Raw genomic sequence first — 72089 nt, forward strand, 5'->3', positions numbered from 1 at the left:
ATAACTAAATACATTTTTTTCAACTTAATCCTATATAAACTGTACGCGGTTTCCCATATTAAATGTTTCAAATTCTTATGAAGTATGAGAATTATGTCTTAAAGCCCTAAGCTCTAACATTTCCTGACCATTGTGCAACATTTTTAAATCGATGTTTTAGATTTCTATATAAAGCTATCTGGACAGTGGTATTGCTTGCATCATTTCTAGAGAGAAGTAAACTGTGGTAAAAAGATAATTATCAAACTCGTCAGCTATTAATCTGACACATATTTAAATATGTTTACTATTATAATGCTAAAAATGTGTAAATGCTTCGAGTGATTGTATGTCTAGTAAAATAAATATCGTAATGCACAGATCTTTGGAAATAGTTTGAGAAAAATCAATTGAAGTAATTTATTCATTTTCAATGGTTTAGAATCTTGATTTTACAACTTCAACGCTCTCTCAAACAATTCGATTTATTTAAATTTCGCATTAATTTAATGAAACTAATTAATAATAAGAACATATTAGAGAACTAAACAAAGTTAAATTGTTAAAATGACGAATGCCTTTATCACAAAGGCGTTGAGCTGTGATTTTCAAATTCAGCAATGATTCCGTTAACAGTTGAGGCAGTTAGAAGCAAAGGGATGTAAGTGGCAAAATTGAAAATTTGGAGATAACCAATACACACGGTAGACGAACCTCTCCTCTGTCTTGAGGCAAGAGAGGGTACTAGTTGCCCTGGTAGTTGCTGCCATACAGCATGATTTAGAAAAAAAAAATTAATGAAAGTCTACCAAGGATGTTATCTTGAAATGCGTTTTACTCAAAACTTGAAAATGTCCACTTACATCCCTTTGCTTCTCACTGCCTCAATTGCAAATGCAGAATCCCTTTACCATTACGTGAACCTTATAAAGTGTGAAAGACTTAAAAGTCAATAATTGTTGCTATTTCTAGCACTTGCTGACTGATTTATCAAACTGTCTTGGAGTTTCGAGAGAAACTTAACGAGCTCAAGGATCGCTCGAGTACGCTTTATTGTTCCAGAGATTGATGCCAGTTCATTAGGAAAGGACAGTTTTCTTTACAAACGGCCCTCGCGCGAATGTAAATTTGAATGAGGGACTTTCTTCGAAGTCAATGTCTTTCGCTGCTTTGTTATTCCCTGACATGGTGTGAAGTTCTGTTTCAAACAAATATTTTGACTAATAATGCCCATAAACTATGCACTTGTCTTAAGTGTTATGCATACGGTTCAGGAATAATGAATGTTAGTTCATTTTAAGGGAATGATTTAATTACCTAATAAGCTGTAATAAAAGTATACTCAATGAATTATACTGATGGGCTTCGAGAACGATATTTGCTTTCTTAATGAATTTAATAAATACAAAAGATAAAGCTTTGTAAATAATTGTAACATAACTCAGAAATGGGCAATATCAGAAGGTATTGCCCACACATTTGCCCACACATTGTACACACATTGAAGGTATTGAAGGTATTGCCCACACATTCTGCACATTTAGTAACTTATTTGAATTTTACTATTTTTTTATTTATGTATTTTCATCTGCAACAATATCGTTGTGTTTTCCTTTCAAAAGTCCGATTTCAAATGAAAAAAAAAGTTAGTAAAATTTTTTGTAAATAATATTTTTCGGCACATTTTCGCTAGGTCGGAGCCACATATTGCTGGACTTTCAAAACTAAGAATAATAATAAAAATAGCCCAGGGATTCCACGAAGTGCACCTTTGTAATGCAGTTTAATTGTAATTATTTAAATGAAAATACCTAAAAATTAGTACGCTTAGTTAAAAGAAAAAAAAGTAATGATTTAATTTCAAACTGTCTGCAGAATTATTAATATTTTGAAATAAATATTTTGAATGTATTATTAATTTTTTCTCTTTTTTAACAATTCACTCTAAAACCTTTTAAAGCATTATCTAACATATTTCATTATAATAAAAAAATAAATTCGTTTTTCAAGTAAAAGTTCAACTGCTAAAATACTAATACGTTTAAATGCATAATGGTAATTTATTTCATTACTTACGCAAATCATCGATCAGTGAGTAATTTTAGCTCATCAAAAAGTAAGGATTTCATTATGTATTGTTTAATATGCTTTCTGCGAAAGCAATGCATTAGAGAATTAAAATCACGGCAGCAGATTTCAGTGATTTAATAACGTACTCAATTCGAAACAACTTTGAAAATTTTAATTGCATTACAATAATAGGTTCTGTAAATGAAAAGGTTTATGTGCAGTTTGCGTATTATTCAGTTTTGCCGAGATAATGCTGATAAAATTGACTTCGAGCAGAATTGAATTCCATATTTTCAATTATAGGTTTATACTCATTGCTGTATAATTATTCAGGTATAAATGAAACAAAATTTAAGGTCTGAACTGTTATTTTTTGTCATTTTTAGGAGTGGAAATTATGTTTAGTTTAAGGTTTAAAATTTTGCAAGTTATTTAGGTCAACGTTTCTCATGGTTAAATCACATTATAGAAATCGCAATTGAGTTTAAATAAACTGAGTTAATTCCACTATTTTCTGTGTGTGTGTTTTACTTTTCGGTGGGGCAGCCTACAAAATCAAAAAAAAAAAAAAAAATCCCAGTTAATAGTTTACTGTTACCATTAATACATTTATATTCATTCGGCAATACTATCGGAAAAGTATGGGGAAAGTACCTACACTACGGCTCCTATGGCGAGGAAATAGGTTGTTCAGTACAGTACAAAAACTAAGATGATCATTTTCAGATAATTAACTGCTCGTTACAGTACAAAAGCAAAGGTGATCATTGTTATTCAATTAATAAGTAACTAAGTTGGTAACTGTTCTTTAGTTTACGAATTATTTATTAAAAAAGTGTCTACTCAGGCGCGGCTTTTGGGGTAGGCGATCTAGGTGGCCGCCAAGTTTGGCATATTTTAGGGGTGGCAAATTTCGATGCTTAAACATTTTTTTCAAGTAAGAGTATGTGTTTCAGTGCCTTAAGATTCTGCCATTAAAATCTTCTTCAATGCTAAAAAAATAAAATAAAATAATTTAGTGTGTTTACCAGAGCTTAGATACGTGAAACATAGTTCGGAATTTAATTATAAATTCAACATAATTTTAGAGACGGCAAATTGCGTGATTAAAAAAAATACTTTTGAAAATTTCATTATTTGTTTCAGTGCCATAAGATGCACTACTTTACTGTTGAAAAAAATAATTTAAAGAATGCACCAGTGCTCAGATATGCAAATCCAGTTTGGAATACTACTATAGATACTCGCCTTAATTTTACGCACTTTACTATTATTTTTATTTTATTAGTATATTATTATTTTTATTCAATGAGACAAGAAGGGGGGAGGGTCAATATTGCCTAGGGCGGCGAATCTACTAGAACTGGCATTGTGTCTACTGTAAAACTTGAATGTTACGTAAAAGTTTTGCGGTGTTGCAAAGAACTTTTTCCATTTAGAAGCGAATGGAATTAAGCAAGAAAAATATTATTAGTATTTTTTGTTCAGAGCTTGCTCTTGAAATCTGAGTAACTTGTCCCTAGCTTCCCTCTCTAGATGAATAACATATTTTACATTCTTCGCTAGAACACAGTATTTACTCGTCGATTTACAAAACATATCAATAAAATATTCCATTAGAAGATAAATAACGTTTATTCCGTACTGTTCGAAGTAGATCGTAATCATGTAATTTACTCGCAAAATAGTTTCAATGAATCTAAAAATTTCTTAATACGTATTATAACTCCTGCCACTCTATTAACAAATATTAAAACACAATTTTTGAAGAGGTTCAAAAGAACACAATATAAAATTCTTAACATTATAATTACCAAGGTCTTTGTATGCGTAGAATTTGGGCGGGGGTTATTTTGACCCCCTGATCAGAAATCTTCATAGTTTCTTTCATAATGTTATATAATAGTAAAACTTATAATTTAAATAAACATAGTCATACTGCCGTAGGCAGGTAAAGGGCAGTAACGACGCATTTTTCTTTTTTTTTTACTTGCATTTTTGTCATCTATTATACGTTCGCTTTATTGTACAAGCTTGTTTATTTGGTTTACGCTGAAAAAATTTCCCCGTTTTTAGTATTGAATCCAACACACATTTTTTCAAAGACCTTGAAAAGTCATTTTTGCAGATACTACCGTTAACCTACCGACGGTAATATAATAAATACCGTTTATTCAAAGGATGCAGAGGTTTTAAGGAATACTTGTATAATGTAAAAACTTTAAAAATATTTATAGTACCCTTGAAATACAGACGGCTGTTTCAGTAGCATCTCAAAAACTAGTGGTTAATGCTCCCTTTTATGTACAGAAACAATAGGAATGCTTCCATTTCTTGCAAATGCATGTTGAAAGAGGCATTTTTGAGTTTCTGCTCTGTTTCAGCAATTATAAATGTATTTGCGATTCTTTTTTTTAAGGATGTCAACATGACACCTGCCTAAATTTCTATATATTGCCCTGTAGTTTGGGTTTTGTATAGAAAAACTTATTGAAAACTATATTATTACACAGCACGATGGTTAAGGAAAAGTCAAGCAAGGGCAAAGCTTGCTATGAAAATACAGACGAGCAGTAAGCAGAAAAGTTTTGCTATGGGTCTAATGACCGTTGCCGTAATTCTAGGGTTAAAGGAGGCATTATTGTTTTGCTAAAAATATAGCAAAACAATTTTAGCAGATTTTGCATGAAAATCGCAAAATATCTCACACATTTCAGTTATTTAAAAAATATATTTGTGATAAAGTTTAATGTTTTCTTTTTTTATACAAGCTAATACTGTAAAAAGAAAACAGTAAGAAGCCGTTTTTTTTCTTTTTTTAATTGCTGTTTTATTAATTGGGGAGATCAGGGAATAGTGAGACGGAAGTATGTAAAGTTAAAGAAAATTGGAATTTTTTTCCGATATGATTTTTTTAAAAAGTAGATATGTAATGCAGCTTCAGCATACAATCTTTTAAGCCACAAAAAATGTTATTATTATTTTAAGTGTTAAAATAATTAAAACGAATGTTTTTAAAAAAAATGTATCACTATACCCCAAAAAGGGGGAACAAAGAGACATCTTACGGGGCACATAGAAACAGCGTATAGGGTTGAGTGAAACATAATTTGTTCAATGTTTAAAACTAAAATTAAATTATTATGAAAACTATTCAAGTTTCATCGCAGTAAAAATTTAATTTTAAAACCACAAGAAAATTGATTTCGCGTTGTACTATTCCTTTTCGTACAAGCTGTTAACAACAATTTAATATTTTTATTCGAAAAGAATGCAACATCTATTACCGATGGTAAAATAAAATCTTTCAAAATGAGTTTAGTTTTGCACAAAAAAATTAAGGTAAAATTATTCATCGTTATCAGCCGCTATAACAACATTTTCAACACAAAATCATTAGCGTTTAGTGCCAAATATTATGATAACATTGTTTCCTTCAAGTATTTCACGTTCTATCTATTTAAACCCCGAAGGTACATTTTACTTTTTGATTGGCTGCTCCTAGAATGACATTATCTTTTTTTTCGTTCACAGCGCGTTTTTTTACTTAAATCTTAATAATAATAACTTAATAACGCTAAAAATCTGTTTCTTTTTTTTTTAAATTACCTTAGTGTATTTTTAAATAAAATATTCATTATCCTGACTAAGCGTGTATACACTTATAAAGCATTGTAGGAATGTAGAAATATTAACTCAATCCTAACAAGAACTGGAATTATTTGAAAAAAATTCTAAAAATAGCTGGCACCAAAGCAATATATATTAATTTATTTATTATAACTTAACACAGTAATAAAAGAAGATATCCTTAAACGCAGCGATGCCTTCAAATGATATGTTATGCTTTCAATACCACATAAAACGGATAACAAGGAGTATAACGAAACGTACGAATGAGTTAACTTTGTCTTCGTCAGAATTTAGTTTTGAAATCGCAGAAGCCAGCATAGATTTAGAGAATTCTAAATCCAACAACGCTACTTATGTTTTGGAAAGTCGCTTTTGATTTCTTCTAACAATGCTAATTATATTTTCTCGATTTAGGAATTAAGTCACGTATTTTCATAAAAATGAAGCATATTCATTAATAAGAAGAGCTACTGTTTTTTTTTAATGCTTTAAAACAAGATATTCTTTTCAAAATCAAATTTTTTCTGCCTTCTTTCAACTGATAGGGTACTAGAGTATACCGTAATTGTCAAAATGTGACGTATTAAAGTTTCTTGCCTTCTTGTAGGAATTAAGGGCTTTTGCCTATCTTGTACATGTTAAATAATATATAAAAACAAAATTTGCCTATCAGGAAACTCAAAGAATGCCTGAAACTACACCCTCACTTTCCCCTTTTTTGACGGAACCCGATTTCAAAGTCGGTATCTGAGATTTGCTGGCTTAATATAAATCGCAGAACCATTTAGCAAGCTATATAAACGAGGAATCGTTGATTGAAAAAGCGATGTTTTCATAACAATATCTAAACTTTTGGGAAATCTTTAAGGGGTGATAGTATATATCTGGATGAAAAATATAATTGCAAAAACAAGGGTCAAAAACGTCTTCCGAAGGAATTAGGCGCCATTAATGTTTAGAGTCCAAAATTTCAAATGATCATAAAAAACGGAAAAATAGGTCGGTTTCTTTGCGGTTTTTGCTAAAATTATTTTTTTTAATCAGTATTTTCCCTGAAAATAAATTTTGAAGATGTATTTTAAAAAAAAATGGTAAAAGATGGTGCTTTAAACTTTGGAGTAACGAACAACTATTTTTACCAATATTTTTAAATTTCATTAGATTTTTTCTAATTATTGGACTTAAACTTAAAGCTCAAAATCAGAATTATTGGGCGTGATTAAGTCGCGCAAACTGAACTGTGTTCAGAAGATGAAATACACTCTGTCACAAAATAAATAAATAAATAAATAAATATTAACCATGAAGGAAACGAGCGATCTTCATAAAACTTAAAATGCATGTGGCCCATGACAAGATAAGGAAATAATTACAAATTCAGAACAAAAGATTATTTTACTAAGACGTTATTGCACAATAAAGTTACAGAACCGTAAATTGTATAGCCTCCTCTAGCAACTATAAAAGACAAAACACGACTTGGTGTGGAGTGAAATAGGTTACCTGTGACCACTGGGAGTAAATCGGGATGTATCGTTGAAGATAAAACGCCTCCTGTCTGTCATATCCCAGCAAATCAAGTGCAGCGAAAATCCAATCCATCTTAATAGAACAGCGGTTCGAGATACCAGCATCTTTCAGTCTACTCAGGATTGTTTTTCTTCATGCCATCAGTTTCTTGGAAAGTGTTAAGCGGGATAGAACTAATGTTAGCGACCTTGTTGATACGGTAGTGGCCGCTCTTATGATGTGCGATCGAGGTATCGGCAGATTCTCGCGTACAACCAACCTGCTTGTATGAGATCTACTGTACGTCCCTTTAAAAAGTCCAACAATTTATCGTACACCTCTAAAAAGTCTTCCTAGTCACAATAGTGTCCTTACAACTCGACAATTTCGTTTGAAGTGCCCTTTGACACACACTTTCACACTTTCAATCGTACCTATCTGCGCATCTTCTATGCGTAAAGCGCGCTTATCCTTTCGGCAGTGGTGACGAAATTTAAATCATCTCTCTCCAAACTACATTCCTGCCGAGTTTGTTGGTTGCAGCTCAATTTTTTCTTGATTTATACATTTTTGTGACAAAGTGTATTTCAACTATTGATGACAGTTCAGTTTTCGCTACTTTAGTAACTCCCAACAGTTCAGATTTTGAACTCAAAATTTAAACTCAAGTTTAAGCATTAGAAAACGTTCAAGAAGAGTCAAAAATATCGGTAAAAAATAATTTTTCGTTACTCCAAAGTCTAAGGCACCCTGTACCGTGGCAAACCGTGCAAATCATCATTTTCTTAGTGTCTTCTCTTAGGAATTAAAAAGTGTATTTTACACAGCATCTGAAATTTAGCAAGTTTCCAACAGATTCACGGTATTATTACCGATTGGTGAGAGATACGGTAAACAGCAGAGTTGGCGGCACATTTTACATGTAACGGAGCTTTAAATAATGTTTAACGTCTTAAATAAAAAATTCTATTTCATGTCATTTTTCTGGTGGAGTTACGGTGACATGGTCGTGGTGACTGTTCAAAAATTTTTGCGTATAGCCGTTACAATAAAATGTGGGAATTCAGCTTCTGGATTTAATGATATCAAAAAAACATATATATTGAAAGTTACATTCTTTTTTTAATAATCCACCAGATAATTATTTGAATAACTAACAAATAACGTATAGGTTCTATTACAAACAAAAACAAAAGAAGAAGAAATATCCGCCAAATCCATTATCTATCTGCAATCTTGTCCAGAGATTAATGTTACCATTACCTCGCCATTTGGCGAATCGTTTTAAATTTTAATGGAATGTTTAATGCCTTTTTGTGGTTTTGAGGATTAAAATTGCCAATTACGGTTTTTTGAGACTTATGTTCTTATTTAATATTATTTATAAGAAATATTGTCCTTTTAAAGGGTGTGTTTATTTACGTTAATGAGTTTTTCCCGATGAAAATTTTCGGAACGATTCCAGAGATTTTCAGAAAATGGAAGACGTTTTTGAAAACCATTACTTTTATTGTATCGGAGATTTTTAGACTCTGCTGTCGTTGTTCTAATGGGGACTTTAGAAAATGTTTTTCTTTCTCTAATGTAAAGTTATGTTTACTGTTTTTCTCATTCAAATGGAAAGTGTCAAAATCTCTTGTCCTTCTAATTGATAATTTTAACGGATTCATTGACGTTATTTAAGAACTATTGATTTCTCTTGGGGTTTTAGAATCAGGTATTCTGACAGATCAAAAAAGGTTGTTGACTAAAGGAGCTGTTTAGGAACAGTTCTTAAACTATGATATCAAGTGTCTGTTTACACTATTATGGAACTTTTGTCTTTACGCAAAAAAGAAATTTTAGCATTTTAGCTATATTTTACTTTATTTATTTAGGTCAGTTGAGATATTCATCACATGATGTCCTCTCTGAAATTTTTGGAACTTATTCATTAATACATGCTGGTGTCAACGTGGACACATCGTGCCTGATGCTGGATAAAATTAAAGATTTATTGGCATGCAAGTATTTAGTTTCAATAACTACAATGCCTTAATTATGATATGGTGTCATCAAAAGATAACTTATATTCATCCGTTTCATTTGTATAAATGAACTGTGAACTTTGAACTACATTCAGGTTGCACAGAACCGATTTTACTGGTTTATTGCTTTAAAATTACAATTTAGATCCTTGCTGGATGAGCTGCATTTAAAAACGGAGCGAAGCTGGGTACAACAGCTAGTATATCAATAAAAGTGCTGACAAGGCATAGATCAAGTGCATTTATGGCACTAGTAAGTACTTGTCACACAAAAACTACGGTATCGGTATTTACAAATAGCTTAAAATGATACAGTAAACTAAACATTTTCTATAGATCATCATATTTGTCTTACAGCAAGGGGTAAGCAAATAAAGTGCATATGATATTTTAATTAACCTTTTTAGTTTGTAAACGTCATTTTTTCTTAAAATATCTGACAAAACTGCATTGGAATAACCCAAGTTCCCTTCTGCGTCATTAAGATTCCCATCTTACATCCGAAATTAATTAGCTTAATCCGGTACTGAAAAGAAAATTAATAGGATACATCATTAATGAAAACAAATAAATAAATAAATAACATGTTGGTAGCAGATAATTAAATTTTGTGTTTATCAGTACATTAAAAATGCATTTCTGTGACATGAATAGAAAATTTGCATTTATATTTACTTTGTTTCAGGATGACAAATATTTTTCGAAATAAACTATTACATAAATAATCAATACTAACATGGTGTCTTCATATAAGGAATTTCAAATGCGTCATTTACTTTAATTTTTAATTACCTGAACTTACACAGTTCTGAAATTATTAATTCAAAATGTAAATGCATTTGCTGGAATAAGAATTCTGTTATACATGATTAAACTGCGCGTTCCCTGTTCCATAGTAAAAGTGTTAAATAAATTTAGATTTCCAATAAAATATAAAAATGTGCAACCTTATTTATTAATAATTCGGATATTTTTGACTTAACTCTATAACTTAAAAATAGGTTTTATGTATTACATAAACTAATAAACACTTGAAATATTAAACAATTCACATGTTTTTGTTATCTTGTGCAATTACAATTTCCTCTTTCAGCTGTTCTCAAGTCTTTCTGAACTAGAAACTGGTAATTCCCTTCAGCCCAACCAAAGGTAAGTTTCGTGAAATTCAAGAAAAAAAAAACATTTGGTTTATTCTTATGTGAAAGCATGAATAATATCTATACTTAGAGTAAATTAAAGTCTCCTGAAAGCGTCTGCATGTTGGTACGTAAAAACCACAGATTTACTTATTGAACATCGCTATTCATTTCAGAGCTTGTGTCATTCAGCGTAGACCATTTTTATTGACCACTTTTTCAAGAATTTAATAAGTATTTATTTTTGTTATTCCAATTTCAGACACACATTTGGTATAATTGTCCAAGTTAATCGAACGGGTGTTACTTATAACAATATTTTGCTGAAATGCAAAATTTCTAAGTAAAATTAAGGGGAGTCAGTACCCCCTATACCGTCACTGTTAATTTGCACAGGTTCATGTACCTTTTTCTGAAAATCTATTTAAGATACATTTAGGAAATTATTTTTGTACCTTAAGTAGACTGTTTTCTCTATACTGAAGTAACATTTTACAGAAAGGAAGCTTAGGTTTTTTTTTTTTAATTCTAATGCGTAAGTCACTGTATTTTTTCAAAAAATGCCATTTTGTAACACGAAATCAGCTCTATAAAAAATATTTTTGGAATATGAGAAAGATTTTACTTCAGTATATGCAATTAGATGTATGGAATAGGTGGTAAAAATTTCAAAGCCTATCACTATTTAGTTTCTGAGAGAAAGGAACATTTAGTTTCAAAAATACCATTTCGAGATATTGCAATTTAAAGGGAAAAATCATACCTTATCAACATGCGTTTAAATTTTTTTAAAGCTTATTTTAACTTACTTCTAATATGAGCACGATCAAGAAATTTGTATCATTAAAAAGGTATTGAAATAGAGTTTCAAAACATATAAAAATCAAGAAATCAAATTTTTGAAAGTATTTAGGGTACTGACTCCCCTTAAGTAAAAAAGAAGATAAAACAATCACGAAGACGGAAACAAAAAGCAAAAATAAAACAAAGAATAAAGAAAAGAAAATAAAAAATAAAAGTAAAAAAAAATTTTTGAAAAAAAAAATAGAACCGACTTCAAAATTGCTCTAAAAAGTGAAAAATAATTTTATTCTTTAAACACCATCGATAATACTTTTAAACATAATTTTTGAAGTTGGCGCAAAAACGATCGATAAAATCATTCACAGCCATAACTCAACTACAAGTATAAATTTTACCAGGTCCAGTTTCTTCACTACCACATGCATTACGCATTGATGACAGCATATTTAAGTAACGATATAACTGTTTCGTTCCTAACTTTGGATGATTTTTTGATAAAAATATGAACGAAGCATGGTTACAATGGATTTCACTTTTTGTTTTTGCGCCAACTTCAAAACGTATGTTTAAAAGTATTATCGATGGTGTTTAAAGAATAAAATTATTTTTCACTTTTTAGAGCAATTTTGAAGTCGGTTCTATTTTTTTTTCAAAAATTTTTTATTTCATTCTTTTTAGTGTAAATGTAGATATTTAAGTAAAAGTAAGAAGTTACCTAGTAAGAAGTTCGGCTCTATATCACTTTATTGCTTTAGAAAAGCCTTTATTCAAAATTATCATTACAATTACTATTAATGTTACTGTTATATGGCACCAAACTTTTATAACAATGAGTTTCATATTGTCGCGTAGATGAAGATAGCGAAGGCAATGTGAAAGCCAAATGAAGCGAATACTCGTTATTCTCAACTCGAGATCTTTATTCAGAACCACGAATGAACGTTACATCTCCTTATATACAACTTGAGAAAGTGCTGGAACTTTCCAGACTTGGAAAGATACAGAAATTAATAGAACATTCGAGAAAATACGGGAAACAGTAGAAACAAAATTTTAGTAAAATTCACTTTATCCTAGTCGGGATTTGAACCCGGGTCGCTCGTGTGGGAGGCGAGAATTCTACCACTGAGCCACCGTTATCCACGAATGAAAAGTGCGAACTTCGCTACAATATCATTTTAATTGCATAAAATTTACTGTTTTTTGCCCATAACTTTTTTCTAAAGAACAAATATGGTCAAACAAAGTAATGGGACCTAAGTTGAGCCATCCCCTATCCATTAAAAAAAGAATCATCAAAATCGGTTCACTAGGTGAGACGCTATGAGTGGACAAACAAAAAAAAAAAAAACATACATACGGTATGAACTGATAACCGCCTCCTTTTTGAAGTCGGTTAAAAATATAAATCAGTTTGAATTTTGTGACCTGAAATTCAAATTATGCTTTTCGCAATCAATAATTGTGATAGAACCCTACTCGTCTGGCTTCTTGTTTCCACTGATGGCTTTTATCGCCATCATAATTTGAATTAGAGACGTCAAAATTCAAATGAATGGCTGGATGTTGAATGTTATATGCTAGATGCCAGATGTTGTGTGCTCGATAATGTTTTCATTAAAAAAACTTATATAGTCGAGAAGGTCAGTTATAAATAATTCGATTCCGAGGCATTATAGGCATAGAAAAATATAATTAACGGGTGGAAGTCACTAATCGGTCAAGTACAAACAAGAAGCAATTCGTGATTGCTCAAAAAGCCATTTTGCAATACATATTTTGATCTTTTAACATTGAATTTTGAAGCATCCTTAGACGACTTAGAAACGTAGCTTGAAGACTTTTCTTCAGAACCTTGCTAACTCAATCACTTAAAAACAGTACTATTTGCAAGGAAGCGCTCCAGTTTAGTCAGCACGTTTTAACTTACCCAAGTAAGATTAAAACTTTTCTGATTATTCATTCTTTTAGTTCCAGATCCTAAATTCTCGCGAATGAATGCAAGGAAAAATTGATCCCGCTCGGATGATATTTACTCATCAGATTAGAAAGTATTTGCGACAAGGCGTTTCACCGTATCGTATCAGCAAAGACGGATTAAAGCCTCTCGTTTAATTGATTACTCTGATCAAACATGTGGCGTAGCTTGCTAAATGTAATCAATATACTGTGCGGCTTGCGCAGGAGATTCTCGAACCGCATTTACCCTGCTTACGTTAAGTAAATACTACATTTGGTTTGTAATATTAGTTCTAAATTTAGGCATTAATGTTGACGAACTGTTAGTGAATAAATGAAAGACGTGAAAGAGTATTAATATTTCTTTTTTTTGTGTGTGTGTGCGTTTTTTTTGACGTTGTTATTTCCTATTTTACTTTTTGGCAGAAAGATCTTATTGTGAGTATGGATTAAATACGAAATGTTTATGGAAATATAATTTGATTTTTCGTGACAAAAATATTATGTCTTGCTCCGAACTCAAATCTTATTAAAACTCTTCAATTACCGTTTTCATATCTGTCAACAGTTTTTTGGTTTCGAAGTTTTTATCCAAGTTCTTTATACTATTACACATTGGGAAAAATGCTTCAAAGAAAAACAACCCTACTAAATACTTATTTTGTAATATTCAAGGCAAAATATATGTTGTGCAAACGATCATTGGCCCTGAATTATTGTACTTTTAAAGCTGAATTTAATGGTATGATTGAATTTCCGAAATACATTTTGGATGGATTTATACACATTATAAAAACAATATTTTCCCATAGAATATTGTAATTTTTTGAATTAATACAATGGTATGTGTTAATTATCAAAATACAATCAATTTGTACAATTTAAAAAAAAAAAATGTTAAAATCATGGTAACTAACTGACATATTTCTTTTGAAAATGTCAGTGGTCAGTTATTAGTAAATATTTAAAAACCATTCAAAATGAATTTCGGAAATTCAGCTACACCGTTAAATTTAGTTTAAAAAGTACAATATTTTAGGGCAAATGATCGTTTGCAGAACATATATTTTGTGTTGAATGTTACAAAATATGTATTGTTTTGCTTTCAAAATGTCAGTTACCCATGAAATTGTGGTATTTAGTAACATTAGAGTTTTTAGATGAAAAAATGTCTGAACTTTTACCTACGGTAGTAATATAAAATATTTAAGAAATATATTAATGGAAAAAAGAAAAAAAAAAAAAACAATTTACGCAGCAATCATGCAAACAAAAAATTAGAACCTACATTTTACTTCAAGATCTTTTTGCAGTGTAGCTTATTCGCCGCACATCCGTACTTTAAATCAGGATCTATGTATGTTTCTAAATTCATCGCAAAATGTTTGGATTTAGAGCTTTCCAAATTTTAACAAAACTGTTCTACAAAAAATGAAACAAGGAAACGGGACTTTCTTGACAGTATTTAGTTTGTATAACTTAATTCACCGAATAGTTTGTTTGGTGGGGGGCAGAGCGACAAAGAAATATACAGTCATACATTTCGTCCAGCTCAAATCAATCATTTCAATTTTTTAATGTAGAGCTTAGTTTCCATTTTTGACCAAGTTGTTAAAGTCATAAAATATCCTTTTCACTGCTTTCTTTTGTATTTTTGAGACTTTTCTAAAAACTGTTTCGCTTGAAAGTATGCCATGAACAAAACTTCAATTTACCTTGAATCCGCTCTTAACTCGAGAGAAATCACGCGGGGCACAAAGTCACCCCATTCTTATCCAAACAGCTGTCGCAAGAAAAATATTTATCTGTCGTCAATCATATTTCCAGTATACTCCTATCTAATAATCCCCTTGGTAGGTGAAGTGTTATTTTTACTTTTATGCTCTTTTTTTTAAGCGCTTGAAGCAATCATTTCTTTAAATTCATGTGTTAATTGGGTAACTCACTCTAACTACGCGAGTGTTACCGCGTCGAAATTTCTTATTCTAAGCAGCGTAGTTTTGCGTTCTCTAGCTCTCTTTTTGCATTTATATTGCTTTACGCTTTGAATATTGGCGTGCAAACGTAAACTTGCAGATTATGAAAAGATGGAAAATGATGATTTATAGAAAATTTTAGATAAAACTGATCGGGGTATCTTAGTCACCCCGCGCAATCTCTTTTGACACCGTAAGGTGCGCGACACTCTCGGGTCAGATTTTCCCCACAAACTGGAGATGGTTAACATTAAAGGGAACATATGGACACTATGGAAATATTTTGGGTATGTTTTCTTTTTAAAAATATTAAAATTTTTATTAGAAATAACGTTTTTTTTAATTGCTACTCCAGGAATGGTTTCAGAGGTTTTATCACGAAAGTACTCATATTTGTTTGTTTTATATAATAGTTAAGGAGCAACATAAATAAATTATACGAACATGCGTGTGTTTACGTGTAAGCACAAAAGTATAGTACACACTTTAGTAGTAAGTTCAAATCCTATAATTTAGCAATAGTGGCAGAAATATGTGAACTAGTGTACTAAGTAAACTATTTCCAATATCATCATTTCTATTGCAGCTGAACTATAGTTTCAACGATATTTTAGAGCAGCGATAGCGTAATTTACCAGCAGAATTGCATGCATAAGAGAACGCAGTAATTTTCTCTCCTCACTATCGTTACTGGTATTCATATCAAACACTAATCAAGGACCATCACAGTAGTAATTTGCATTTCCAAGGTATATTCAGCATACATTAAATACGCAGAGCGCTCACACTGCTAGAGGTAATAGAAACACTGATTACTAAAATTTCTGGGTATTCATTTCGAATGCGCTTGGATTTTATCATCTGTTTAGCGAATATTAGATAGCAGCCTAATAGGCAGTTAAATGTTTTCAAAATCAGTTATTGGTCTTAATTTGGTGTTATCAATGTCGGTCCAATTGGAGTAATAACAATTATAATAAATTCACTTTAAATTGTTGATGAATCCTTTATATTATCAGCGTTCGCACAATCTAAGGTTTGTTGTTTAAAAATTTACTAAAAGTACATACGTAAAATGTAACCCGATCCGTACATTTTCATGGATTACTATTTGAGGGTTGTTAATGTGGAAAAACAAAGGTTAGGTACTTTAAAGAAATGAAAATAATCGCACACGTATAAACTTACGTTACTTATAAAAACCATTAATCTTTGGATTAAACCTTCTCTTATTTTTTTCCAATGAAAAAAAAACAAAAACAAATATGAACCATTTTTGAAAATTTATTGTTATATGTATATTGAAAATTCATGATCCCCTTATGTGAGTGAATATTCCTTCTAAGAGGAAATGGTTACATCGTTTTTAAACAGCTGTGATCAAGATCTTTTTGTTGTTCTGTTTTTTATAATAGTTAATGACTGAGTTATGTTAAAATATTTCCAGCTATATAGCCAACTAAATTTGAAAAAAGAAATGAGAAACGAAAGTACTTAATTCAGATTTTGGATACAAGCAGTTCCATGCTGTACGGAATGATTATTTAATAAAAGATCAAAACTCAAGACATTGCGTACCGTTAAACTAACATTTTTATTCAATACATTCATGCGCTAAATTTCAATGTGAAAAAATGCTAAAAATAATATTTTAAAGGTATTACACTCATACATATTAACTATATTTCAAATATTTTTAGATTAGCGATTAAATGTGATATGCATTTTCTTAAATTGATGACTTATTAGAATGATATTGAATAGAAAAATGTAGAGAAAGTGATCCAGATGGTGTGGTAGAAAGTCTTAAGCATACTAATACCAGACTAAAGAGGAAAAAAAAACTTGCGCCATTTGACTGACTAAATTACGTACTCAGCTTGGAAGTGAAGAAATTGGCACTAACAGACGGCGGATGCGACTCCTATTGATTAACTTTTTTTAATTCATGAGAAAATCACCAAAAGTGGCCCTTTGGAAACCTTTTTGTTTACTTTCGGTAAACATTTTTATAGTCAGAGTGTAATGGGTTGATATAGCAGAAAAATAACATTTTTTTTTCTAAACGAAACATAAATTAAAATACATGACATACACCGCCAGTGGTGTATTTCATGTATTTCTGCCTTAGCCATGGCTTTAAGGCGCTAACTTACTGAAAATACATCAAATTATTGAAATTTTCAAGTTTCATGAGTTTTGGTGGCAAAACCAGTTTGTCACGAAAACTCATTCCCTCAGTAAATAGAAAAGAAGGAAATGATAATATTTTGCAATATTAACTATGATGAGAACTTTTTCCAAGTAATTGTTTGCTTCATACAAACGAATTGGAGGTTTTGACTTTTTTTTTCTCTCTATGTGAAAAAGGCCTATTTACGTAAAAAATGTTCCCCTACTGATAATCATAGTGCATAAGCGTTTAAGTTAATGTTTTTTTAAATTGTTATTACTATTTATTTTTCGCTCTATATTTTTCCGTTCAACCGAGATGTTTTCTAAAAGCATAATGAAGAGACATTTAAACGTATCATTTTTAACTTTTTAAAACATTTCATTACTACATTCGGTAGCATTATTAAGGTTTTGTTGTACTTATATAGATAAAGTTTGCGCTGACAGAGAATTTCCCGTAGTTATCTGGACTTGTTAATGCTGCATACATTAGCGAAATAGTTGAAGCATCATTAGAGAACTTCCTTTCAAAGTTAAATTAAGTATACTGAGATTTCCATTATCGCCTCGATTCGGTATCAATCGGCATTAAACCAAAGGACACCTAAGTCGCCCTGAGGTTATTTAAATTCATGACTGCTCCTTAAGTGTATTCAAGTGATCATGCGAAGGAATAAATGTGCACACATTAAAGTGCGATAATAAATGAAACACTATGTTGCCGTTTTGTTTATTTATTTATTTATTTTTCTTGTTGTCTCACATTCTGCCCTTTATTTCCATTGTTTGTCTTTTAGACTTTTTGTCTGACACATAAAGAAACACTAATCACCCTGGTACAGATCAACGTTTTTGTCCAGTAATTTCACTTCAAATAATCAAAATAAAGTTTCACTTAAGTACAATACATAGTTATTGAAAAAAAAAACTTTAAAAAATGTTTTATTATAATTGTATGGGGACCTAAAAGTTTAATTGTGTAAAAAGAAAAAGTCGCCTGTTTTTTTGCCACGGAACATTCTTTACTCCTCTTTGAGTTTTTTTTTTTTCAATTATACGCAATTTTGAAATTTAATAAAATATTAAGCTCTAATTTCAGAGTGGTACAGTTCGTAAATTATGAGAGACAGCTAGCATGTTTTACAAATGTCTTTGTAATGTTTTGTCTTTATAAATATATTACATGATGTGCATAACTGAAAAATTACATTTAAAAAAAATAGAAACAAAAAAACCTCTTCGCAGTCAGAACTTTTAAAAAATATCCCTTTGGGATCAAAATTTTTAGATAAATATGGTGGCACGGTTTCAATCTGACTAGACAGAGTGCAGCAATTTTCAAGATTTATGTCAGGGAGCGCAGGTGACGTCTTATCAAATCGAGATATTTTTCAATAATATATAATGCAGTAATAATCCAATAGCGTCCACGATTTTTCCTTTGTGAAGCCCATTTTTTTGTCGATCATGTAGATAGGTATACATACTTCGGAATTTTTATCAGAAAGTTAGAAGTATCCTAGATCCTCTTTCGTTATATTTTTTTAAAAAATGTGACAATAGTTGTTGGGGAGTAGTCAATTTTGTTCGAAGTAGCTTATCATCATTTCGTAGTTTTTAGATGTGCTAGCTGCAATACTTTTTTTTTAAATTAGAAAAACTTTTCAAGTCACTTTTAATTTAAATCGGCTAAGATGGATTGAATAAAAACATATATTATGTAACGTAGCTGTGCAATCGTTTATATCACGCTGTTATTAGGTATATAATTGTAAGAAAGAACATTTTTTTTCGCTATCAAAATAAGTTTTTTATAATGATGTCCTTTCAGATAAGGATAAAAAAGATAAGCTTGAAATATTGTCCGTAGTAACGAATTGCTATGTTTAGAGTAAGGTTGCTGTATTTTTTTTCTTTTGCACGAACAATCTGAAGTTTTGGAAGTTTAAAGTACTTTTTGTTGTTAATACGTTCTAGTATTTTTACGAGTTAGAGCTTATTAGTTTTTTGCGTTAAACGCAATCAACTTGTTTATCAAAATGCGGTTTGGAAATTTTGTCCTGGGTTTTAGGGCATCATAGTTTTTGAACAAAAATAATTTAAAAGCTCGTACTTCGTACTTATGCAGTCAAAATCCTAGTTTTCAATGTTTTACAGCTGCACAGCTTAAGAATCTTTCTCATCAAAAACTGCAAACTGTTTTTCATGCATCGTAATCTTAATTTTATCACCTTGTATCTTCTTTTAGTTAGCAAAGACAGCATGAACATTTGTTTTCCTTTCGAAATAAGTGTTTTCGCTTGAAATACTGTTTGTCGTTCATGAAAAAAGGATTTTCTGTAATGTGTAACTAATGGTGATCGCCATGAAAATCGATTCATAGTGATTCTAGAACTGTTATTAGTCAACAACACTTTCTTATTCTTCTTTAAATTAAATATAATAGAAACGAGAATAGATACATGAAATACACCCCTATCTCAGTCATTTCCAGCCGAGGACTGCAGTTTCGTGCTTATTATCACTCATCAGCCCTGGCTATTGGGTGGTAATTTACTGAACATACGAGAATAGATCTTGTTCTGTTTGTTGTATCCATCAGTTTCCTGAACAAGATTTCTTTGCTGTTTCTGTATTTTTTAATTTGAAAACTAATGTTTAAAAGATGAATAAACAAGTATTTCTGACAAATAGTAGATGTAAATATAATATAAATCGGTGTCCATGGCAGTATTCGACCGTCATACATTGTAGAACGAGCAGTTCTCCCGAACGACAGACAATATTTTGTGCTCATTTTTTCACCTTCATATGAAAGAGCGCCATCGAAAAAAAAAACAACCTTTAAATAGGGAAAAATCTACTTTTTCCAGTGGTAGGAAAGATAAACAAGATGCAAAATGAGGACCTAGTGCTAGAGAGCATTGAAAGATTATATTTCGCGCGAAAGTTTTTAATTGCCGATTTCGATGCCAATACATTTTACAAAATTAATGTTTACGCTCTGCAGCTGAATAAAAAAAAATCACCACCGCGCTTCGTTAAGACCTTGTATAAGTGCTACAGAAGAACTTATGAGTTCAAACTCCCAAAAATACTAGAACATATTAACAACCAAAATTAGTTTAAACTCCCAAAATTACACACCCACTGAGCGATAAAATTTTCTGCAAGTTTAGCCTAAACGTGGCAGCTCGATACGACAGACAATTTCAAGCTCCTATTTTCATCCTTTTCTAAAAGGATATTATTTTAAAAAAACTTATTTTGACAGACTATATGTGTCCCTTCTAATGTCACTAAAAAAAGGAGTATAAAAATAAAAACAACTATTTTGACAACATAATTGCGAAGTACGAGTCTTTGAATAATTTTTGTTTTGATTTATGACAGCCTAAATCCCAGGAAAATCATTCCCTCTGCGATTTGTCAAGATATTACATGCGTACTACACAAAAGTATATAAAATCAATCTCACAAAAATTATTAGAGCGTATTGACAACCAAAAGTACTATAAATCTTAAAAACTTAAGCATTCAAGTGTGATGAAATATATTTCGTAAATCTATGCATAAACATTACGACAGACCCATTATTACAAGCTCATTTTTTAATCCTTATCTTAAAGAGCACCATCGAAAAAGACCCTATTTTGATTGGGAAAAATATGTTCTTTCTAATGGTCTTAGCGAAAAGAATATGCAAATTAATAAACTTAAGACCTGCGAATTTAAAAAAATGGGAATTTTTACTGTAAGCGTTTTGATAGCCATTTTAAACGAAAATATCTTTTACGGTTTAGAAAGTCAATACTTCCACTTAGCAACTGCAATCCATTAAAAACAATAGAAAAACGAAGTTCAAGTTTTGAATTATTTTTGTTCAGAATTTATGCCAACGTAATGTACAGGAAAAAATTTCCCCGTGCGTTTTCTTGGGAATTAGCATGCATGGCACACACACCGAATGATCTCAAACCAACAAAAATACTAGAAATACTGGAAGCCAAACTTTCAGGAGTTCAGTATCTGCAATCTTAGCCTAAACATAGCAATTCGTCTTGCAAAGTCACGGCTTCAAATCCACGGTTTCGAGCAATTTTTGGGAGATCCCAGATCTTCAATAGGATTTATGTCTCAGAAGCTGAAAATTTGCTTGAATAAGTTTCAGAGGCATATCTACACCTCTATAAAATGTCACTTGTTTTGGAGATAGTTGAGTGGGGACGATTAGAATAATGAGCTCAGTTAACGAGGTATGACTTTATCAGCGGTTGTTCGGTGAATGCGAGCCTCGCCTTCTTCATCGGAACCTTCACTTGTTTCGATAATTAACTATGTAATATTAAAAGCTCAAATGCATGAAATATAACTAAAATGCATTAAAGTATTATTTAAAATGGTATTTTGTCTATTGTTTTACATATTTAAAAACAATTCTTATCCTAACATTATTAGCTAAACGTTACAAAAGAATGTCAATTCCAAATTAAAAGCCAAAATGTTAATGAAAATTAATGTATCCCAAATTACAAAGTTATTGTTAATGGGTAAAATTTAAGTCTATTCTGTAGACGGAATCGTTTGATGCATTTTATTTAAAATCACTGAAAAAAATTTAGAAAAATTCTGGGCATTTCTTTGATAATGAATGAATAGAACACAATTATATAAAGAAATGTACGTTAAAAACGTCAAAGAAACAAGTAATAATTAATTTATTCAGCAAAACACGTAATCCGTAGCGCAAAAAAAAAAAAAAAAATGTTAAACATATCCGTGTCTTGGATTTAAAAACGATAGTCCATGTTTCAATTACTCAGAAATTATAATTCATGATAGATTACTTTAGTTTATTATAAATGTTCTCAAATTGAAATAAAGCATCATTATATCAGTATAATTTAAATTTCCACCATTATTCAAAGAATCGTGGGATGTTTAAGCAACGCAAACATTTTGATTTAATCTTCCAGGTATTGAACTTTCGTTTACGCTATCTTCTGAGGATTGAATATATCCTACGCGAAATCCCCGGTGAGACTTAAGATACAAATCCATAAAATATCTTGTCGTCGAGAGAAGATAAATTTTCGTTACATGTTCCGCTCAGCTCATTAATCATTTAGCAAATGTAAAATTTCTGAATTTCCAATATTTCAAGCATGACAGTATGGCATTTGGGGAAACTGAAATATTTAATATAGCTCCTTCTTTTAAATGGCATACAAAGAGTTCATCTAATGTGAGTTCTATAAATTACATGAATAACAATTTTCAGTTTTAAATTAATTCATAATTTAATGAGTTTTCTTTAAAAAATGATTATCTAATTGCAAAAAACTTTTATTATCTTAAAAAATTAATGAAAGATCATGGAATTACTAAAAATGTTTTACCGTTAAGACGTACGCTTTAAATAAAATGTGAAATTGTTTTTCCATTCAGCACGCTTCGTTTTATAAGCGTTTATATTTGGTTCCTATCAGTGGGACAACCATTTCAAAAGTTTATGAAACAGTAAAACGATATTTGTACTAACTGGGATATACTGCTTTAACATTTAAAATTGCGCATAGAAATCCGTTGAGATTGAAAACAAATCTTAACACAATGGTGTGTAATTATCTACTAAAAGTTATTCATTAGGGCGTATAGAAAAAATCGAAGTTTCCCAAATCTCTTAGTGGTAGTGCTGAAAAGTTGTGAACTGCAACATTAAAATGAGTGAGAAATCTTAAATTTCTAGATTGATATCTTCTGTCGCCTCAGTGGGCCAAAAGTTTCAAAAATTGGACAAAAAATGATCAAATTTCAAAAATTAATAAATAATACTTGATAATGTCGATAAGTTTAGAGTAGCGCTTGAAGGTTGCTTTCTTGTAACAACTTAAAACATTTTAAAAAAAAAATAGAATTATAGGTTAACATCTTCTGTTACCTTATCGGCATCAAATTGTGGAAATTTTGACGCATTTCAGCACTTAGCTGTGTAACTGTTAACTGCTTGCAAAATGCAAAAGTTTATATTTTACGTTCAAACATCTATCTGTGTTCTGCGACCCAACTATTTTCCCGGAGGTTGCCGTGACTAGTTTTACGTTCCGGCTCAGCTGCTTTTTTGTATCAGAGAAATTTTAAAACGTCCCAGCAGTTCATTGACATACCGTCCTGTATGAGCTTCAGAAGTTCTTGAGAACTGACCTCATGAGAACTGAATGCGATGTCACACAACAAGCTTGCCAGTCAATGTCTAGATAGTCTATAACTCCAAAGTTAATAAAAGGAATAATGAATCTGCGAACACAGTTTCCTTTTGAGCTAGTTTTCTTTGCCTTGATAATCCGACGACCAGCAAGAGCTCTAATGGGCTATCTTTCTTTAGATAACATTGCTAAAAGAAGATTTTTTGGAGCAGCAAAGTAAGCGTTACGAGAGGTAAACGATGCAATTACGTAACGATGCCTCTTAGGCAATCACCGAGATGAGCTAATGACATACCACAAGCGTCTAGCTCCATCCTTTATGGAATGATAAATTTTAATTTCAAACCATAATGGTACGTAGACTCTTAGATTGAATGCAACCAAAGTTAGCAAACTCATTTGATGGGTCTGACGTAGATATATAAAACCTCAGAATTTGATTTGCAGTTTTTGTCATTTGATTTTGTTAGCCATCGGGAATACCTCAACGTACCCTGTTAGCTAGGCCTGAACAACAAACGCCAGAACTAATGGTGCTGCAAATGTATAACATGTATTTCTGATCTGTACTAAGAGTGGTGGGATCAATGTTTTTCAGCTCGCTTTCACTAACATTAAAAGCAAGAATTGTAAGCTTTTCGCATCATTTGAGGTTTTGCCCAATGTATCCCGTGTAAGATGCAGGGCCAGTTGACTTGCCTATACAGGCTGAAATAGATGTAATGACAACTTATTCAAATGAAGTAAGCACATAATAAATTGGACTGATTTTTGAAGCTCCTTTTCAAACCTGCGAATTACACCATTGAATACGCCCGCATTCACCACAGTACTGCCTCATCCAAGAACTACAAGGATGCTAAAGTCATCCAATAAAGCATTTGTTGTGAATTCGTAAAAGCTATTAAATATATCAAAATTGGGACAACTTTCTGGTTTAACATGTCCCATGAGCATAGAATAGGGTTCCGATACAATATAGAGTAATGTGTTTCTACAATTGTTCTTTATAACTGCTTGAGCGCGGGGGTTTATGACATTAAATCAGAATTCCTCGAGGATCCGTCCATCTAAATAAAATCCATCAGATAAAGTGGAACAATGCAAAACAATGAGCTTCTCACAATTTTTCATTAAAAAATGGGTTCTCTGTAACACCGAAACACGTTTCTGCTGTAATCTGCAATGTGTGCTCTCTGTAGCCAATTCTTATTTCACAAAATAGGGATATTTTACATTTTTGGCAAGATTGCCTTGATTGTGCATAGTACAAGCAGTAAACAGTTATGCAGCAAAGTACTAAAATGCTTCAAAATGTCCAAAATTTGATGCCGATGAGGCGTCATAAGATATAAACTCATAATTCTAAATATTTTTATGTTTAAAGTTGTTGCAAATAAGCTACTTTTTAGCGCTACTCCAAACAAGTCATATGATGCACACATCAGCGCGTTATTTAAAATATTATCTATGTAACTGCATTTATATATTGTACTCATTTCAGATAATTCGCTTTTAAAGTTATGCTTATAAACGTTTCTCTGTTTCGATGTCGTTCCTTCTTCAAAATGCGTGCTGCATGACTTTTTACCTTTTTTAGACATTTGTAAAGGCACTGTATTTTTTTTCCTTGCTCATTTGTACTTCTTAAACAGCAAAAATTACGGTAAACAAAGGAATTAAAATATCCCTTTAAACATTTTGTAGCTAATTTAAGCTACGATACTCTTGAAATTAAAAACAACTAAAACGAATGGAGAAAACAAGTATTATTTTTAACTAGTACATTTTGCTGTCAATAAAAATTATCACAACTCTTCGATGCTGCCAGAGTTCAAGTTATTGTTAAACAATTCTAACGTTTATGAATGAAAAATAAGGTTAAACATCACATACTTGTCATTCATAATAACGTAGACATATTTCCAATCAGTTATCTTCAGATGCATATTTAAAAAATCAAAACAAAAAAGAGAGAAAAAACCTTCAAATTTTTACTCTTTACTGCATGGCTTTAGTTGCCAAAATTTGTTTTCATGAAGCATCAATCTCTCTCTATCTCTCTCACTATCTTCGTATGTGTTATTGAATATCACTCATTGAATTCAATTGTGAATTACGGTTAATAGTTGATAATTAAGCGAACATGCTTTCATGTTCCGACTTGAAAATAAATGTTTTTTTTTTTTTTTTAAGTTAAGAAAAATAAGATAAAAAAAGAAAACGACGTTAGACGAGTTTTATGAAGCACATTTAAGTTTGAAATATCTAAAAAATGTGTCATCCTGCTAAATTAAGTAAACTTTAGAAGGCTACCGAAACGCAACATTAACACTAAGTAGAGGTGTGTGCGGGTGTGTATTTTAACAGGGTGAAAAAGAGAGAGAGAGAGTAACAAAATGCAAAACATTACTGTTAAATATAAAAATTTAACTGAAATATTAAGTTTTCTCTTCTTAGTATGTTGTAAGGCAGTGGTTTGTTTATTATTTAAATATTATTGGTTTTGTCTTACTACTGCATAAATACGATTACTCGCAATCATTTTTTCTGTTCTTTATTTCCAAATGCCTTGCCAATTGAACATTATTTCATTAGACCACGGGTTCTCGAATATTTGTTGGCAATGCACTTAAAAAGTGCAGATCAAAGATCGATATAAGCAGTATCTATGGCTTATCTAGAGTTAAAAAAGAAAAAAATACTAAAAAAAAGTCAGATAGGAATTTGACATTTGACACCATCAGAGACCCCCCCCCCCCCCGCACTTACCAATTGCTAGATTTATCGGTTTTAAATGCTCAGATAAATCTGATCAAGTGGATCCCTGAAAAACATTATTTAAAAATACATGACTAAATTACATTATTATCAGTTACGATTTTGACTCGCTTTTGACAAAAATTATAGTAATATGACATCAATATATGTGAAAAAGTAGAAGAAAACAGTACATAAAATCTTTCCAATAATACAATAAAACATAATTCGACACAAGAGAGTTGTTATTTTTCAGAAGATAATGTGTTAAAATGTAGAAAAAAATAAATAAATTTAAACGATATATTAACTATTGAAACTAGATAAAATATATGTTTCAATCAACGGCTTGAAACATGAAGCCTTCTTTAGCCAATAACAGGTAGACAGTAAAAATTGAGAGTTTTAGACAAAAGTCTAAAAATAGCGGCAGCAGCAGCTGGATTAGAATTCGACATTTTTTTTCTCGCAGGGACATTTCGCAGTTTTCACCTGGATCTATCTTTAACAGTCTCGGTAGCAACTCGGTGAAAGTAATGTCTAAAAAATTATTTCCATCGCGAATATAGCAGATTAGAGTGATATGGCTATGCAGGACCATTGAGTTAGTGTTAAACAAAGGGATATAAGTGCCAAAACTAAAAATTTTTGAGATAACCAATGCGAATGGTAGGTTAACCTCGCGCCTGTTTTGGGACACGAGTTGATAATATTAGCCCTGGTAAGTGCTGCTACAAACATGATTTAGAAAAACTTTTAAATGAAAGCCTTTCTAGGATCGGAACTTCACACATCTTTCACTCAAAATTTGAAAATGTCCACTTACATCCCTTTGCTTCTCACTGCCTTATTTGAGAACGCAAATTCATTTTTCGGTCAAGAAAATAAAATCTTCTCATTTCCGTAACGGCCACGGAGAGATGACAACCAAAGAAAGGAAGCAAACATTTTTTTTCCGATCCTCCTCAGGAATTCCCCGCATCTCAGTTTGCAAGAATCCCTATATTCTTGGTTATTACTGTCTGACCACGGATTGTATGGAAAGACAAACATCCGTTTTACAGCCGGAAATGGACGAATCTATTATTTTTTACCGATGTCAGCTTTTGCAGAAGCAGAGTCTCATTCAAATGAGCGGAATACGCGCATCAAATTTTTACTTTTCCCCCTTATTCACATAGATTCGTCTTATCTGGACGTTTGAAAATTCCATGCAATCCGTGGTTGGACAGTACAAGACAGAGCACGTAAAATTAAAATTGAGTGGGAAGAACCCTTATAGTTACATTCATAACTAAAAATTATTTTACTCCAAAATATGAATTAAGTTTGTGTTATATTTGATTTTTGAAATATATTTTACTTCGATTTTTTTTCCAAATAGTTTTTAGGTTTCATGTATTAATCCTCTAAGTGAGCATTTTTACGAAAAGGCCTCCATTTCGACAACTCATCTATTTGATTGAAAAGTAATATTTTTTTAAATCTATGAACAAAATAGAACAAGAGCCAGTGAGCACCAGACATACGTCATAGTATAAAGGTCCAAAATGTTTCTGAGGAAGAACATCACAGCAGGTTAGAAAGATTCGCTGTTACTTAAGCTGAGTCGCACAGGCAGTGGCAGGAAACAGGTAGCAAAATTTGAGCCTAAAACTAAGTAATTTCATGTCAAGTGACCTCGTCGTTTCCACTCTACCATATCCGATTTGAACGAAATTTTATAGAGGTACAGACTTGCCTTTGAGAAATGCCTATACGAATTGTCAGCTTTCAAGACCCAAATCCTAAGGGTCTAGGATCAATAGAAATATGGACTCCAAAATGGCGAATCATAAAAGTAAAACGATTATTGTCATCTTTAGCACGGTTTTCCCATTGGAAGCCATTTTACAGCACACATTTTTTTTTTCTTTTTGAGGTATCATTGGTCCTCATGATTTGTGTCTTGGAAGCTGAAAACTTGAACAGGTTAGTTTCAAAGGCTTGTCTGCACCTCTCTAGAACTTCCTCCAAATCGGAGATGGTTGAATGGGGACCATCTTGTCACGTGACGTGGAATGAATACATGATGTTTAGTTTTTGCAGCAACATTACGCACTTTTGCTACCTGTTTCTGCCTAAGCTAGCTTGACTCAACCTAAATGTTACGCAAACCTTTCTTACTTGCTATAATTTCCTTACGTAGAAAACTTTTGGGCATTTATACTATGAGTAGAACTGGCACTAATGAGTTGGTCCTTAATCTTTTGCTTTAGAAATCCCACATACGTTTGTGATTCCTTTAACAGCAAAATTGTAATAATTATCATATAAAATTGGTAACTTCATTGTACTATATAAACTGTCACGTACGGGGGAACGTATTCGTTTTTTCACCCAACTATTGTTCAAGCTGACTGACCATTGAAGTAAGTACACTAAGATTTTTTTTTTTTCATTTTCATTAATTTAAAAGTTCTATTTTATTCTCAACTAGGTAAAAAACTGCATCTATCTTTCCCATGCTCCAAAAACAGTGGAAAACTTGAAAATTCTCTGCCTATTTCTTTCAACTTGTTGCCAAGAAAGTTGAAAAAAGTTTAGCTTAGTTTTCGAGTAGAGAAAAGTGTAGGGAACAATTACAATTTGAATCACACTTATTTCCCGCCTTGATTTGAGCTGTGTGTTGTATACGCAAGAAAACGTAGATTCAGCAAAATTTGGATATATCTTCTTCTATCTTCTATGCATATAATAAAATAAGATGTTCGTGTGTGTGTGGCGCGCATCCCGGGAAAACGGAAAGGCCTAGAAAGATGAAATTTAGTATACAGGTGTAGTTTTTGCTGAAGTTGTGCACCTCGGGCTTCGATTTTTGATATTTTAATTAGAAAAAAAGTTATTTAATGTTTTATGTGATTTTTAGCACTTTTTAGTGCTTTTAACCTCACAGACCCCGAACCAATCGCGCCAGACAAATGTTTTTGGTACTATAGTGTCGGAAATTTAATTTTAAATATGATGAACAACAAAATTTTGAAGATAGAGCAATTTTTGTATTTTTTATGAATTTTTGAAAAAACCTTTAATTTGCATGTTTTTCTGGGTTTTATTTTTTTCTAATATCATCCTGCGAGAAATATCAAAGCCTCATTTCTGAAATTTAAGTTGGTAATAGTAAAAACATTTCGCCCTCTTCAGAAGAAAAAAGTTCTTAAAAATACGCAATAGTTTTTTTTTTACAATTTTTTTAATGCTGAACACATTATGTCCTTTCACGCATCAGTCGAAAAAAGCGTTCTTCAATCTTTTGTTCCTGTGACGTCACTACTTGGGTTTCGATTCGATATTTACGATGGAATCTTAATCGCAAGCAATGTTAATCTTTTTATTTTTACTGAATAGCTTACTTCTACATTTTCTGACGTGATGACCACGTGTTTTTTCGGCAGCGCTTGCTTTTTTTCTTTCCTTTTTTTTTTTTGTTTTATTTAGGGATTGCATTTATTTCTTTTTCCATCCCCCCCCCGAAGCTAGACCTTTCGCTGTATCTATATTACGTTACATTTCATAGTTGTGCGCATTAATTCAATAAAAACAGCGAGATTTTTTTTATCTTTGTCAAACGCTACTTTATGCACACTACGGGGAATTTGAGCTTTTTTTTTTTTTTGCTCTACTTAAATAAAAAAAAAGCGGTTTCTTGAGTGTTCTTTGTTTTTATTAGGAAATGGTTGAGGAGGTCAAAATAAATAGAGATGGATAAGAAAATGTACAGATAGATTGTAAAGGTAGATAGCAATATTGGCATAAAAATGTGAATGACACAAAAAAAAAAGATAGAGATGGATTGATTAATACTGCTGCCAAATTTATTTAAACAACCGCCGAAGCGGCAAACTTTAAGTAAAAAGGTAAATGACAAGTTAGCCAAACGCCGCCGTAGGTGGCTGCTTGCACATTGGATGTCAATGCCCCCCTCCCTCCCCCACATACACCATGACTTTGAAAAAACAATGCTTTCACATAAAAGTGGAAGTGCTTTTTGTTATTTTTCGACAAAATTTGCATGAAGAGTACGTTGTTTGTGTCTCCTCTCCCCCTCCTTTAAAAATATTCCAAACGACGAAACTGGAGACAGATCTAGAAAATATTTTATTCAAATTATTAATGATATAGATAGATATAGATTGATTGACACCGCCACGAAATTTATTTAAGCAGCCGCCGAAGGTGGCAACATTGCGTAAAAAAACGAATGATAATACTGATTTATAGAGAAAAACATTGATTAATGTCATCGCTAAATTGTTTAAGCAGCCGCCGAAGGCGGCACCCCTGGCGTAAAAAGGCGGACCAGCTGGTCGCCGCAAGTGGCTAGTCTATACATATAATAAAATAAGATGTTTGTGTGTGTGTGTGTGTGTGTGTGTGTGTGTGGCGCGCATCCCGGGAAAACGGTAATGCCTACAAAGATGAAATTTGGTATACAGGTGTAGTTTTTCTGAAGTTGTGCACCTCGGGCTTCGATTTTTGATATTTTAATTAGAAAAAAAGTTATTTAATGTTTTATGTGATTTTTAGCACTTTTTAGTACTTTTAACCTCACAGACCCCGAACCAATCGCACCAGACAAATATTTTTGATACTATAGTGTCGGAAATTTAATTTTAAATATGATGAACAAAAAAATTTTGAAGATAGAGCAATTTTTGTATTTTTTATGAATTTTTGAAAAAACCTTTAATTTTGCATGTTTTCCTGGGTTTTATTTTTTTCTAATATCATCCTGCGAGAAGTATCAAAGCCTCATTTCTGAAATTTAAGTTGGTAATAGTAAAACCATTTCGCCCTCTTCAGAAGAAAAAAGTTCTTAAAAATACGAAATAGTTTTTTTTTTTTTACAATATTTTCAATGCTGAACACATCATGTCCTTTCACGCATCAGTCGAAGAAAGCGTTCTTCAATCTTTTGTTCCTGTGACGTCACTACTTGGGTTTCGATTCGATATTTACGATGGAATCTTAATCGCAAGCAATGTTAATCTTTTTTTTTTACTATATAGCTTACTTCATTTTCTGAAGTGATGACCACGTGTTTTTTCGGCAGCGCTTGCTTTTTTTTCTTTCCTTTTTTTTTGTTTTATTTAGGGATTGCATTTATTTCCTTTTCCATCCCCCCCCCAAGCTGGACCTTTCGCTGTATCTATATTACGTTACATTTCATAGTTGTGCGCATTAATTCAATAAAAACAGCGAGATTTTTTTTATCTTTGTCAAACACTACTTTTTGCACACTACGGGGAATTTGAGCTTTTTTTTTTTTTTTTTTTTGCTCTACTTAAATGAAAAAAAGCGGTTTTTTGAGTGTTCTTTGTTTTTATTAGGAAATGGGTGAGGAGGTGAAAATAAATAGAGATGGATAGGAAAATGCAGAGATAGATTGTAAAGGTAGATAGCCGCCGAAGGCGGCAATCTTGGCGTAAAAATGTGAATGGCACAAAAAAAAAGATAGAGATGGATTGAATAATACTGTTGCCAAATTTATTTAAACAACCGCCGAAGGCGGCAAACTTGAAGTAAAAAGGTAAATGACAAGTTAGGCAAATTGCCGCAGTAGGTGGCTGCTTGCACATTGGGTGTCAATGCCCCCCTCCCTCCCCCACATACACCATGACTTTGAAAAAACAATGCTTTCACATAAAAGTGGAAGTGCTTTTTGTTATTATTCGACAAAATTTGCATGAAGAGTACGTCGTTTGTGTCTCCCCTCCCCCTCCTTTAAAAAAATTCCAAACGACGAAACTGGAGACAGATCTAGAAAATATTTTATTCAAATTATTAATGATGTAGATAGATATAGATTGATTGACACCGCCACGAAATTAATTTAAGCAGCTGCCGATGGTGGCAACATTGGCGTAAAAAAACGAATGATAATACTGATTTATAGAGAAAAACATTGATTAATGTCGTCGCTAAATTATTTAAGCAGCCGCCGAAGGCGGCACCCCTGGCGTAAAAAGGCGGATCAGCTGGTCGCCGCAGGTGGCTAGTAGCACAATAAAGTTTGGTTGAAACCATTCATGTCTGGGTGCAGTGCGCTTCACTGACAAAAATTTTGACAACTTTGTTTTACTCTTTCTTTCACTGGGAATAGCGTCGTTTTTTCTCGTGTTAATACTGGTAAAACTGCAAATCGTTTTGAACATCTGTTCTTTCTTATAAAATTTTGATAGTTGAAAGTATAGTAGTTTTTCATAAGGGAACTATTTCACTTAAAAACCATTATTCTCCACCCTACACTTATGAAGAACGATTGTGGAGCTTAATTTTTGAGAAGTTAATTGAACATCGTTCATTTTCCAACAGCAAGAAGCGTCCTCTTATGTTCTGTTAACTGGTTTGTTATACTTAATTTGCTCAGGTTCAGAAACTCTAGTGGCAGGACGTTAAGTCTTTCCCCTTCAGTATTTTTATTGGAATAACACAAACTTGTTAAACTGAGGAACTTCTGGATTATTTTTACAATGACACTTTTAAAGTAAATAGCTTTTAACGTAGTATGTAGAATTACTGTAGATGTATTTCAACGTATATCCTGAGTTCGTTTTGTTAGCAATTCGTTTTAAAATGTGGCTTAAACATATTGTATATACATTAGCATCAATATTATCCGCTATTAAAAATTCCACTGAAGGTTGAGCAAAAAAAAAAATGTAAACACAATTTAATGCTAAAAATGTTTTACTCATGGCAAGCTATGAGGACTAAGCGTCTTGCACGATAGGACATCAAAGTAAATTAGCGTTTATAATATAGTCTTATATTGATAATGGCGTTTCCAAAAATTTGATAAACAATGTTTTTCCAACAAATTGAAATAGGAAATTTCCATAAGAGGGAATTAAAGTACCTAATATACAGAAAGAATAAAATGCAACATAAATCAGTCTTAAAGTTCTGAGTTTAATGTTTTAAATTCCGTCCTCCCCCCCCCCTTTTCCCCATTTTGCATGAATACAGATGTTAATGACTGTCATACATATAAACTCCCTCATACGTAAAGTTATTCACCTTGTCGAATCATGATTAGAACGTATGACGTCACTACCTATGATTAAATTACACTATAGGTTAAAATGATCAACATGAAACAAACTCACTACGTCATATGTTACTCAAAAGAGTGAATAAATTGAAGCAGTGAAAAACAAGAGAATGTAGGTGCACTTTTTAAAGTTTTAATAATATTTCGTTAAAAGATCAAATTCTTCGTGGGCTTCCATTTATTTTCTTAAAATATGCTGTACAAAAATCAGGAATATTAACATCATTCCTAGTCCCAGAATTAAGATACTTTTTCCTACTATTTATTCTAGTTATAATCTATTTTTCAATTCTGGCACTTACTCATAGCGTTTTGCTTCTATAGGTATACTTCAATTTAAAAAAAAAGGTTTTACATACCTAGTTTCAGTATTTGTATACTTGTTCTTTTTAGAATGTTTATAACGTTTCAAGCAAATATCATTAGTCGCTTTTGATTTTATTGAAGATAAATTATATGAATTTTGTCTTTCGATTCAACTTTACGCAAAATTGTCGCACAAAACAGAAAGTTATTGACATTGACAACTTCTGAAAGGATTCTTTGAACAGCTTGCGCTATTTGAATTATTACATTACCACATTGTCATTTCCCGCTCTTTCGGATTAATGAAACTTGTTTTAAACAACGAGTTGTTCTTTTATTTTTTCAGAAATACTGCAGACATATAGGTAGGTTCTGAGAACTTCACAAAAGGGCTATCTAATTAAATTCTCCTTAAATGTTGTTTTGATGCTTACGAAATGGATAAAATATAAGTTTTTTTATGATAAATTATTTAACGTAATGTGATGTTTTACCATCGCAAAAGTATTTAAATTTGTGCAAAACTATAAAAAAACGACTTCTGACAACAAATCTAATTAAAAGCGAGTTGGTGGCATCTTTTTCGGGAAAATACCACGCCAAGAGCATTTAATTAAGGAAATGGCAGAGAGAAAGCATTTTCCCTTAGTATTGACGACGCTGTTTAATGACATTTATTGCAAACAATGTGAAAAAATGAGCATAGAACAGTTTGCAGTGTCGCTTACTTTTCGTTAATAATCAGCTGCATTACATCTACATTCTTTTGTTTTTACAGGTATCCATGATTCTTGTTGATACAGCTAAAAAAGTCGATTTTTTTCTCATTTCATATTTTGTCCTATTTTTTGAATAATTTTGACTTTTTTTCTGAAATATTAAACACAACTGTAAGGTAAACATACCAGTAGTGGTCAGTGCTTCTTTAGTTGCCACTTCAAGGTCTATATTTGAAAGAAAAGAAAAAAAAACAGGACTACAGGTCTGCCAATGGATTCAAAAACTGTATCAAGAGTGCAGGAGGTATTACCTCCTACTCGTTTGTATCCATTGGGAGACGTGGAATCCATATTTTATTCAAATACAAAGACTGAAGTGGCCACCACTGAAGCACTCTGAAGTACTGGTAACCACTGGTGTGTTTTCGTTAGTTGCGGCAAACCTTACCTGGCAGTGACGTTATGATGTGATTAGGATCTGTGTAGCCTTCACAGTGCTGCCAGATTAGGTTTTAACCAACTGTAATTAAGTTTACTTTTTTCTTCATGCAGTTTAAAAAATGAGAGGAAAAAAACTTTGGGCAATTTTACTACGCTGAATGTGACAAAGCAAAGCCTCTACCAGCAAAAAAAAGTAGAGCAAAAAACACTGGCGCATCAACATGAGAGATAAAAGTTGTGTTTTATGCTGTTGTAAAAAGACTGAATATTTTTTTTTTGTCCATAATAATAGTTGTTCATTTTTCTTTCTAATTTGCGGGAATAAAAAAATGGGAGCTCTGCAATTTGGAGATAATTTTTCAGTGCTATGTATAACAAAACTTTAACTCTGTCTTCAAAAAAAAGGCAAAAAGTAAGTTTAAAAAAAGTCTGCGTATAGACATAAACAGTGGCCTTTTTTTGTGTGTGTTGAACATCGGAGTCTTTCAGGAGGAGATATTCAAAGTAGTTTAAATGTGGAATGATCATCTTTTACACTTCTAAGTATAGTTCCGGCAGTTTCGTACAAAAACATTGCAAATGCCAGTTGTTAGTGTTTTGGCTAGTGTTGAATTTATTAAGTTTTTTTCAATTTCACCGGGTTTGCCGATAAACATTAATTATCATTCCTGGTTTTCATGTGCGAATCAAGTTTTAATAGAATTCCTTTCGTAAATTTTCTGCGGTGGTGGTAAACAAATAGTCCCTAATTTACTTTTTATTTAAATTAGACTGGTTTATATCGCTTGAAATGGAAACTACAATCATAGTATTTCTGCTTACAATCGCAATCCTTGCAATATGTTGTCAGAGATTTTTTTTTACATGTTTGCCATAAAGCATTAGGCTCTAAAAGTTGACTTAAAAATTAAAGACGTTATAAACAGTTATATCAGTTTAAGAGCTTACACGTATCCAATAAGCTTAGTTTCCAAGGTTTGTCAATCTCTATACGACCGAGTTATTTACATGTTGCGGCAGGGCTTTTAATTGTCAAAAGACTTTGGAAGTATGGTGGATCAAGAAAATGTTCCAAATGAATTCTTGCTAAAATTCTGATTGGCTAGTAGGAAGCATATTGTATATTCTACTAATAGATAAGTATTTTCAATCCCGGGATGCCTTTCAAGTTCTTGTATTTGTTTTCTTAAAAAAACTTTTTTTTTTTCAAAGACCTTTTTTTTTTGTCAATTTCTCTTTCTTTCTAATAGGATATTTGTGAGCTATAGCGTTTAATTATATCGCATTTAATGCTTAAATGCGGTCGTCACGAAGAATATTTCTGCAAATAATTTTTATTTATTTTTTCCTCCTCTTTGTCAAATGTACTTTTACGTTGTTATTTTAACTCTTAACTTTGAATACTCGGTAATTATCTGCAATTACTCTTTGAGTTGAGAATTTTTTAACTAAATTTACTTAAGTTAATTCATTAGCAGATATTTCTGATTTCTATCTTGATATTAATAGAAAACCTTAATAGATAGGTCGAATTGCATGCAAAATTACAACTTTTAGAAACACGGATTAGTATCACGTATTTGCACTGCTTGAAATATAAAACTAATTTCCCCGAAACAAATCTCAGTCATAATTTGTTTAGATAAATCTTGAAGCAAAAACATTTTTTGACTCTACTAATAGAACGCTATATACCTTGTCCTTTGCAGCCTCAATTGATTTTTTTTTCACGTGTCTCCCTCTCTCAGCCTAACAGTTTGAAGAGAGCCTTCAACCATTCCGTCATTGCGATTTCGGGTCAATCCGTGTTAGTTTTTACGTGTATAAGAATAAAACAGAACGAAACATAAACTGGTAGCGAAGACAAGTAATTGATTTAAGAAGTTAGTATAAATACCTAAATGCGTAATTTATAGCCTATTTCACTCAGTAAGAATGCACCTTTCATGTAGTAAAATAATTTTTCGAAAAGTTGCTATGGTTCATGAGATTAACTCGAACATATGTACAAACATACAAAAATCTGCACTCGATCTTTATACGTAATATTAGTACTGATTTTATTTATGTATCTTATTATTATTATTTATTTTTTTTTTGGAACTGGCATGGAAAAAAATCCTTTTTGAAAGGCCTTGAAAAATGTATAAGTCATGTAAACGAAAAATAATTTGAAACCAATAGATTTCTTCAAATGATGTAAGTTTAGCAATTATTATTACAAAAAAAAAAACATAAAACAGAAATGTTAAGAAAAAGTGGGGGGGGGGAGGTTGACTTATAACTCAAATCGAATAAAATCAGTTCAAATATTCGTCTCCGATAATAGGAAATGATAAAATTTCTTCTTTTTATATTAGTCATAAAAATTGTTGATGCAATACATACAATCTGACCACGGATTATATGGAATTGGCAGACGTCCAGCGCAGATAAGTATTCCTAAATGAGGAGGAAAAGGAAGGATTTGATGCACGTTTTCCGCTCATTTGAATGTGAGTCTTTTTAATTTATGGGCTAACATATATCCGCAAAAACTAACATCCCGGAAAACTAATGGATGCGTTCATTTCCGCCTGTAAACCGGATGTTTGCTTTTCCATCCATTCGGTGGTCAGACAGTAATTTTCATGTCCCAACACGGAAAACTGGTGCGTAGTAGCAAGGTTTCACTAGATGCGAGTCTTATCAAAGTACGCGTTGAAGAAACGTGTGAAAATGAACCTCTAGCCGAGCAGTTTTCAGATTCCAAAATCAAAGATTCAATGTCTTAAAACATTAAGATTCTTTAAAAAAATAAATTTAAACGAAATAACATTATTAAACTGGTTAATTATGCAGCTTAATTATTTTTTATGCTAATAAAATGAGGGATTGAAACGAAACTACGATTTATACGATTAATCTGCGAATGCAGAGAAAAGTAATACAACCATTTAATTCTTAGAGTGAAATAAAAAATAGTGTAATGAATAGTGTAATGATGTCAACATTCAAATGAGAAGAAAAATAATCTATTAAATATTACAATTATAAAAAAAAAAGATTTTTTTAACGGTCTTATGTTTTTTTTTTTTTTTAAATTATTGAGAAAATACTTAAGAACCAGATTTTTGTTAAAGCATAGCTTGAGATTAAATAGCCATGTAAAAGTATCAGACACTAAATGGTATATTTAAGATAATGAAACCGTAAACATTGATAATTACCACCCATTATCGTGTCCAATCCTTGACCGTAACCGAGTTTTGGTAAATTTAAGGAAAATGAGTAAAAAAACAAAATTCTGAGAAAACGACTGATTTCTGAAACTCCTGTAGGACCTACAAAGAAAATAAGTACATATTTGGAAAGAGCAGACTAAATCCTACAAAATGATACCTTTCGCATTAAGATAGTCGCATTTTACTGAGAGCTACAAGCTTTGAAATATTGGACACACTCAGATTTGAAATGGTGCCAAAGTTTTCAATTGACATTTTCAAAAAGAACCGTATAAGCTACAATCGGGAAAATCTACCAAAAATTGGCTCATGTTACTAGTTTTCAGATGTTATAACAACAAATCATATTGGGCTTCAAGTTCAGCAGGAATTAAGGATTTTGTTCGAAACAGTGTAAAAATCTGCATTCGTTGGAGAACGAAAACCAGCGAAGAGTCGCACTTTTCCTTCTTAAATTTTCTGTTTCACGTAAGCATGTAGCTTTATTTATTTAAAAAATTATATTTTTATATCAAAATAATAGTATAAAAATTTTATTAAGTGAAAAAACACAAGAGATCACAATTAGTAGAAATAAAAGAAGCATTATTTTCTCGTGCTTTCCGCAAAAGAAAAATCAATAATAAAAAAACTTTTCTGCTTTGTAAACTTCTTGTTTTAAGAATCCCCATACAAAGAAGTCCACTGGAGTCAGGTATGGTGGTTAAGGTGGTCAAAGAATGAGACCCGTACGACCAACCCATTGGGGATACTCTTCAATCAGAAAATCCCGAACCGCATTTGAAGAATCTGTAAGGGCTCCATTGGGGTGTTGAAAAAGGATTTCCGCTCTCTCTGGATCAGAAATAGTATCAAATAGCCAGGCAAATGATGTTCAATGAACTATAAATATGTGCTTCTTGTTAGACTACTTTGAAACACACACGGACCAATCAAATGATCTCCGATTATGCCAAACTAAACATTTAAGCTGAATTCAGTTGCAACGATGAACTTCGAGTTAAAAAATTATTATATTCAGCTTACTGACGCGAGTTTTGCAAATTTATGGTGCCTCCTGTAGTGAACAACTACTCATCTGTCCACAGTATCTTTCTTAGAAAATGGTGTTCTTCAATGTCTCGGGGTAGTAGCCATCTGCAAAATGTTACCCGCTTTTTTAAAATATGAATTGCACAATTCTTGTTCTAGTGTAAAATGGTAAAGGTACATTGTACTTGTTTTTGTACAATGTTTTCATAACTTTATTTACTGAAAGTCCACATTCTCTAGCAATCGTGCATGAACTCACACTTGGGTTTTGAACTACTCGGTCCAGCACATGCTCCTTAACATCGGCAGAACTGTGATCCTGGCCCCTTTCCTGGTTCGGAGAGAGCGGAAACCATTTTTCGACACGATGGTAACTCTGCTCCTTTTCCAATGTCGTTCGGAATTTTCTGACTGAACAGTATCCCTAATGGATTGGTCGTATGGATCCCATTCCTTTGCCACCTAGATCGCCAGCCCTGAGACCAGTATTTGGATATTCTCAAAACAAGAAGCATACAAAACAGAGATAGCCAATTTGCAGGAATTGCGCAGCTGGTTTGATGGAGCAGTAGTAACACTAGGAAATGAAATTTCACTTAGAGCAATGGTTGTTTCCGTTCGCAAAAATGCAAGGGCATGAATCAGGTATGCTAGTTACCAATTTCAACATCTATTGTAAACTTTAAAGATTGATTAAATGTAATCATTGATGATTACATTTAATCAATCTTTGATCCTTTTTTATTACTGATTTTTTCCTTTGTGAAAAGCACGGGAAAATAATACGTTTTTTATGTCTACTTATTGTTATCTTGTGTTTTTTCACTTAAAATAATGTTAAAACTATTATTTTAATTAAAAAAATATCATTTTTTTTAAAGGAAAGCAACATGATTACGTGAAACAGAAAATTTAAAAGAGAAAAGTGCGATTCTTCGCTGGTTTTCCTTCTCCAACGAATGCAGATTTTTACTCTGTTTCGAACAAAAGCCTGAATTTCTACTGAACTTGTAGCTCAATATGATTTGTTGTTGTATCATCTGAAAGCTAGTAAAATGATCCAGTTTTTGTTAGATTTTCCCGATTGTAGCTTATGCGGTTGTTTTTAAAAGAATCAAATGGGGGGGGGGGGGGGGGGGGGGGGGGAAACTTTGGCACTATTTCAAATTTGAGTGTGTCCAATGTTTCAAAACTAGTGGCTCGTTGTAAAATGCGACTATATTGATGAAAAAAGTGTCATTTTCTAGGATTTAGTTTACCATTTCCAAATGTGTACTTATTTTGTGTGTGGTTTCTACAGGAATATCAGAAATCAATCGTTTTCTCAGAATTGTTTTTTACTTCCTTTTACAAAAAAGGAAGTATTGTATTCGCGAAAAAATTTTCACTCAAAAATCGCCCTTAATTTCCATTTTGCTCACCCCCAAATGAATGTTGAGTTTTTTTTTCGATTCGACCACATGCGGAAAAGTGCCTAAGAATGTATAGACACGCGAAATATCCATTTTGACCATCACCGAGGTAATTACAACGACTTTTCTCGTGACGTCTGTATGTATGTGCGTATGTGTGTATGTGCGTATGTGCGTATGTGCGTATGTATCTCGCATAACTCAAAAATTGTATGTCCTAGAAAGTTGAAATTTGGTACATAGACTCGTAGTGGGGTCTAGTTGTGCACCTCCCCTTGTGGTTGCTTTCGGATGTTCCTAAGGGGGTCTTTTGCACCTTTTTGGGGGGAAATCATTGTTAATATCAATGCAAACTTAAGTGGTGTTATAATTTGGTAAACACTTGATGACGTATCGCCAAGCTTTTGGTCGCCAAGTTTTTTCGCCAACTTGGCGACGATTTTTTTTTCTTCAAAGAGCGAACATCCGGATCTGATTAGCTATTTGGCCTATAAAACCCTCCTTAGGGCCCTCTAGTTTCTGGGGCCCTCGAAAATATTAGACTATGTAGAGAATTATACCAAAATATGACTTCGTTTTTTTTTACTTCCTTTTACAAAAAAGGAAGTATTGTATTCGCGACAAAATTTTTACTCAAAAATCGACCTTAATTTCCATTTTACTCACTCTTGAATGAATATTGAGATTTTAGTTAAAACGAGTTTTCTCGTGACGTCTGTATGTACGTTAGTATGTATGTGCGTATTTATGTCGCATAACTCAAGAACGGTATGTCCTAGAAAGTTGAAATTTGGTACGGAGACTCCTAGTGGAGTCTAGTTGTGCACCTCCCTTTTTGGTAGCATTCGGGTGTTTCTAAAGGGATCTTTTGACCCTTTTGGGGGGGGGGAATCATTGCTAATTTCGGTGTAAACTCATGCGGTGTTATAATTTGGTGGACATTTGGCGATATATCGCCTGTCTTCTTCGCCAAAAAACTTGGCGATTTTTTTTTTAATTTTTCTATTTGGCCACTGTTGGTGAAAGAGAGGGTAAACTATTGAATCACATTAAAATTGCCAGTAATGGGGAAATGACATTAAATTGGAGTAAAAGGAAGTCATGTGATTCACACATCAGCTCGTTTAACTCATTTTCCTTGTATCTATCATAACTCTGTTACAGTTAAAGATTGGATACGATAATGGTTGGTTCTATGCTCCGCTTGGGATCTTCTATCACCCCTTTTCGTATGGTAGATTCGATGAAACTCACCCTGTATAGGTTTTTAATGATATTTTTTTTTTTTTGCTTTCAATCGGCATTAACGTTTAAATTTCAAGTTAAAAATTAATTTAATATTATTTTAATGCGTAAGTTACTGTTTTTGGCAGCAATCGAGCTTTTATTTTGTTCTTATACTCTACTGGCCATTAAAATTGATACACCAAGAAGGCGAAATGGTACAGACATGAAATTTCAACGTCATGAAGATGATGACGTGATATGCAAATGATTAGCTTTTCATCGAATTCAGAAAAAGCAGGGCGCCCGCAGCGACACCTACAATGTGTTTAAATTAGGAAATTGTGCAGCCAATTTCCACGTGCAAATTCAATTTTAACGTTGTTGCGTGGTGGAAAATTGTTGTGATGCCTTTTGTAAGAAGAAGAAATGCGTACCAGCACGATTCTGCCTTTGATTAGAGGTCGAATTGTAGCCTACCGGGATTGCGGTTTACACTATCGCAGTATTGCTGCTCGTGTCGGTCGAGATCCAATGACGGTTAGCAGAATATGGATTCGATGGGTTCAGGAAAATAATACAGATTGCCGTATTGTTTCTCAACGACTAGTAATCACTAGCAGACTAGTGGACAGGCATGTTATATGCATGGCCTTAATGGATCGTACAGCCACGTCACGAGCCCTGAGTCAAGAAATGGGGTCATTTGCAAGACAACAAGTGTCTACATGAACAGTTCGGTGACGTTTACAGCAGCATGGACTGTCAGCTCGGAGACCATGGCTGCGGCTATCATTGAAGCTGTATCACAGACAGGAGAGCTTTCAATGGTGTGATCAGCGACGAACCTGGGTGTACCAATGGCGAGACGTCATTTTTTCTGATGAATCCAGGTTTTGCTTACAACATCATGATGGTCGCATCCATGTTTGGCGGCATCGTGGAGAAAACACACTGGCAGCGTGCATTCGTCATATTGGCCCATCCTCTGGCGTGATGGTATTGGGTGCCATTGGATACACATCTCGGTCATCTCTTGTTCACATTGACGGCACTATGAGCAGTCGGCGTTACATTTCTGATGTGTTACGATCCGTGGCACTACCCTTTATTCGAGTCCTGCAAAACTCTACGTTTAAGCAGGATAATGCACGACCGCATGTGGTCGGTATTGTGCAGACTTTCCTTGATACGGAAAATGTTCGACTGATGCCGTGGCCAGCCCGTTTTCCAGATTTCCCACCAATAGAAAACGGCTGGTCAATGGTTGCTGAATAACTCGCTCGTCAGCAAACGCCAGCCACTACGGTTCATAAACTGTGGCATCGTGTTGAAACAGCACGGATGTCTACCACCGTACATGCCATCCAATCTCTGTATGGCTCAATGCTCAGTCGCATAAGCGCTGTTACTGCTGCCAGAGGTGGTAGTTCTAGGTATTAATTTCTCCGGATCTATTCACCCAAATTTCTTTTTTTTTTTTAAATTTAATCATTTGATATTTCCAACATAATGTATGTGTCCAATAAATATCATTTTGTTATCTGCATTTCTTCCTGGTGTAGAAATTTTACTGGCCAGTAGTGTAATTTTAAATATGAAATTTCACGGCTCTCACAAAAATGATACTTGCAGCTTTTAAGGAGAAAAATTGAGAACAAGATACAGTCAACTCGGAATAATTCGAAGTCCCAAGGAACAGGCTTAAACGTTCGAGTTATTGGTAGTTCGAGCAATAGGAAGTTTCCACAACAATCGTAAATGTTTGGGAACTGAGGGGAAACTTCGAGATAGAGGAAAATTGGAGTCATGAGCTTCGAATTAGAAATCTGACTGTATATTTTTATCTACCAGTTTCAAAACTAGTTAGATTACCTACTTACAACGGCTCTCTCAACCCACCTGAGTGAAGTGGACGCACAGCTTTGTACACCAAAGCTTCACGCTTTTTTGGTCGTCTTCGGCGGCTTAAGTATGAAAAAATCAAATACGCTTCTTACTTAACCACTTTTTCCCAGAAACCAGGAATTATTAGGAAATGACTAACTGCTTCCAAGTTCTTGGTTCAGATGAAACCTTTGACGTATTTATGAACATATCCGCTAGTTAAAATCGTAATAAACATGAAACCAGGCGATCCAGATCGACGCTCAACTTAATGCTGCTCTTGAGGAAATGAAGTTAGACAGACAGAATACCACAGATGTTTACAGGACAAAGATCTGTGCTTTATTCTTGATGCAGTAGCCTTTTTATAACTGTTCTCCACTTCTTTGTTCTTAGTATCATATTACCTAAAACTGAAGCATTATTGATGCTTCATATTTCAACTGAAGAGGTAAAATGCATTATTGTAAAATTAGGCACAAAAATCCGATTGTGCGCGGACTGATTTCTGTGCAAACAAAGTGCTATACTGTTTTGCGATCTATGAGTACATTAAAATGTCTAACTTCTAAAATCAGCTTATATCTAAACAATAATTGTCTATTGTCCGTTGTCATTAGTGCATTGAGAAACTATCAGGAATGCCAATGAGCGACACACTGCAAACAGTTGAGTAAGACAATGCAACAGTTTGCTCTAGTCATTATCATTTCTAATATTCATATCAAACAGAGATCAAATATCATCACGGTTAGCCATCTGCGATTCCATTGTACTCTAAACGCGCATGAATCTGCAATATGTAGTTAGTGATTATATCGTAGAAACGATGGCGGAAACCTCACGCTCATGTATTTGCTTGTTAAGCAGATCGATTACAATTGATTTTTATTTATTTGTTTATTTATTTATTTGGTATTAGTTAATCAAAACAGATGCTAATGATATGATACTTTTTAATGGCCTATTTCTAAGCATCGGCTACCATATGTTCGTAGCTTGATTTCACAGTAATAATCAGTAATTAACTGCTTTAAAGAAATTTTTGACTCGGAAAACCGATTTTTTCCGAACATATTTGAGAAGAAATATGCGGGCGACAAAAGCAACACCGTAAAAATACCCGCATTTTACAGAATATTTTACTGCAATTGAAGTTTTGAAACCACACTAGTGCTGCGAACACTCGCTGTAGGGCTAAATTTATTTTAGCTATTTGGATGATCAAAAGAACATTTGCTATTCGTAAATTGTTTTTCTGAAAGAAAACCCCATTTCATTTAGCAGTTTGTGATGGTAGCATTATGAGATTGTTAACATATGTGAGTCCCAAACTATGTTTGGAATGTCGCAAAAGAACGAAAACTCCGGAAAGAAATCTAATTAAAAGCCGTGGCTGGCGTCATTTTCTAAAAATACAGTGCTGAGAACATTTAATTAAGGGAAATGGCACAGAAAGTATTTTCCTTTAATATTGAGGGTATTACTTAAAGTCGTTTACAGAGAAGCTAAAGGAAATAAAAATGAACTGTAGCTTACATCCTTTAATTTTCCCTTTTTTGGAAATCCCTCACAACGGTGAAGGTAATGTTCTTCGCATGATGCTTTTATATAGTCATTTAATATTTAACCATTTTGTGTATCTATTTCTGCTACATTACGCGGCTAAGAATTGTAATTTTAGTTTCATTGAAAGTATAGCAGTTGTGGCAAAACACGAATTTGAATAGTAAAAATCTTGACAACTTTTGCCAAAACAAATCTCGAAACAATAGGGTAGACCGGGGCACGTATCCGCAGCACCCTTTTTCCAAAACGAGTTTAACTAGAGAGCCAACTGTCATACCAGATTGATGCTGATCCCTAGCAAATATTCTAACAAGTTTTTGAGCATCAGTCGAGCTTCGGTTTAGCATGCGGCCAGGAAAATCTGTTTTCTACCAATAGCCCAGTCAATGAAGGTAAAAAAATAGACTTTGACGCAACTAATTTAGGGAAAGCTGCATTTTTGCAGGATGTTATCAAATAATAGTATGCACTAAAAATACAAAGTGCCGACCCCCATCCCTCTTGCTTTCTCCCCCCCTCCGAAACACTGCAAAAGCAGTACTATGATTATACGTTTTTCGTGTCGCAACTAATTAAGGGAAAGCTGAATTTTGACAGGATGTTTGTACATAAGGTACACACTAAAAAGCCACAAAGTCCCGACCCCCATCCCTCTTGCTTTCCTCCCCCCCCTCCGAAACATTGCAAAAGCAGTACTATGATTATACGTTTTTCGTGTAGCAACTAATTAAGGGAAAGCTGAATTTTGACAGGATGTTTGTACATAAGGTACACACTAAAAAGCCATAAAGTCCCGACCCCCACCCCTCTTGCTTTCTTCCCCACCCCCCTCCGAAACACTGCAAAAGCAGTACTATGATTATACGTTTTTCGTGTCGCAACTAATTATTGGAAAGCTGAATTTTGACAGGATGTTTGTACATAAGGTATACACTAAAAAGCCATAAAGTCCCGACCCCCACCCCTCTTGCTTTCTTCCCCACCCCCCTCCGAAACATTGCAAGAGCAGTACTATGATTATGCGTTTTTCGTGTCGCAACTAATTAGGGGAAAGCTGAATTTTGGCAGGATGTTAATACATAAAGTATACACTAAAAAGCCACAAAGTCCCGACCCCCATTCCTCTTGCTTTCCCCCCACCCCCTCCGAAACATTGCTAGAGCAGTACTATGATTATACGCTTTTTGTGTCGCAAATAATTAGGGGAAAGCTGAATTTTGGCAGGACGTTAGTAAATAAAGAAAACACTAAAAAAACACCAAGTCCCGACCCCTACCCCTCTTGCTTCCCCCCCTCCCCGACACACTTAGACCATCAAGAGCAGTACTATGATAATTAGCTGCGAAATAAAAAACCAATAAAGAGAAAGCTGAATTTTTCCGCGATGTTAATACATAATGTGTACACTAAAACCTGGGCAGGCCCAACCCCAACCCCTCTTGCTACTCCCCCTCTCCTTCCGAAACATTGCACACTGACCAGTTCATTACTATGATTATACGCGTACAGCTTGGAAATTTATGATGTTACCGGGGTGTTCCTTTTTTTATTTCATTCCTAACAATATTATAAACCAGTAGTCCCCAACCTAAGGCCCAGGTGCCGTATCCGGCCCGCGAAGCTGATCCGTGTTGCCCGTTGTTTTGTGAAATGTTACAACTCGAAGAGCACGATTAATGACAATGTTACAAATTGTTAGCCAAATATTTAGAAATTGGTTTTTGAAAATATTGTTGGGGACCACTGTTAAACATAAATTATGAAACATACACTTTTTATGTAGATAGCTCAGTTTCACCATTTTACCAACTTAATCATACGCAGAAATATCACAACTAAAACCAAAAAGTAACTTCAATATATTAATAGCTTTTTATCATTACGTCTTGGAAAGAAATGTTTGAACAAAATTTATAGATAAATAATATGATAATAGTCATTTTCTTGAAATGGATCAACAATGTAGTAAGGGGCCATCTTCTAATATTTTGTTGGGTTTGGTCCGAAATATTGTTACAGTGCATTCTACTACAGTGTCCACACCTAGACGTGCAATCGAACCTAGCTTTACGACAGATACAGTTTGAAACACATAATCTTTTCAATTGCAAGATACTAATTGGAGAAGTTCACTTTAAGCAGAGGTAATCTTCATGAACTTAGGAATCGGTCTGTTGCATGAAGTATAATGCCAACCCCACTCTTATGGGGGACGTTTAAAACCTAACAGAGTTTGAATCTGATGTTGACCCTAAAAAGTCTGGTGGAAACCTTAAAAAGATGTTGACGAGTGATGTCTGAGGTTGGTGGAAGTTTTGATAAATCAAAAGTGGACTTCAGGGACATTTTTGTGATTACTTGCTTTTCACAAAATTTTATTCAAACTTTGTTAGGTTTTAAACTTCCAGCAAATGAATGGGTTTGGAAATATATTTCAAGCAACAGACTGATTCCTAAGATCATGACAATTACCTCTCTGCTCCAAATGAAATTCTCCTACTAAAATCTTGCAACTGTAAAATATTGTGTTACAAACTGTAGCTGTCGTAAACTGGGTTCGATTGTACATCTATATGTGGACACTGTAGTGGAATGCATTGTAACAATATTTCAGACCAAGTAAACAAACTGTTAAATGACCCCTTATAAAAAGAAAAATGTAGTTATAATGATGCCTTTTTTTTTTTTGTATGCAACCTATTTTTCAGAAAACAGTTGCTACATAGTCCTCCAGTTGTAACATTTCGCAAAACAACGGTTCACACTGATCAGTTTCATGGGCTGGATGTGACCCGTGGGACGTAGGTTGAGCACCACTGGTTTATTATATTGTAAAAAGTGAAATAAAAAAAGGAATACTCGGGTATCATCATTAGTTTTCGAGCTGTAAGCGTATAATCATAATACTGCTACTGCAATGTTTCGGACGGGGCGGGAATGGGAAGCAATCGGGGTAGGGACTTAGTGTTTTTTTAAGTGTATACTTAATATATCGACATCTTGAAAAAAAATCAGCTTTCCCCTATTTAGTTGGAACATGAAAAGCGTATATACTTTATGTACTAACAACCTGCAAAAATTTAGCTTTCCCTAAATTAGTTGCGACACGAAACCTTTATTGACTGGGCTACAAGTTGAGTAAATTTTGTTGTGAACGTTTTGAAGCTTATTGTGAATAAATAATACACAGTTGAGAACAAATAAATACATAAAAATAGGAGAATCTAATCCTTTTATGAGAATTGTATTTGTATGAACAGAGAGGTTATTAAATTTTGTTGCACGTTAAAAATAAATCCGAACTTGCCAACGGGGTACGTTTACGCATTTTCCTCGTGGCACATTTACGCACATTCTTACTGTGTCTTACTACTCTGTCTTACTTCCAAACGGGCCCCGGACGTTTTTTACGCTTTGTACTGTTCCTTTAGTATTTTCAAATTATTTAAACTGAAAATCACCATGCATTTTTAAGTAACAGATTCGTATCTTATAGCTTACAATCATATAGTGTTGTCTTCATGCATGCTCAGCTTTAACACTTTATACACTATTCAGCCTGTAATAAATACATTTTCTTTATTTTAAAGATGATAAGACATTATGTTCGAAACACTGACAGAACCACGCTAGATGTCAAAACAATGAAAAGACTTATCGACAATCCAATTATTTATCCCAGTAGGCCTTCCACATAGTCATATATGGACTACCGTGACATGTATACCCCCCCCCCAACTAAGATCATTTGAAAATGTAGGACCAAAGCTTAAGAACCAGGAAAGAAAAAAAAAGGATGCTCACAATCCTAACTGATACTCCGATTAAAAAAGCCCTCAGAAAAGAGCAGTTAGAAGCTACAAAGAAAAAAGCATAATGTGGTGAACAAAACGAAAAGGAGAAATTACTTTAAAAAATTACAAGTATCTATTGAATCAGAAATAGAAGACATCAAAGAAAACAGTATGAAACCATAACTTGTGACAGGGAAAAAGATAGTACACTCTGTAAAAAGGAAATTATATAACGATTAATTATTTGTGATTTTCTTTTTTAATAGAAAGACAACATTTAAATTTGGTTAAATATCTATTTCACTTACTCCTTGTTATCATTTTTAATATACGTAAACGTGACACACTCGATGCGTAAACTTGCTCCGTGCTCGGGGCAAGTTTACGCAAGCGACTTGGACTCAAAAAAACATTTTTTTTTCGGTTAAAATTCAAGCTGAGCAACAACTGAATATACAAATTTTGACTTCCTTAACTGCTTCATAAAACCACAATGTCTGAAATTTCCTTTTTTAGGACATAAAAATTAAAAAAAAAAAAAAAAAATGAAAAAATACCGCGTAAACTTGCCTCCCGGTCTATCCTATTGAGATTTAAACTTTGTTACGATAAACACAAGCCTGATAGCGCAGCATACTTCAGAAGAATTCCAGTAACGTCTCTGTGTATCGCAATGGTCGTAAGTAGAGCCGCTATATAGACAGGTCGACGCATCAGCTTAAGTTTAGCCATTTTGGATCGGATTTTTCATTGTTGCACTGCTAGGATTACCACAGCAAAGTTTCGGGTTTCGCCAAATTTGCCGAAAATTCACGTGCCGCTAATAATTGCGCACAGTGAATAATCACCAAATGCGATAACTCGCCAGAAAAGACAACCACTCAAACACGCGCTCCGATCCAAAAAGCTAATCTTAAGCTGATGCGTCGGCTCGTATATATAGGGGTCTTAGTCGTAAGTAAGGCCCCTATATATACGAACCAGCGCATCAGCTTAAGATCAGCCTTTTTGGATCGGAGCGAGAGTTTGATTGATTGTCTTTTCTGGCGATTGTTCGCGTTTGGTGATTGTTCAATGCGAGCAATTATTAAGGGCACGTAAATTGTTCATTAAATAAAGTATTATTTTCGGCAAATTTGGCGAAACTCGAAACTGCGCTGTAGTAACCCAAGCAGTGCAACAATGAAAAATCCGATCCAAAATGGCTAAACTTAAGCTGATGCGTCGGCCTGTCTATATAGCGGCTCTACTCGCAAGTAGAGCCGCTGCAGCGCGCCGGCGCATCAGCTTAAGTTTAGCTATTTCGGATCGGATTTTTCATTGTTGCAAGGGTTGGATTATCAGAGAAAACTTTCATTTTTCGTCAAATTAGCCAAAAATAATATTTTATTTAGTAAATATTTCACGCGCCGCTAGTAATTGTTTCCAGTGAAAACTCAACAAACGCGATAACTTGCCAGAAAAGGCAACTACTCAAACACGCGCTCCAATCCAAAAAGGCTGATCTTAAGCTGATGCGTCGGCTCGCATATATAGAGGCCTTAGTCGTAAGTAACCAAGTAACAGAATTGTAACGTCCCGCATGAGTCACGTTCTAACGCAAGTCTTACTAGAGCAGTGCAAAGAAAATGACAAACTCCGACACCTGAAACTTTACAGCCTTCGACTCCGACTCCTTTATCTCAAAGTCATACAATTATGGCTACACAACTCCAACTCTTTACTGCATTGTTGAGTTGAGAAAAAAAAAAAGATAATACTCCTACTCCTGGAATTATAGAGCCTTCGACTTCGCTTTTTCCAACGAAATCAATCCGACTACAACTCCATTACTCCGACTCTTGTACTGCGGCCCTGGTGGAGTTGTGGACAAAATGACCGACTCCGACTATTTGATTATAAAGCCTTTGACTCCCGACTCCGACTGCGCAGCCCATCCTCTCACTGTAAAAAAATTCCGAAACGTTTCTGGTTATCTCCGTGGAACGTTTCGGGATTTCAGAGGTTTTCACCTATTTCCCCGCAAAATCAAGTATCTTCGCAAAAAAGTTTCCTGAATTGCTAAAAGATGCACGAATGCAGACATTTCACTGTTGTGAAAGATATTTTTTGCTACCAGTTTAAAGAATGACTGAGCATGTTTATAAGGTGTATCGGCTTTAATTTGATCACGGCCCGTCCAGATTGACTGAACTCCCAATGGGAGCAAATAAGTCACTGGCTAGCTGCAGCCTTGCGAGGCAGGAATTGCAGGCAAGAAATATGGTTGGATCTTGCTTGCAATTATTCGCGCAGCTTTGGCCATGGTCGCGGTAATGCTTCTAGACCTTTCTTGGTAAACCAGGAAGGTTCTAATCAAATACATTAAACCTTTTTAATTTTTGTAGAAGGTTCACGACTGGCTTTAACAGGGGATATTTCCCAGCATTTCAGGAAGGTTACTCACTTGTATCGGAAAACGTTCCTGGTTTTTGTAAGAAATGTTACTGGTTGAAATTGGGCACATCAGCTGCCCATTATTTTCCAGGAACGTTTCTGAATCGTTTTTACAGTGCTGACATGTTCCCGTGCCTTCACTGCAACTCAAGTATAAGATCTAATATGTAACCAGGCGTCTTGTGAAATCTTAAGGAAGACATTGCAATGGTACTGTGTGACAAGCCCGTGAGCTGACCTTTCTGAGTCGTAGCAACATGACAAGAATTTCAGTGATGATTTGCGACCGTCATGCTATTTTCACGTGACCGTCATGTGAAGAGGATCAATAAATATATATACATATATATATATATATATATATATATATATATATATATATATATATATAATATATATATATATATATATATATATATATATATATATATAATATATATATATATATATATATATATATATATATATATATATATATATATATATATATATATATATATATATATATATATATATATATATATATATATATATATATATATATATATATATTTGAAATAGTAGTACTTATCAAATTTAAAGTCAGGACATTTGTTTATAAGACATAACGAACTAACGGATTAAATTAATTGCCATCCTAAAAAATAACTTTTTAAGGTTATACTTATCCTATTGAGCTGGAAAATCTAAGTCAGAAATGGAGTCAAGAAATTATAAATAAATGTATGATTAAATCCTATATCCGCTTTGCCGGACCCGTTTTGCTCGATGGCACGTTTTTTATTTTAATAATTATAATCTTAAATTTGAAATACAAAAACAAACGAAATGATTATTGTAGTTTGTAGTTGGATGGTGTCAGAATAACGTAATATTATTGACAATTAAAAAACTAGCTGGTCTTTATTAATCACAAGTTACAAAACTTCATTTTTTGTCAGAAATGTATCTTTTTTTTTTATTTTAAACCTGGTTGTGTCATGCCGCTTCACTGCTGCTTCGCTGGGACTGCTTAAAACTCGGGGGTATTCATTTAAACGCGACATACGTGTGCATCGCAGCTTACACACCATGGGGGGGGGATACGAAGGCCTACCCGCTTTGGGCCACTCTCCTCTACATTAACGTTTGCACGAAAGTATTTTTAAATGTTTCTCAAAAATAATGCATAAAAATCAATTTCATTAAAAATTTGACGCAATTTTTTTTATCCCAGTTGATATGCGCTGCAGCCCCGTTCCAGAAATGCATCCTCTCCGCAAGTCTACGTATTTCCTCTGATGCATTAATGTGCTATAAATACCCGGTATTCGGGAATCAGATGTCCTTATGTTAACATAAGGATTACTACGGACAGATTTTGCTCTCTTAGTATTACGCTCAACTGTTTACAGTACCGAAGACACTCACTGGTTCTTAATCATTTTTGCAGGGAATTCGTAGCTAAATTAAGGAAATATTTAGTGCCTAGTCATACACGTTTCATAAATAAGAACAACTCTATATATTTAAATGGATTTCATTTATATTTAAACGATCGTATATATCTATGTATCCATACTAGCGGCTCGTGCCGACCTAAATTGGGTTAAAAAAAAACCATCCTTAAATAAATATTAAGCGGGTAACTTTTAATTTAAAATTTAAATGTAAGCAACCTTTTTGTTTTGTTTTTATGCGGTTTGAAAAAATATGATTAACCTTATTTGCTGATCAAGAGAGACCAACTTATAACAATAACCCTCTAGACAATACAATCTTCCCGTACGTAACGTTGCACTAAGTATCGTATAGTTGCACGTTTGACCTTCAGATTTGCTGATGGTGATGTCTTAAGACATTTTCACTGTAGAATGAAATATGCAGGGATCATGGAAATGCAAGGAATATGAGTCAACTGATCTGCTGCTGTAAGAATAATACTCTAAATCATATCATTGCGTAGTAACACTAATTGGGGTCCAGCTCCATTGAATAGATTAGGCAAAGTAAAGTGGCGCAATAAAATTATAGGGCTATCGCCTTTAATTTTAAAAGCATGAAGTAAAGTCATGAGTAGTTAAGGGAATTAAGGAATTCATGCGGATAACGCACAGCGTTGTGGGCAAAAACTAGAGTTCTCTTGCCCATCTATGTGTATTTTATTTGATAAAGGATTTTAGGATAAACATTGGGGATTAAATCATTTAGAGGAAATATCTCAAAAATATTTTTTGACAAAATATTCTTTTTCGGGTATTTTCCAGTTACTTACATGTAAAAAAAATAGAATTAATGCTTACCACCATCTCCTAAATGGGATCCTATAGTTGTTCTCAAGATACAGAGTTTGTAAAGGGCTCCTAAAAGGAGACGAATTTAATCAGGCTTCAAGTATATCTGCATTCCCATCGCACGCATTCCTCTAGGGTACCACACGAAGAGTTCGATGAAAGTCATCGTTTTTGTATACCGTAATTTGACGGGATGCAAAAAAAAAAAAAAAAAAAATCTTCATATTTAAACATTTGAGCGGGTCGGATTTCTATACAGAAGGTTCAGCTTGATGGTTCAGTCATGGTAAACTAAAATCTGATGATTATTTTGAGGGATATACTTAATCTGACAGCTAGGGGGAGGGTATTTATTTTATTTTATTTTATTTTTTTTGCAACTTTGTAACCCTCCAAGGCCAACACCCGTGCGTTACGCTCAAATCGTCAGATTTTTTAAATGTACACTCTTTAGCTTGTAATTAACCCACCTTATCTTAATCAGACGAGCTTCATTAAATCTGATGAGCAACTTTTTTTTTTACTAATCTGACCACTGCAATAAAAACTAAATAAATAGATAAATAAAATAAATACGTAAATAAATAAATAAAATGTCATATTGAAACACTCGAGAGCGTCAAATTTCAATACAGAAGGTTCATTTTGATGGTCCAGACAAGGCAGCATGAAATCTGACGTATATTTTGAGGGGTATTCTTAATCTGATAGCTATTGGGAAAAACTACCTTTTTTGTAACTTTGTAACCCTCTAACACCCTTGCGTTACGCTCAAATCGTCAGATTTTTTAAATGTACACTCTTTTTCTTGTAATTAACCCACCTTATCTTAATCTTACGCGCTTCAATAAATCCAATGATCATTTTTTTTACTGATCTGACAGGCTGTTCTAGACGCATCTACCAGAAAAAAGATCAACATTTGGTGTAAATACTCGACAGGATGTAATACTTATGTTTATCTGACGCGATCGAGTAAATCTCTAAAAGCACATTGGACTCCCCTATTACCAGCTTCGTAGTCGATTCGTGATAGTTAGTCATGTCGAAATAGGCAGATTATATGTTTTTCGTAATTCTTGCTTTATTTCCTATAACATAAAAAAAAAACCCGCGATCGAGAAAATCCACACAACGGTTTTTTTTTACAACTTCGTAACTCTCCCACACCCTTAGGTTACACTCAAATCGTCAGATTTTTAAATGTACGCTCTTTAGCTTGTAATTAACCTACCTTATCTTAATCTGACGCGCTTCAATAAATCCAATGATCGTTTTTTTTTACAAATCTGACAGGCTGTCCTAGACGCATCCACCAGCAAAAAAGGCCAACATTTGGTTTAGGTACTCGACAGGGTGCAAGATATCTCCTCTATGCTTATCTGACGCGCTCCAATAATTTTTTTCAAAATCGAATTCAAAATGTTGCTTGTTGCAATTCAAAATGTTTTTCAATTCAAAATTACAAAAAAATTAATCTAACCAATGTTTTTGTCATTGCATCTGAATTTCCGATGACTTTATTTATTATCCTCAAAATCACATCAGTTGAAAGTTTAGTTTGCTCAGGATCAAAAAAAAATATTAGTCAACATATTGATAGAGGCTGAATTAGAGCCTGAAAGGCATAAAAATGTAATTGCTCAAAAGACGTTAATAATTCACACAGCGAACTAAATAGTTAATTTATAACAATCCCAAACTAATATTAGATTTGATTGGAAAACGCTTATTTTCGTTGACCCGCTAACCGGAAAATATTTCTTTCAGTCGGCACTGTAATTATCAAAGCTATCCATTGTTGTTTCGTGCTGAAAACGATTCAAAATCATACTCTATTAATTCTCTTGCCGATTTTCTGAGTTCATATTGCTCAGAATTTCAATACGTAGTTCAAGATTCATAAAATGGTCTCCGACAGTGTTTTTTACAACTCAGATTACACATGCACACTGACCAACTAATAAAATAAACATGAGTGACTTTTTCTCCAAAATTATCGGAATTCGTTAAAGGCCGATTCGTTAAATAAGTGTTCTTCTCTTTGAACTGAAAAATTGCAGATTAGAAACAGAAAGTAAAAAATGGAATGAGAGGACGCATTCACTCGGTGGCCGTTCAGAAGGGTTGGGTAGTCGTTGTTAGGGGTGTTTTCAACATTAAGTCTATAGGCTAAAAAATTCGTGCCTCAAAAAAGTGGCCGTAAAGAGGAATGGCCGCTTAAGACAGGTGGCCGCTTAAAGAGGTTTCACCGTATCTTACAAAGGAGAGGATTTAAGCATGTTGACTGGTTCGTATACTTTTCAAGTTCGAAACTGTACTATTGGTGTTAGAATTTATCTGATATATCTATAAAATAATTCCCTCATGGTTGATCGATTGTAATGTTTATTATTCTGTAAACTAAAGCTTTTATATTTTGACTCTTCAACATTGCCATTTTCAATCAAGCTGTTTCAACGTTGGCAAATTAATCATTTCTGTGACTCACTGGATTCACGATGGTTTAAATATGATCAGACAAATGGTTTCTAGACAATGACTTTGAATAGGTTTACATGTCCATTAGGGTGTCCCAAAAAAATGAAAGTCGTTTTTTTAAAACGCATACCCTCTTATTTTTTTCCTTTTATATCAAAACCGTTGGAAAAAAAAGTTTCATGCAATTTGAAGCACGGTAACCCGTGCCGACTTGCGCCTAAAGGCCTAAACGTGTAAATAGCACGTGTATTCATATAAGCAAGCGAATGCTGGCGACGCGATATTTTGCAAAGCTTAAAACAGCTGTAAATAGTGCACAGAAAACAAATGAAAACAGAAAAACATATGTTGGGGGGAGGGGGGCTTATCCGTGGTAATTTGCAAACCGTCAAACATGTCAGTACGAATACATTCCGGTCAGCGAGCTCAGTATAGTCCTTCCATAGGGAACGAAACATGGCAGTGGAATTGCAAAGTTTGAAAAAAGGGATATTTTTAATAGGAGTCGTAAAACAACAAACTACGGGCTTGAAACTTCCCTCTAACGGACAAGTTCTGTCGGTTTTGTTTTATAACATTCGAGAAGTAAATTTAACCATCAGTGAAAGTGCAAATATCGCTATTCGGGAATGCATCATCTTTTGGGAAAAGGCACGCGTTCCCACCAAAAAATAAATTGCTAAATTGTGTGCATAAACTTAAAAACCTGTATCAAATCTAGAGAGACTTACAAAAAAATGCAGAGAAACTGCAAGAAGTATTCAGGCAGCGCCAACAAGAATTTTCAAGTAATTAAAACAATTGATTCAATATTGCACATGCTGATGCACTTCGGTTAATCAAAATAGAGGAAGATGGGACTGTTGCCTGCTTTGAGTGCTCAAAAATCAAAAGAAGATCGCTTATCTATAGTTATTTTATATGAATGTGACGGAACAACTCATTGCTGAGTCTAAACTGGATAATTCCACAGGAAAATAACAAACAAAGGCTGTTTGAAAGGCAGTTTTAGATTGGAATCTCGAAGACAAAGTTAAGTTGTGATATTACAGCTTCCAGAACAGGTCCTTTAAGTGGTTCTTGCGCTATTCTTGAGCAAAAATTTGATAGAGAAATGCTTTCCTTTGCTTGCCGCCATCACATATATGAACTGATCTATCTCACTTAAATACAGTGCTATGGAGGAGCTGCGGAGTTGTTCCGAACTGTACCCTAACTTGGAAAATTTACTTGACTTTTACCGTGCTGAACTTACTAATATGTACGCTCAGGGATGACTATCAAGAGTTGACAGAACTGCCTATCATATTTTTAGGTGGATATACCAGAAAATGAATTTAAAATAAGACCACCGGGAGTCATGCACAAAGCTCGATGGATGGCTCGAGCGATTTACTCCCTAAAACTATTATATTTAGTCACAACTAAAATTAGATACGAAGGAAAATGAAGCATTGTTTGATGTTCTGCTTTTTTGTAGTGACAATATACGTGAAACCATGGCTTCAATGCATTTTGACAGTCAAAGCACCCAAAAAAGATTTGTGCTTTTTGATAAAAGTGTACGAAAATGTGGACCCAATTATCTCAAAAGCTGCTCCACAAAAATTCATCCAGCTTTTATGGTATGGTCAATAATATTTCATTCCTTTATGTGAAAAAGACTGTCTCAAAGCTTAGTGCAGTAAACGATGCAGCTGAAAGAGCGGTAAAAATGATGCAGAACTTTCATGGTTTGCTAACAGCTGATGAGGAACAAAAACAATCTGTTACGTTGTGTTCAAGAGCAGAGGACGTTCTATTCTGACTGCAAAAAGCAAACATTGAATTAAAAATATGTACAGTAATGTTTCTTTTAGTCTAATATTGTTGTAAATATCTGCTTTAAATAAATTGATGTCGCGTGTAGTAATGAATTATGCAGTTAGCAATTTTTCCACTGTAGTCGCCTTACAGGATTTTAGGTCCAACTTTGACCTCAAGTCGGCACGGGGTTCCCGTTATTTAATTGCAATGGAACTTTTTTCTCATGTTTCTGAGGTGAAATGGAAAAAATTTGGAGGGTATGCGTATTCGATTTCACAAATTTTTTTTTTCGCCATTATATCTTGGGACACCCTAATGTCCATGTTTGAAACAAGGTTTTAATTTTTTTTTACCGAACTAAAATTATAAAGTTATAAAATAGTATATAAGTGTTTTCAACTCATTAGTAGTTAAGTTTAATATATATCTTGCCCTGAACTTGATTAGCAAACCTATGTTAATAATTTAAAGGATTATAAGATTATTGCTGGCCAGATCGGAGTCACATTTTGCTTTTTGGCAAGTACGATCCTTAAAAAATAGTTTCTGCTATATACGCATGAAATATGTAATAAAATTCATACCCCAAATCATTTTTTTAGAGTTCGAACATACTTTGAATAGAACGGAGAAATTTCTTTCATATGTGATCGTAAAGAATTAAAAAAAACGAAAAATCAGACGTACATCTTTTTGGAAAAAAAACATACGAAGACATGAAGTCAAAAAAGGCATCTTCTCAAAAAAAAGAAAAAACGTTCATTTTTTTTTCGCATCATAAATTTGAATATCGATAGCAGGGTTTCAAATTTTGACGCTGTCGTGGTATAGTTCGAGTGATGTCGGTTGCCATAGCAATAATTTTAACTTCAACCGCATCTGTCGGTCTTTCGATTTCATCTGCATCTCTTTCACAGATCTTTTTTCCTCACCTATTTTTACGTCTCTAGAACTTACCATTTAAACGAGATTTATTTTTTAAGCAATAATTGTTTTCCTATCTTTCGTTTATGTTCTGGTTTGTTTTTAAATCAAAACACAATCGTAGTAATTCGATTAGTATAGATTGATATGCATACAGCTAGATAAAAATATTTAATTTGATTTTTTTTTCTTTTTGCTTTCTGGTGGTTTTGTTTTTGCAACCTAATTGAATAATATATATATATATATATATACATATATATATATATATATATATACTATATATATATATATATATATATATATATATATATATATATATATATATATATATATATATATATATATATATATATATATATATTATAATATATATATATATATATATATATATATAATTAATTTTAAATTTCATATTTCATGCTAAAGATTATAATTTAAACTTATTATTGTACTTATTATTGCTATTATTTGTTGAACGCAGTGACTTATTTTTTAATTGTTGTAAAACAATGTAAAACTCAATTACAAATAAAAACTTTTTTCACATGAAAGTTGTTTATAAAAATATCACGTAAAACAGTTTTTAAAATGGAATGTTTTTCCTAGAAGTGGGAAAAAAATGTAGTATTTTATTTAAAAAAAATTGTCTTAAAAGTATGATGCTGTCTACTTGTCTTAAAAATATTGTCATACTTTTAAGAAAATAAAAAAAAAACATTTTTTTTGTCTTAAAAATATGATGCTGTCTTTTCGTTTATATTAGCCATTTAAAATAATCCAATTCTTGCAGAACTGTTCGCTTTAATGCCTAAACAGTTTTATAATTTTTTTTTCATCAAACAGTTTTATAGACGGCAATGATTTTCATAAAATACCGTAATCTTACATACCATGCCAAATTTGCAAAGTGATATGCTCATATCGTAACATTTATTGCTGCTACAGTAATTAAACTTATCGCACATTTTCCTTTTAAAATTTAATAAGCAAAATTTAAAATCTAAGCATCACCAAATATCCTTTTAAAACATCATATAAAACTGCCTTGTATGAAGTTCCTAAAATTATGCGAAATTATGCAACGGTTTTCGAAATCATATGAAGCTACATTTTTGTTTTATGTTTGGCCATAGAGTAATTTTTTTATTATTACATACGAAAGAGCTTAATTTTTTTGCAAAAAACATTTAATCAAGCATAAAATAAGCGAAATAATTTTAAAAAGCTTTGTGTCAAATGCAACGAACAGTTTGTTTAGTTGCAATGCAACTATATAAAAATGTTTAAACGGTGTTCCTAACCACAATAATACCTTATTTATTTCCTAAACTTGACGTTTGTCACCAGGTACTATGTTTGTTTGAGGCACAATAATTTATGTATTTATGTGTGAACTTAAAGGCAAGTAAAATATTTCTTAAGAGAAAAATATCATACTGTATTCAACAATTTTTCTTATCATTATTTTCACCTTATGAATTTTCACTTTTGTTCTCTATCAAGTGTGTACGGTTTTATTTTTTTAAATTAAATATTTGTTTTCTATTTCTATTAAACACATATGTCTTGCAACACGTAGTTTGCATAGGTACGTTTGAAAGAAATCCAGAATTACAAAAGTAAATAATTGGATGCCTACGAAAAAGGAAAGAAAGAATTGGCGAAAGATTTTTCTCTGCGACTTACAAAGAATACAAGGCTAGAAGAATCTAATTTAGTTGAAAAGTTGGAGCCCTAATGGTCACGAAAGGATTACCATGCGCAAAAGATTGTGTGAAGAATGTGAAGAAGTTTAATTAGTTTTGTCAGAGTTCCTGCAAATCGCATTTTGCGTCCACAAAATAAAGTATCTAGAAAACAAAATGGTCAGACAAGCTGTTAGTTGGAATATAGAGTGACAGTTGCGTTATTTCTCTTGTATTCTCTTTTTTTTACAGAAAAATCAGCTGTACATTTTTTCCTTTTAAAACTATACTCAAAGAAATGGCAGTTGTGAATATATTTTTTGCAGTATAATTAGACATTTTCGTACATTAGTGAATTGTAAACGTGATAGATGATACACATGCTTACAAAAAAAATCGTATTGCACATTGCCGTGGGCAGGTAAAAGGAAATAGCTCCGGTTTTTGAATTTTTCCTTTTTTTTTTTGGCATTTTTGTTATCTAATGTACGTTGCTGTACGTTGGCTACATTGAACAAGCTTGTTTATTTAGTTTCCGCTGAAAAAAATCGCGAAAAAAGGTAAAATTTCAACATTTCCCTATTGTTAGTGTTGTACCCAAAATGAGTTTCTTCAAATGTCTGGAAAACTCATTTCTACTGACACTGTCTTTTACCCGCTCACGGCAGCATAGATGCTGCCTAGTCAGTTGTTTTCCAGTAAAATACCACATTATGTAAAGTCTAAAAGCTTTAGATTTTTTCTTTCACTTGTTCTCATAATGTATTAAATTTTAAATGAACACTTTTAATCAATCTTGATCAAAAACATCAAAATAATGACCACAAACTTTTTTTTAAGTAATAGTTTTCAAAGAGTCTGAAAAAAAATACGACTTTGAATTAAATGCTCATAGTGTGTCATAAAAAGTTTATGTATAGACAAACACCGTCAAATTAGAAATTAACCAACATTATCCAATTTATATAGTTTTGTATTCATGTGAATTATTTCGCTGTTTCAAATATACAGGGTAAGCATAAAATAATATAACGGATTTAAAAATTTATATTTCATAAACTATGAAACTTATCATTAAAAATAAATTTTTAATGATAAGTAAAATTTTTTTAAACCTCCGTAACTACTTAAATGTACACGTTCCGCACTAGCGAAGCCAGAAATTCTTTCTGGAAGGGTTTTTTTGGTCACAACAGTCCTTAGACGTGTATTAACTGCTGTATTAGGACTGGAAACAATGTTTAAACCAATACCTCTGGGTTCTACAGGGTCCCTTACACAGGTGCTCAGGATCTTGAAGGGGAGTATCCCGAACCCCCCCCCCCCCCCCCCCTTTGCTGCGCCAATGACGTTCCGCAGTGCTGGATTGGCCGTGCAGGTGATGATGATTTATCCTTTACTCATTGGCCAGAAAGATCCCCAAACCTAACCGCATGTATTTTTTTTTCACTTGAGTTTTCATCAAAGGCCGTTGATACACCACCATTGCAAGAACTGAAAGATCGCATATTTGAAAGCTTTACGAAAAATTCACTGTGAAACACTCCAAAATGTATGTTATAGATCGAACATTTGTGAATGAAAAAATACTTTCATTATCTTTTTTTTATACATCATTTATAGTGCTAAGTGCAATAGGTTACAAAATATAAATTTTCAAAACCGAGATATTCATTTATGCTGACACTGTATATTCTTTAATCAATATGTTTTTGAATATACATGCCGCCCGTATACGGTCTTTTAAAACAAAAATATATGAATGCATATTACCAATGCATTTTCGCAAAAAAAAGTTACTGTCAGATACTTGTCTTCGATAACATTATTCATATGATGCTGCGCTACGTTGTAAGTGTTGATACAAAGCATCAAAATAAAAAACAAGAAAATATTTTTAAAAAAATCACATCCGTTAACTTCTCATCCAATAGTTTTCCAAAATAGCTTTCGGAATTGAACTTTCTTATTGATATATTGTGCAAGATCGTTTTTCTTTCACTAGACAGAGTGCAGGAATTTTCAAGATTTATGCCAAAGAGCGCAGGTGCCGTATTATCGAGTTGCTGTATTTTTCAATAATGTGAAACGCTGCACTTACCTCACGACTTCAATTTTAGAGAAACATTTTGCATCGATCCTTGCAGATAATCATACAATCTTGGATATTTCTTTAACAAAATATTGAGAACCGTTGTGAGATTTCCCCATCCACTTTCAGGATAAATTCAATATTAACTTATTACACCACTCAAAAGTAATTACTTTCTACATATATATCAAAAAAATTATTTGTAGATTTTTTTTTATTTTTTTTTATTTTGGGGGGGGGGGTATGGTTTCCAATAAAACGCTTTTTGAGTTAAGGAAAAAACAAATTTGGGAATTCAGAAAAAAAAAACATATAAACATAGAAAAGAAAATAAACTTAATTAACTACAACAGTCATAAGTAATTTAATTTAAACCTAACCTCATACAAATATTAATCCATAGTACACAATTGGCATTTTTAGAAATTAGATGTCCTCGCCTAGGTTTTTCAAGCAAAAGAAAAAAAAAACACTTGCTCGAAACAGATAATTTCCTCTAAACATTTTATGGGAGAGCGAGGGAGGGGCGAATAGACTAACAAAAACTCATTTTCACTATATCAAAACCCTATTTATCTCTTTATTATTTTCTTAAATTTATATCTTGCGTTTTGTGTTCTTAACGATATGTTATGATGCATTCAGCCTTCTTTCAATTGTTTTTAATTCCTTTTTAAAATTTTACGGGAAAGTCGGTTGAAAAGGTCAAAAAAAGATGGAATTCAACAGAACAATAATGGAAATATAATCACTCGTATAACATGGGTGCTGCGTACAAGTAGTACAAAACTACTAGAGTTCAAAAACTACTCGTACAAGCACACTACTAAGATGAAGTGCAATTGGCTTCTTAGTATTATGCAACCAAAGCACATTTCTGTTGACTACAGTCAAAAAAGTTCGTATTTTTTAAAAGCAATACATTTTAAACATTGTCCTCTAATATACTGACGTTTCCTAATTATTAAGCTTATTTTGTTTTGAACGCAATTATTTTACAAATATGTATCTATATTTGTTCGAATATCTTTATTTCGTGTTTCATTCTATAATTTTGCAAAGAGGAGCTCAACTCCTGCACAAGTGAGGAGTCTCATATTAAATGTATGGCTGCTTTGATGCAGTGCAGCGTAATATTTTCAAAAAAAAAAAAAAAAAGAAAGAAATTATTTACGAGATTTAGGCTTCTTTTTTTTTTGAGCAATCACGATTGCATATTGTTCTCACTTGACAGTTTTGAATTCCTATGGTTTTATCTTCCCCCCCGGCTCCCTCTGCAGCACCACCATCGACAGGTCACTTCCCGATGCTGCTCCTCTAGCGAAAACCGTATCCAGGTTGCGTCACTTACTTGCCTACACTTACACATACACCTACGCACACACACACATAAATACAGACACCTACACATAAACTCACACAAACACATACACACAACTACTCACATATACACAACTACCCACACACACACACAAACACACATTCCAACACACATACACAGACCCCCTCCACACACACAAGCACATAGGCCTACATACACACACATACTCGTAATTGCGAAAAACATAATTTGAATTCTTGATGTCAAAGTTCACACTATTTTTTTTCGTCATAGTACGCAGTTGTATATTTAATGATAAAAAGTACAAAATAATTTTATCTAGCTTTATGCGGAGAGTAGAAGATTATAAACTTTTTCAAAATATAAGCAATTCTATTATTCAATTTATCTTTTACTTAGTTTCCTTACTATGTATATTTGTCCTATATTTTCTTGATATCTCGCTTTATCTATTTCCAATATACACACAATAACATGGCAACAAAAGCATCTTAAAAGAATTTATTCACGTATTACGTGGGATTTGGAAGAAGAACAAACGCAGACGACATTTTAATCGAACAAAGTATAAAGAATTTCATGATTTCGAAATACGGAAACTGTTTAAATGAGTTTTGTTACTTTCTTCTTTATCCTGTCTACAGCAATGTGACGAAAGATGTTATCTGAAGGGATATTCCTTTATTTCCAGGAAAACCTTTCTATAGATATAATGCTAAGGCTACAAAGAAAAATGTTTCGAGATAGAGTCAAATAGCTTTTTGCATTTAAAAGAGCAAAAAAGCGACAAAATCGTGAAAAAGAAAAAAAAAATCTATGAAACAATTTCTTTTGCTGCCAATGGTATAGCTTCTTGTGAGGGAAATAAATATTTATTGCATAAAAGAAGTAGCCCGCGTGGTATTGTTATTTATAGTATAAATAGACAAACATTTTATTGATTGTTTTTCTTCTTTCAGGAAAATTACCTTTAGGAAGTTTACCTGCCAGTACAAGTTCTTAATACTTGCCAGCTTAAATTGCTATGACGGTCTTTCATAAAAACCTCAAATATCCTAGGGTTTATATGCTAAATGGGTTTTGAAAAGTACTGAATTTTAAAAGTTCAGTATATGTTCATGAAACTTTCATCCATAATGAAAGAATACGTGATACATGAGGGAAATATGTTTAACTTGTTTGAATGTTATGCAAAAAATGACCTTAGCTACTTTTACCAAAGAAAAATTTTGAAAAAAATAGTGCAAATGAATGGTATTTTAGAGAAGAAAAAAGTTTTATTAAAATCCCAGTCGGAAGTTAACAAGGTACGTTGCGGATTCCGATAGTCTTTGCGCAATTAACAACAATTATTCAGAGTGAGGGCAGATGAAATGGGACCTCAAAGGGTTTCTCAGAAACGAAGTTTGGTGTGTGTAAATGTGCTTCTCCGTTGCATTTTTCACACATTTGTTCAGAAGGATTTCGATCAAGTTAGTGATTGCGTCACTGCATGTACTGAACATTTTTACCTTTGCGGACGTACCAGCCAACCAACGCAGATCCAAAACATTGGTCAATGACTTCGTCACTTAACGTTTTAGCAATTGTAAAACCAGTGTTAAACATGTAGATTTCTAGTTGAGCATTCAGCATTAGGTAGGTCTATTGACTTGACACGTATTGTAGCAAACTAATGTTTTTACCCAGATTTTTGGTGAAAACAATCCACATTCTCCACACATTTTTATCCGACGAGAAACGGTGCTTAGAGTAAACAGTAACTTGCCACAGAACATCGCATTGGTCCACTGCTTTAAACCTATTTTCAGATGAATACGTTTAGATACAAGAGTAAGTGTTTGTGATTAATTCATTGTTTCAATATTTTTCATTAATTTTGACTGATAAAGGGGGTCATAGTAAAAAGTGATGGCATTGAATCAGGTTAGAGCTTTAATATTATTTAGACATTTCTGTGCGTCGTGGCAGACACTTTTCTACCACGTGCATGCCGTCACACCGGAAGCGACAGACCTGTCGCCTACCGGTTTATCTACCATTTTCACTTTAAAGAATTTGTGATTTGCCCAATGATCCCTATTCACTTTGCGAGCTGACTTGCAATAGTAGAATATGCATTTTAAATTGCAAGTACTTCGGACTTAGGTCCATTCTCTTGGCCGGTTTGCCAATTGGCTAGCCGATTTGCATTTTGGTAGAATTTCGAGCTCTGACCGCAGTTATTAACGACTAAAATGTGCACAAAAAATCCTACAAAGAAGGAAGGAAAAACTCCGTATGTGTTGACTAAATTAAGCTTAAAGCTCATGTTATTGTTTGTGAACGGAAAAAAAAACTAGGTATTTTAATCAAAATACCTACTTGTAATTTTACTTTTGCGCTGGTAGCAGTGTGCTAAAAAAATGCAACATAACAATGGAGTTAAATTTAAAAGTTTACTAAAAATAAAAAGACTGCCATTACAGTTACAACAACGGTTTCTAATAGAAAGGTTAAAATTACTTGATCAGTCCTTGTCAGATCTCCAACCAAACCGAAACACCAGCTTCTGAAAACCACCATTACAAAAAAGACAAGAATCCCCCAACAAAATATGCATAATAATGTCAATTTTTCCTAAATAAGAATAACGATCACTAAAAATTATTGTCACAAAGGTCCCTAGTCCATGAATCCCACTAATTCCCTTTACAACAAGGGCAGCAGGTTCTAAAATGTCATTTTGTCAAAATGACGGCAGTTCCAAAAAATCTTACTCCAATTAGGGTTGATGCTCTATAAAACCTCAACTTGAATAAAGAACATAGTTCCTTGATATTTCGCTTCTACTTTTCATATATGCTTGAAATATACGTAGTTAAAACATTTTTTCACATAGATTTCAGTTGCGGCAATAGGCTCGATAGAAGTTATTGCCTGTTTTGATTTCGCAAATGAATCTTTCCTACTTCGTCAAAGTCCTTACTTAATGCTCCAACTCAAAATACGTATTATTTCTTCAGAATAATTACTTAAAACAACATTTGACAAAAAAATTATTATAGTTCCTCATGCACCCTGACTATCAGGTGGTATTTATTTATTTAGTTTGCACATTGGAAAAACTTAAACCAAAATCAAGATCAAAAGACGTGAACTGACCAAAGCTAATTGTAAAACATGTAATAAAAATTAAACACAAAAAATAGTCTTTATTAATTATCAGTTAGTAAAAATAATGTATTCATTAATGTAAAAATTCCATAAGTTTTTTCAGTGTACCGTAACTATTTGTGGGTATAATTTTGCATAATATTATGGAGTTATGTTGATTCAAAAGGACTATGTCGGCTGAATTTTAACCCAATGATACTTAAAATACTGTACTTTAACGAATGTAAAAGTTGACATTATAAAGATTAACTTTCTTAAAGCAGCATACAAAAAAAAAAAAAAAAGATCGAAAACGGTCTCCTTGGTAAAAACAGAGAAATATGGCGAACATTTTTTTTTGTTGTTGTTATTAAAGCCTATGGTTTACACATTGCGAGCATCAAACCTTTTGTTTAAAGAATTTCGCTCCTGGAAGTTTAGAAACGCGATGCGCATAAATAATATGTAAATATTTATATTATTTCACTGATAGATTCTTTTTAACCCCTGAGCCAAATTTGTACCCTAGAATAGCCAGAAATGGCAATATATATGGTTCTTTCTCGGGAATCGAATTTCGTCAAATAGCTTCCAAGAAATTGCATTTCCTTTCAACAAATTTCAGACAGATAAATGTTATGGTAAATCAGGAACATTTTTATTCAAAATATGTATCCTGAGAGTTTCCTTTTCAAATAACTGTAATATTTTATAGAGCAATGCAAATTTCTTTTGTTTAGGTCATATAGAGAGAAATTGTATACTTTGCTTAGATAAACTTCATTATGCAGAAAAAGAAAAAATGAATTGAAGGACTATATATGATTGAGTAAGTAATATATGGTTATTTGTATGCAATCGAGGAAAATTCGAAAGGCTTCTTTGAAATATAAGTAATGTATAATGACTTGAAAATTGATAAAGTATCACATTCTATGGACACATTTTGAAAAGGAATGTTTAATGAAAATAGGAATCAGTAACGTGTAGGCGTTAAGTTTCTAAATATTTACATAAAAAATTAATATATGTAATACGAAATTACATTTTAATGTAATTTCTCAACTAAATTGAAAATAAAGAATACTGTTGAATGTATCCTATTGCTTTTAAATGTTTCATCAGTTACTTAATTTATGTATGTTGGCGAATAATTTTAAGGAAGCATTCTAATTTCAAATATGGACAGAACGATTTTAATATTTCTTTCTGACACAAGTTATCTCCTGAGAGACACAACAGATGCATAAACATGGCATTTTTAACTGAAAAAGGAAATAAAAATTTCAAACTAAAAGAAATATCACACTACAACCTATAATTGTAATAAAATAGAGACAAATATACAACATTGTTTTTACTTGTAGTCGTCAATAGCCAGATCACCGAACCTTTTACATTTGTTTTTCTCGGCCTAATGGTTACTGTACGAATTTTCTTGTCCTCATAAGGTGTGGGGGAAATGATGAAAATGAACATTTCCTTTTCCTCCATTTTTTCATTTTTTTTTTCTTTTCTTTTTGGTCGAATGGAAAACTTTTGACTGATGTGACACAAAGAAGGATGATTATATATACATACCAGTGGCTGCAGACCGCACGCACAAAAAAGGAATTATATGGCTTTTCAGGCTGGTTAACGAGGCATAAACAGACATAAAATATTTGGGGTGTGTTCCCTTATTATTTTAAGATCTAAATTGAGGTATATTAAAGAATTTTTATATGTTTACGCTTTTTTGCACAATCACTAATATCCCTAAGTAAAGATACAGTGCTTGTAAAAAGAATTGCATCACCCTCACATTTTCACAACAATGGGATTATGTGAGAAGTTCTGGTCGACCGATTAACGATGAATGTATGTGAAATTCTGCAAAAATTATGAAATAAACGTGTAACCGCAGAAATCCAATCATTGTTTACGTAGATCGGACTGTTTCCGGGTCAAAGCAATATGCAGACCCCGTACTCATTTTTCCATTTCTGAACACTGCCTGTGAGTTTAGAGAGAAAAAATTACTTAACCCCATGTCAATTTAAGTCAAATAGCAGGATAAAGGTTTTTAAATTGTCACTTACCGGTTTTTCCCAGCGGAAAATGGCGTTTGGAACTGAAGTAAAGTGATCCCGGATAGTAGGAAGCAATTTCTCCTCCAAAATGCCAATATATACCTGAGCGTTTACTGTTCCTTGCACAAAGTGAAGCCCAAAAACTCCTTGATCAGAAATACATCCCCAAATCATCTGGGATACGGGATGCTTGACTGTGTGTTGTATGCAGTGGGGATGATATTCATCTCCTTTGCGGCGTTGTTGATGCATTTTTTTTTACCACCACTGTACGTGCTTTATCATGCTTCATCACCTATGTTCATTTTGATTACATTTTTTTTTTTTTTTTGCAATTGCTTATACCAAAGTAAGGGCAAGAATACAATGCATGATAAGCAATTGTTTACGTTTATTTGCAACATATATGTTTATTGTTTGCTTCAGAAATAATTTTCATTTCTATTTTAAATCTTGTGCTGATGTCATTTTAAATTATTCATAAATAAATAAATAAATAAATAAATAACTAAATAAGTGAAAAAGCATTGCAATATAAAACTTTTTTTTTAATTGAAAAATAGTAGGTTTACGCAATTGTTCTAGTAATGTAACGTAAAAAAAATCACGTTTTTTATCCTTGCATATGTATTTCTTATTGTATACGCTTAGAGCGTTTTGGTCACTTTAACTTAAATCAAATAAAACCAAAAAAGGGAAAAAGGTGTTTGCTAACAATATTACTTCAGTGAATAAAATTACATAAGGATGCTTAATATATCGAAAAAAGTTAAACAGGAGCTTAAACACAAAATACAATGAGCTTCAGAAGAAAATGACAAAAAGTATCAAATTATAACGACTTTTCAAGAACTAAAAAAAGAAAAAAGTCTTTAAGCTACTTGTTCTTGCTGTTTTTTGTCATGTTTGTAAAGAACATACGAAGTATGGTATTGTAAATGATAAACTTCTATTCCCAGAAGGAATTTCATAGAGATATAAAAGCAAAAGAAAGCGAAGAATAATGTTTTGAAGATCGTATCGAAAGTTTTCCGCGTACAGGAGCGAAAGAATGAGGCAAATCCTGATAAAAATACGGAGAAAAAAAATATTAAAAAAATCTTTCGCTTTCAGAAATATTGTTTTTCGTCAAGGGTATAAATATGTATTGCGTTGAAGAGATAACCCTTGTAATAATACGTTCTATAACATCAATAGATGTGAAGATTTGTTTCGTTGGAAAATATATTTTTTTTTCCTTGCTTCTATTCTGGACGTGATCTTACTGATAATACAGCCTTGCTAATCTTTGAGTTTACCTTGACGTAAAAAATATAACCAAAGAAAATGTCTGTGTTTTATTATTCACCGCTGCATCATAATACGATCGAATAGCATTAGGAAATTAGGTAGTTGACTAAAAGAGTATCAGAAACAACTGCAAAATATCTAAAGCCGGGAAATACACAATTTTTCCAAAAAAAAAAAAATCAGGTTTTTTTTTGGGGGGGTAGTTTTTCAATTTTTGGATACATGAACAGTTTTTATTATTCTATATCCTTTTTTTATAAAACGACTTCAAAGAAGGAGGTTATGATTTCGTCTTGGGACTTTTTATGTATGTTTTCGAATTATTCCAAGACTACTGGACTGATTTGAGAAAATCTTTTTTTCTTTGGAAGTGTATACTTCCCAGACAGCCCCATGGAAATTTGGTTTGGATCTGATAAGGGGTCCTGGAGAAGTCCAAGAAACTTTAAACTTCACACGTTGTGGCTACGTAATCCTGCTTACGCCACGGGCGGGGTATAACACAGATCACGTGGTTTTACCGTGACCGTGACTAAGGTTTTGCCTTCGTCTTAAACCATATTTAATTCTCGCGGCACATGGATGATTAATTTTGGTGACGCCATCAGATCACAGGTGTTACTACGTAGCAGAGCAGTAAGTTAAATATTTTTTGCTACTTTAATAGTTGAATCAATTACCTTAGTATTTTTTTTACTAATAAATAACCTTATTTAGTCACATAAGTGTAATTCTTTTTTCAATATTTCAGTTTTTAAATATATTTAGTGTTTAATTTAAGGAGAATTTCATACGAAAACCCCTCCCCCGATGATTTAATTTATATTTCTTGATAATATATTGTAACTGGTGTCTGATTTCTGAAGTTTGACCAGTATTCTAGATTTACTATTCCACGATGTAGCCAGTTTAATTGGAAATAAGGGTTATACTAATTAGCAGGCTTCAGAAAAAGTACTGAACTAGTCGGATTTGTTTTTTCTTTGTACAATGTTCCATAAATACTGGAAGACACCTGTACCGATTAGGAAAAATCTTTTGTTTTTTCGAAACGGTATACTTCCCCGGAAGTCCAGTGGTAATCAAGTCCGGGTTTGATGAAATCGAGGGCACTCTTCAATCATACTCAAATTTAAAACGATTTGTACTTCATTAACTTTGTATATCGTCTCCCTTAGTGAACCGGTTTATATATATATATATATATATATATATATATATATATATATATATATATATATATATATATATATATATATATATATATATTTTTTTTTGTTTAGTGGATAGGGGGTGGTCTAACGTAGGTTCCAAATATTTGATTGATCCGATTTGTTCTTTAGAGAAAAGTTATGGGTGAAAAACAATACATTTCTTATGTAATTTCCCTCACAAACGATTAAATATAAAACCCATTGTTAAAAAAATGCCATAGGACAAAGGTATGTACTTTCTTTACCCATTAAGAGTAATGAAAATTTTGAATCAAGGGGATTCTCTGAAGCAAACATAAAATTCATTCTAGTAAAAATTTTTTACCGTCATTTATAATGGGGCCATGTGAAGAAACATGCGACTTTTACCACGAGTTACATGACACGTATTGTTGTAAAAC

This window comes from Uloborus diversus, chromosome 1 (assembly GCF_026930045.1).
Source record: "Uloborus diversus isolate 005 chromosome 1, Udiv.v.3.1, whole genome shotgun sequence".
Lineage (NCBI taxonomy): Eukaryota > Metazoa > Arthropoda > Arachnida > Araneae > Uloboridae > Uloborus > Uloborus diversus.